The following is a 68,995-nucleotide window of genomic DNA, read 5'->3' on the forward strand; positions in this document are numbered from 1 at the left end:
AAAAAAAAAAAAAAAAAAAAAAAAAAAAAAAAAAAAAAAAGAGTATGGGCTAGGCAGGGCATACTCATGCCTATAATCTCAGAACTTTGGGAGGCCAGGGCAGGAGGATTACTTAAAGCCAGGAGTTTGAGACCAGCTTGGAAAACAGTGAAACCCCCATCTCTATAAATAATTAGCCAGATGTGGAGTCCCAGCTACTTGGGAGGCTGAGGTGGGAGGATCACTTGAACCCAGGAGGCTAAGGCTGAAGTGAGTCATGTTTTGCCACTGTACGCCACCACGAGTGACAGAGAAAGATCCTGTTTCAAAAAATAAATGGGTGTGGGCTCACCGGGTGTGGTGGCTAACGCTGTAATACCAGCACTTTGGGAGGCTGAGGTGGGCGGATCACCTGAGTTCAGGAGTTTGAGACCAGCCTGGCCAACATGGTGAAACCCTGCCTCTACTAATATAACAAAAAAATTCGCCAGGCATGGTGGTGCATGCCTGTAATCCCAGCTACTCGGGAGTCTGACGCAGGAGAATCACTGGAACCTGGGAGGCAGAGGTTGCAGTGAGGCAAGATCATACCACTGCAGTCTAGCCTGGGTGACAAAGTGAGAAGGAAGAAAGGAGGAAGGAAGAAAGGGAGGGAGGGAGGGAGGGAGGCATGCGCACATGTATCCATGAGATACAAAACAATTTTAGGGGTTTCACAAAGGCTGCCTGGGAAGAGAAACGCATGAATGGAAGCCCCGAAGGCTGAGTAGGAGTTGATTAGGCGAAAAGAGATGTGAGGCTTGCAGGAGGAGGGGACAGCATGTGCAGGGGCTCCGGGGTGAGAATGTGATATCTTGGGGCGTGGCGGGGACAGAAGCAGCAGCAAGGAGGAGAGTGATAGGAGATGAGCCCACGGAGATGGGCAGTGCTAGGTCCTACAGGGTCTTACTTGCTGCAGTAAGTTTACCGGGGAGTGCTCTTACTTTACACCACTCTTCTCTCTGAAGATCATGTACCCCCGGCCCAAGTGGTACCCGGACCGAGAGGCCCACTCACCAAGGATGTAGATTTCACCATCTGGGGACACTGTGGGGAGGGAAATGAGAATGCCTTTAGCAATTGAGCACCCCAGCATCATTCTTACTCCCTCTTGCTCCCCCATCAAGGACAAAGGTGATCTGGAGGGCCCACAGGAGAAGATTCATACCACCCAACCCCCTGTGGCACCTTCTTTCAGCGTAAAATCCCGCGAGACTGGCACTATCTGGTCCAGAGAGACATCGTCCCCGGTAATGGCCATCCTCCGGTGCGTATAGAGGAAGAGACTAAGGGCAGGAAGCAGAGGTGAGGATGGGGGCCCACTGGCTGTCTCTCAGCCCTGTCTTGGAGGCCTTGGGGGGCTCACACTCCCTCCTTGGTCCCTAACATTGTGCTAGTGGCGCCCTGGCTAGGCATATGCCTCATGCCATCTCTGTCCTTGGTGCCCATCAGAGACTGCAGTTTTGTGGATGAGGTCATCAAAGCAGAACTTTTCTCATCTACAGGAGCCCCTGCTTTGTTAGTAAAACACAAACACATGTTTGATCTAATCACGGCGCACTGTAGCACTGTGTGTGACAGGAACAGTGCAACTTTAGCTACCCACTTCTCTCTGAAAATTGGGGTGATGGATCAGAAAATGTCTAAGGCCCCCTTCCTCCCAGCTCCGAGACCCTGAGGGTCACTTACCAGCTCTGAGTCCTTTGACAACTATTGAGTCTCTCTCTGCTTCTATGTGGTACGTGGGCATTACGAGGCATTATTGAGCACTTTCTTTTTCTTTTTATTATTATTTTTTAATTATTTGAAATACAGATGGGGTCTTACTATATTGCCCAGCTGGTCTTAAACTCCTGAGGTCAAGCGATCCTCCCAGCTCAGGCTCCCAAAGTGCTGGGATTCCAGGTGTGAGCCACTGCACCCAGCCTTACTGAACACTTTCTACGTGCCCCATGGTGTTTGGTTTTTTCCCTTTTTTTATAGAGACAGGGTCTCGCTGTGTCACCCAGGCTATACTGCAATCATAGTTCACTGTAATCTCAAACTCCTCAGCTCATATAATCCTCCCACCCCAGCCTCCTAAGTAGCTGAGACCACAAGCATGCACCATCACAGCCAGCTGATTTTCTTATTTTTTGTAGAGATGGGGGGTGGGGTCTTGCTATGTTGCCCAAGCTGGTCTCGAACTCCTAGGCTCAAGCAGTCTTCCTGCCTCAGCATCCCAAAGTGTTGGGATTACAAGCATGAGCCACTCACCTATCCTAACTCACTTTACTCTTTAATCTGGACAAATCGAGGAGTACAACAACTTCCTCAAGATCACGTGGCTCCACCAGGCGCAGGGACTCATGCCTAAAATTCCAACACTTTGGAAGGCTGAGGCGGGAGAATGGCTTGAGGTCAGGAGTTCCAGGGTGCAGCTACGAGTGCACCACTGCACTCCAGCCTGGGTGATAGAAAGAGATCCTGCCCCTGCAAAAAAGATCAAGTGAGGCCAGGTGCGCTGGCTCACACCTGTAATCCTAGCACTTCGGGAGGCTGAGGCAGGTCGATCACTTGAGGTCAGGGGTTCAAGACCAGCCTGGCCAATGTGGTAAAACCTAGCTCTACTAAAAAACAGAAATGAGCCAGGCACGGTAACGGGCATCTCTGTAATTCCAGCTACTTGAGAGGCTAAGGCACGAGAATTGCTTGAACCTGGGAGGCAGAGGTTGCAGTAAGCTAAGATCACACCACCACACTCAGCCTGGGCGAAGAGCAAGACTCCGTCTCAAAACAAACCAAAAAAAAAAAAAAAAAAAAAAAAGATCATGTGGCTTCTTAATAACAAAGTCTGGGTTTTAACCCAGGCAGTTGTTGGACCATGAGGCTCAAGATCTGGGCCAGTATGTTAAACTATCTCTTCTCAAGAAACTTCTTCCTCAGATCTTGAGGATTATGAGTTAGTACATGTGTGAAGGGTTTAGAATATAGTGTTCAAAAAAATATTAATTGTCATTATGATAATTATTCTAGGAGACTCAGACCCGGCCCTGGAGGGATGGTTGAAGTTCAGCTGGAGGGGGCAGTCTTGAACCCCATGGCCCAGACAGGCGGGGACCAAGCCCCTCACTCACGCATGTTCCTGGCCACCATGCTCCAGGCGGTAGCGCACGAGTCCCAGGAGGCGGCTCTGCCGGCTGTCCCCCTCACACAGCACACCTTGCACTGCCTGCAGCTCAGAGTCAAGGGAAAACAATCCGGAGGCCAGGCCTTTTCCCACCCAGCCTGTCCTGCCTTCCGTCCCTTCCCCTGCTCCCAGATTTACATGTGGCCTTGGGCAAGTCACTCTCTAAGCCTTCCTCCTCTATGAAATGAGATAGTAACCCCCAACTTCATAGGGGGTTGGGAGGATCACTGCATATTAAAAGCATCTGGCAGAGTCCAGGAATCAGTAAGTACTTAGTAAATACTGATTTCCTTCTTCCCTGATGGCTCAGAGAGGGAGGAGAGGGGACAGACCTCGACACCTTCCATTCCGCTTCCCAAGGCCAGGGCAGGCTCAGGGCTGCAGTTAGCACAGGAAGGATATGATGACGCAGTATTCCCCCTCAGCCAGCGTCTCCTGGATCGCCACAGACTGGTCCATGCTGGACCCTGCTGAGTGCACAGACCCTGCGGGCGGGGAGATGGGAGCCCCCTTTGGTCAGCAAGTTAGGCATGAGTTGATGGAGCTGCCTTAGAAGGGTAGGGGGCAGGAGAGAGGGGCTTTTGTGGTGTGGGCAGGTATTGAGGGGGCCTGATCCTCCTCCTTCTCCTCTTTCTCCTTCCTAGAATTGGCCTTTTACAGTTTCTAGAAATAGGGGTCAGGTCCCTTTGCCCCCACTGGGATCTAGAGTTTGCTGTACTGCCCTGGTCTGGGAGGGCATCCAGTTGTTCTTCAGTGTGGTCTATCCTACTTGTTGGAAGTGGTCTATGTGGTATTGGAGAAGGGGACCTGGCCCCTTTGCTCTTAGGACAGGGCTCTGCCTCTCTTTTGGGGGCAGTTTTTGTTCTTCTTTTGTCTCTCTGGGAGGTGTCAGTGGTGTGTCCGTGTGGGTTTGGGGGAACTTTCCCTTACTCTCATTCAGGGAGGGTCCCACTCCTCTTTCCTTGGAGACCGGAAGCGTCCTGTAGCTGCTTGCCCCTCACCCCCGCCCAGCAGGCCCATTGCATCAGCTGCAGGCCGAGAGTGGGGGTGTAGGGGGGTGTCCCAGCCCTCAGCTTGCCCACTCCCTCCTGCCCAGCCCTGCCCTGGATTTCCTGCTCTGCCCCCACCGACAGCCCCCTGCCATTGCCACCTACCTCCTGAGTTGTCACCACAGGGTGCACGGGACACTACTGCCCGAGGGTCCGGGACAATGACTACATTTCCCAACAGCCCCTGCGCCACACGGGGGTCAGTCAGCCTGCAAGTCCCAGCATGCCCGAGTCAATCGTGGGGAGGGGAACCTCTCCATCCCCGTTAACCCCTTGGGTCCTGGGGTACACTGGGCTCCTATTCCAGAAAGCTTTTCTAATGATTGTCCTCACACTCATCCCCAGCCCTCTAAGTCATGGGGCCAGAGCTTCCTGCCCAGAAGGAAAATGGCCACATTTTATGTTAGGCGAAGAAAATAATGCATTTTTATTTTCTACTTAGTTCAATTTCAGCTCTTCTCACTCCAGGGTAGACAGCTCGGACCTCTACTGAAACTCTTCCCCTAAAATAACTATCCTCTCCTAGCTTAATGGAGAGAGAACCTGACTATGAAGAACCATTACGTCCATTTTCCAGGTGGAGAAACTGAGCCTTGGAGAGGGTAAGCAGTTTGACATTAAGTCTTGCAGCTAGCAGGTGGCAACACTGGTACTCCACTGAAAGTCTGACTGCAACTCCTGGGCCATTTATAGCACCCCACCCAGCCCTCCTTCCACACAGGGCTGTTTGAGGCTACTGGGTGTGAACACACTTTGTAAAGGGTATGATATTGTTTCTGTCTGGCAATGTCCTTCCCTTGATCCACCTGGCTGTATGACCTTTGCCAAGACCTTTCTCCCCTTGGGCCTCAGTTTCCCCATCTAAGATAAGGAGGTTACCCCAGATGGACAAAAAGGGCCAGCGCAGGAACTGGGCATGGTGGCTCATGCCTGTAATCCCAGCACTTTGGGAGGCTAAGGAGGGAGGATCACTTGAGGCCAGGAGTTTGAGACCCCATCTCTACAAAAAATTTTTTAAAAATTTTAGCTGAGTGTAGTGGTGCATGCCTGCAGTCCCAGCTACTTGGGAGACTGAGGTGGGAGGATCACTTGAGCCCAGAAGTTCAAGACTGCAGTGACCTGTAATTGCTCACCCAGCTCAGATAAGGAATACTAAGATCATTCTCTGTTGGCCTATTGGCCATTTAATCAAGCTGTAAGCTCCCTTTGGACAGGACTATACCTTTTCCTCAACATACCAGAAGTTTCTGGCACACAGTTATCTATTGAGTTAGTGAATTACTTAATGAACTATTTTAATAAATACACCTTCTCTCAAGCTTTGACCCAAACTGAAGGAATGGGCCTTCAGTGCTGGGTGACTGTTGTGATCTGTGACCAGTGTCCCCTCCTCTTTCCTCAAGTGAAGTGGCCATCCTAATGACCAGTTCAACTTTGCATATGTAAGCTCCTTCCAGAAACAGGCATTGCCTTCTTTTCAATCCATTCCTTTTCCTGGAAACATCCACAGTACAAATGGAGCTCAAGTTTATTTGAATTCAGTTTCAAAGTCATGTGCAGGATGAGAGGAAAGAGGATTGACTCAGACCCTTAGGATCAAGGGGTGGGACACTGCAGAGAAGCGGAGGAACCCCAATTCCAACCCTGCTCTTAGTGTCAAAGCCTGGGGGTGGGGGTGGGGGTCTGGGGAAAGTAGATGGGGCTGCATGTTTTTTATGATGAAGAAACTGTCCCTGTAGGATTTTGGGGTCCTCCCACTGAGTGGGGGGTCAGGCAGGAGGTTTTCTATATTTCCAGACAAACCCTATCCTCTCCTTGAGATTAGGGCTAAGGCCCTGCACCCTTAGAGGGTTCTTTGGTCAGGTCTAGGCCCTAGAAGGGGAGAAGTGAGGAGCCTTAAGCCCAGAGCTATGGACTTGATAAAGCCCTTTTCTAAAGATGCAACTACAGGAATCAGAGCTGGAGATGGGCCTGAAGGCTTGTAGGACCTACAGGGTCTTTTTGGTGGCTGCTCCTGGATTCTGCTGGACCCAGCTAGGGGAGCAGGAACAGAAGCAGGGCAGAGTGGAGGAGCAGCAGTGTAGCCACAGCCAGGGCCCAGTGCAGGAGGCTTCTGGTGGCCCCAGGGGATGCCTGGTTGAAGTGAAGGTTCCCATCCAGCTGGAGGCAGCTGCCTGAGGTTGAGGCTTGACAGCACTCCTGATAGCAGGGCGGAGCCACAGCTTCATGACATTGGGAGGTCCCTGCTTCACAGGCCTGGCTGCAGCCTGCAGTGTAACCTGAGCTGGAGCATTTCAGCTGCAAGAATAGGTGGGACCATTCATCTTCCCTTTGCCCCTCTTTTCCCCACCCAAAGGCAGAAAGTGTTAAGTGGGTCATGGGTTGAGCTCAACCTCCTTGGACCCCTAACTTCCTGCCCACAAGATCAGTGAGTCCCTAGTGAACATACAGGGTGGCCAGAAACAAACGGGCACATCATGGAGGTATGGGAAGTTCCAGCTGCTGCCCTTGGTGTTGGCATCACGCAGAGCCGAGGGCATCAAGCTTGCTAGATCCCAGGCAGCCTGGCTCCCAGCAGGTCTAGCTCCAGCCAGATCCTACTTACTGCTGAGCTACCCATTCCAGGTAGACGGAGAAAGCCATGCAGCTCTGAGGGAGGACAGCTCCCTAATCCTTGGAGCTCACCTCACAGAAGTCCAAGCCCTCAGGGCACATGGCCACAGCTTTCTGCCCTTTGAAACAGTCACCACCATGGCAGGAGAAAGTGGCACAGATTTTCTCCTGGAAAAGAAAGCAGGAGGAGGTTTGGGAGCTTTGTGCAGACTAAACAGGTGGTGAATGCGGGACAGAGGCAAGGCCGGAGCCCTATCGTGCTGGTGTCACTGGCCCCATTCACCACACGCTGTCTGTTCCTGCCTCCACTTCCCAGAGCAGGCAGGTGAGAATGAGACACTCACATTTCCGTGGAGGGCTGGCAAGGTGGTGGTCACCAGGGGTGGAGTGGAATGCAGATTGACCTCTGGGATGGTCAGGTGAGCTAGGCCTAGGATCAGAGCAGGACTGCCTGGGGAAGTGCTGTGACACCTCTGCAAAGCCCTGGCCCCCTGCCTTGTCCCCAGGGAGAGCATCATGTGTGTGGGCAGCTCACAACCTGATGGCCTCCCCATGCTGCCACCTTGGATGAATGCAGGTGCTTGCTCCAGACCTCTTTGGAGCTTGTTGGGTAGGGGAGTGCTGGATGGGCTGGACTGGGGAGAGGTGGGGATGTTAGGAGTGGGGAATCTGGGAGGGGGTGGGGCACCAGAGGTAGAAAGCTCAGACTTGGGGAGCTGATGAGGAGGGAAGGCATTAAAGGTAGGGGTCAGTCAGGCAAGGCCTAGAGGTTAGCATATTCATAGAGGTTGGGGGGCTGGTGAAAATTGAGCTGAGATTTGAGGGCCTCTCGAAGGGCTGGGTTCAGAGTTAGGGATTAGTGGGCAGAAGGGCTCTGAGCTTGTGGATGAGTAGGAATGAGAGTTAGAGGTGGGGGTAATGGGGCTCAGAGCTGCAGATTGGTGGGGCAGGGCTGAGCAATAAGGGTGGGGCTGTCTCACCCGAGGCCGACTCATTGAGCATGAGGCAGAGTGGCCCTCCACTGCAGCACTGCAGCCTGCAGGGGCCTGGGCTGGGGGCTGAGCTGTTGGACAGCCGGCAAGGGCTAGGACCAGATTCATTTCCCTCTTCACAGCTGAAGCTGCACCGGGCCACGTAGTGGGAAGTGTTGAGTTGAATCAGCTGGGTAGAGAGAATGAAGGCATGTCCAGGAGGATGGGGGGACAGCCAGGCCTGGTCAATATCTCCACGTTCCCAGCATCCCAAATACTGACTCCCCTCCCTCCCGCTTCAGGATCCGTTCCCGCACTTTACCGTACCTGAATGTCAGTTCCCCTTCCACTCCCTCCACTCCGTTTCACCTCTGAGAAGTGCCCTGTCTGGGGTCCATCATAGCCCCAGCCCCACACCTCGCAGTGGTGCTGCCCGGGCTCGCACTGTGTTGCCTGGTTGGAGAACTTTGCCTCCTGGTAGCACATCTGTCCGAGGCAGTGGAAGTTGTGGCATATCTGCAGACAGGTTGGAGCACTGTGGTCCCATGCCCAGGGCTGAAGGCATTAAGAAGGCTGTCCCCAGCCGGGAGCAGTGGCAATCCCAGCACTTTGGGAGGCCGAGCTGGGCGGATCATGAGGTCAAAGGATCAAGACCATCCTGGTCAATAGAGTGAAACCCCATCTCTACTAAAAATACAAAAATTAGCTGGGTGTGGTGGCGCACACCTGTAGTCCCAGCTACTCAGGAGGCTGAGGCAGGAGAATTGCTTGAACCTGGGAGGCAGAGGTTGCAGTGAGCCAAGATCATGCCACCGCACTCCAGCCTGGTGCCTCGTGATGGAGCGAGACTCTGTCTCAAAAAAAAAAAAAAAAAAGGCCGGGCACGGTGGCTCAAGCCTGTAATCCCAGCACTGTGGGAGGCCGAGGCGGGTGGATCACGAGGTCAAGAGATCGAGACCATCCTGGTCAACATGGTGAAACCCCGTCTCTACTAAAAATACAAAAAATTAGCTGGGCATGGTGGCGCGTGCCTGTAATCCCAGCGACTCAGGAGGCTGGGGCAGGAGAATTGCCTGAACCCGGGAGGCGGAGGTTGTGGTGAGCCGAGATCGCGCCATTGCACTCCAGCCTGGGTAACAAGAGCGAAACTCCGTCTCAAAAAAAAAAAAAAAAAAAAAAAAAAAAAGGAAGGCTGTCCTTTCCTTCACATGCTACTTACCTGGACAGGAGGGGACAGGAGGGGTCAGCTGACTGCTTGCCAGGTTTTGGGCTACCAGTAAGATCAGCAGGAGGACTGACAGGAGGAAAAGGAAAGAGGGAGCCACTGCAGGGGGTAACCAGCTCAAAGGTCATAGGTCAAAGAAAGGTAATGCAGCAGTTAAGTGGAAGAGGTCATGAACTTAGGGAAAAGTAGGGGCAGTCCCAGGGCCCAGCAATAGTCATGGTCCAGGAAAGGCCAGAGTCCCTGGGCTGGGAACAGCTACCTCTGAGCAAAGCAGTTCTGTGGCTACCATTGGCGACATACATCTTCAACTGAGGTGCTGCAGGAGCCAGAGAGAGGGAAGGACCAGTTCTGGGCAGCCCAGGAAATCTATAAACAAAATTTCCATTATTGTGCTATGCAAATGAAAAAACTGAAGCTGAGGAACTGGGGTGGGGGTGGGCCAACCTTTAGGGAATATGAGGTTTCGGGGCTCAGCTTTCACTTCCTGCAAGTCATACTGTCAGAGTGACATTGAGGCAGTCACAAAGGGGCCTGCATGCTAGTAACAGCCTCTCTGAGAGTACATGTTGTCATTGGCATGGCAACAGCAGCATCCCAGCCTGAGGGGAGGCAGAACTGGAGCAGGTGCTGTGACAGGAAATAGATATCCGGTGCCTCTGATCTGGCCTCATTTGCTGCCAACGTCAGAAGGTGCCCGGGGTGGGAAGGTGAGGTGATGGGCTTCCTCAGAACCCAGGGCAGGGAAACCCTGGGCCACAGAGAGTCAAAAGTCCAGGCTCACTTTGTCCAAGTGTTCTTCGGGATTCAAACCCCACCCTGTCTCTAAATGAGTGCTGAGCCAAAGACAGGAGGTAGCTCTCAGACACTGGGTTCTTGGATCCCAGGCTCTGCCTCCTGCAGCACTAAGGGATCAGACCTGGAACAGTCTGTTAAGCCTGAGTTTAGGGTTTTCCGTGAAAGGTAGAAAACTGCTGGAGATGAGAGTGGGGCTTATTCCCATCTTCTTGCCCAGCCCTGGAAGCTGAGCACAACCCTACCCTTCCCAAAGCTAATGGAGCATCTGTTTCCCTGCCCTCATGGATATAATCCTCCATCAGCACTCAGACTTGTCTCTCAAGTGACAGTAGCCAGGGTGATGTGATACACAGGGGAATGTGCAGCAAGGACTCCTGGGCTGGGCCCTTCTGATGGTGTCAGCCTGTCTGTTGCCCATCCGTCCCCACCACCAACAAACACTATGCTCAAGAAACAATTTTCTTGCTGGGCATGGTGGCTCACACCTATAATCCCAGTGACTCAGGAGGCTGAGGCAGGAGAACTGCTTTAGGCCAGAAGTTCAAGACAAGCCTGGGCAAGATAGTGAGACCCCCATCTTTACAAAAAATCAGCTGGGCATGGAGGTGTGCACCTGTAGTACTTGCTACTTGGGAAGCTGAGGTGGGGAGGTCACTTGAGCCCGAGAGTTGGGAGGCTGCAGTAAGCTATGATCATGCCACTGCACTCTAGGGAACAGTGAGACCTTGTCTTAAAAAAAAAAAAAAAGTTTTTGGGGCCGGGCACTATGGCTCACGCCTATAATCCCAGCACTTTGGGGTCCAAGGCAGGCAGATCACAAGGTAGGAGTTTGAGACCAGCCTAAGATGGTGAAACCCCGTCTCTACTAAAAATACAAAAAAAATTAGCCAGCTGTGGTGGCACATGCCTGTAACCCCAGCTACTCAGGAGGCTGAGGCAGGAGAATTGCTTGAACTGGGAGGCAGAGGTTGTAGTGAGCTGAGGTCACACCACTGCACTCCAGCCTAGGCCTCAGAGTGAGACTTGGTCTCAAAAACAAACAACAAAAAAAAGTTTTTAGCCAGTCAGCACATCTCCAAGGGGACCTCAGTTTCCAAACACCAAAGGTTCAAAGGGCTCAAAGGTTCTACCCAGGTTCCTGAAACTTTGTGAAAAGAAGAGCCCAGGCCTCCCACAAAAGCCCCTTTCCTTCTCCTTACTTTGCACAGATGAGGCTGGAGGGACAGCTCAGGAATATGACAGATCAGGCAGGTTGACAGACACTGAGCTGAATCAGAAGGCTGGGCAAAGCTAGATGGGTACCTCCTAGGCTATATCAATCCAGGCTTCTTGCCCATCTGCTTTAGTCTGTGTGCCCCTCCATGGCTAAAGCATATTCTCAATATTCTCTGTGCCCCACCCTATCCCAGCTAGAGACCTACCTGCACACTTGAAGGTGCAGAGGGCTATGAGTGTGCATGTACAAGGCAGGGAGGCCACAGCTGCAGCCCCTGGAAACTGGAAGCTGCCCTTCCTCCTCCCCTCCAATCATATGTCAGCTCTGGGAGTTGCCTCTCACGTTGCTGCCAACGTTAGAGGGACACACAGGGACCACAGGCAAAAGAAGAAAGCACAGCTGCTGCCCAGACTGTAGTTGGAGGGACAAAATAAAGCCAGTTGACAGCTTGGGCAGATCAAAAGACCTCCATCCCAACATCCCACTGGGAGATGCCTTATTTGTCTGGATGAAAAACCTGGCAGGTGGAGAGTATTCTCAGAAGAGATCAGAGGGAGAGGAGACCAGTGTCCTCCCACAGCAGACCTGCAATGGGAGGACTCTTCTGGATGAGGGTGGAGAGGTTCACAGGCTCATTCCCACCCTGAGAACTCTGAGCTGAGGCTAACAGTAGGACCTGAAGGATGAGGGGAAAGGTTGCTATCATCCCAAGGATATATATATTTTTTTAATGCAGAGAGAGAGAAATATCTCAGAACTTCACTTCCCCAACACATTGGTTACATTTAGGGTGCTCCCTTCACAGAGCCTTCCAGCACAAGTTTACCCCAGGGAGGGGAATGGAAAGAAAATGGAGAAGAAAGGGATACCTGGTTGAGGTCAGAGACAGATGTATTCACTTTCCTCTGAAAAGTAGGTGTAGACTCCTCCTGGGAGGGTTCATCCCAGATGCAGCCTTTGGGTTTAACAGCTCCAATCTGGGGATCAATCGTAGGAGTAACTCCCTAAACACTTCCTGCAGCTTTCCTCCTTGAAGAGCTAATTGAATTAACTGTTCTCAGCAATAAGCTCATTGGCAGAAGTTCCGATTCCAGGTTGAGTGTAGTGGCTCAGGCCTGTAATCCCAGCACTTTGGGAGGCTGAGGCGGATGGATCACGAGGTCAGGAGTTTGAGACCAGCCTGACCAATATGGTGAAACCCTCGTCTCTACCAAAAGTACAAAAAAATTAGCTGGGCTTAGTGGCACACACCTGTAATCCCAGCTACTTGGGAGGCTGAGGCAGGAGAATCACTGAACCTGGGAGGCAGAGGTTGCAGTGACCCAAGATCAGGCCACTGCACTCCAGCCTGGGCAGGAAAGCAAGACTCCATCTCCAGGTCGGGGGGTGGGGGTGGTGTTTCCGACTCCATGTCTAAGAGAGAGATTCTTGGCTGGGCACAGTGGCTCATGCCAGAAATCTTGGCCCTTTGGGAGGCCAAGGCAGGTGTCTGATTGAAATTCTCTTCTTCCTTTGGCTGACCCTATGGAGTCCAGACCTGAAGGAATCGCCTCTGAGAACCAATTCTGATGTGGTTTGCCTGTACCTCAGAAAACAGCAGTGTCCCTTGCAGCTGGATGGAGCTGGCCAAATGGCTTTTCCTGCAGTCCCAGAGGCTTCTGCCTCCAAAGTCTCACCTCCACTTTTTCAAGGTTGGATCTAGCTGTGCCTGGCATATGGAAGGCACTAAAAAAAAAATCCCTGAATTGGCCGGGCACGGTGGCTCACGCCTGTAATCCCAGCACTTTGGGAGGCCGAGGCGGGTGGATCACGAGGTCAAGAGATTGAGACCATCCTGGCCAACATGGTGAAACCCCGTCTCTACTAAAAACACAAAAATTAGCTGGGCGTGGTGGCACGCGCCTGTAGTCTCAGCTACTCGGGAGGCTGAGGCAGGAAAATTGCTTGAACTCGGGAGGTGGAGGTTGCAGTGAGCCGAGGTCTCACCATTGCATTCCAGCCTGGCTCCCAGCGACGGAGCGAGACTCTGTCTCAAAACAACAACAACAAAAACCCTGAATTAATGAAGGTAACAAATGAACAAACTTCTGCAGTGACAGTTAAGCCCCAGGTTCCCTCCAAGGCTGTTCTGGCAGAGTTCACATGATGACTTCAGTTACTGGGCAAGGGGATGGCAGGACTCCTCAGAACCTGGTCCTACCTCCTTTCCACACTGTAGAGGGAGAGCCCATTAACCCTGGAATCCCAGGTACCCACTCAAGACAGGGCTTTGAGGACTCCCAAAAGCTGGAAAGCTGCAGGTGCGACGCTTGGTAGCCCAGTGCAGCCACTGTTCCGCCGAGCAGTCTGACGGGCCTTCTCTGCACATTTCCCATTCCAAGGTTTTAACTCTTCTCAAATGGCAATGCCTCCTTGCACCTTGGGCCAGGGTCCACTAATCAGTGTTTCTAGTTGGCTCAATTAGGTTTAATTATCCACTCACTCTGCTTCAGCTCATGCCCTGGAGAGGCTGTCCGACTGGAGTCTTGAAGGAGTGAAGGCACAAGGGAACATGAGTTGCACAGGGATGCGTCGAACCAGGAGGGAAAATACCAACCTAAAGTGCCACTGGGGTGGGAGTGGTGAAACTTTACTGCCATGGAAATGACTAGGGCAAAAGATTAGTGTGAGGCAGAGGGCTAGTTCAAGTTGGGATTTTGAGATGGGGTCTGCTGTTACCCAGGTTGGAGTGCAGTGGCATGATCTTGGCTCACTGCAGCCTCCGCCTCCCAGGTTCAAGTGATCCTCCTGCCTTAGCCTCCTGAGTAGGTGGGACTACATGTGCATGCCACCATCCCCGGCTAATTTTTTTTTTAGTAGAGACAGGGTTTTGCCATGTTGGCCAGGATGGTCTTGAACTCCTGACCTCAAGTAATCTGCCAGCCTCGGCCTCCTAAAGTGGCGCCTGGCCTGAGTTGGGATTTATTTTATTTTTCTTCTGAGAGTTTCGCTCATGTCACTTAGGTTGGAGTGCAATGGCGTGATCTCCAGTCACTGCAACCTCTGCCTCCTGTGTTCAAGTGATTCTCCAGCCTCAGCCTCCCAAGTAGCTGGGGTTGCAGGCACCCGCCACCACGCCCAGCTAATTTTTGTATTTTTAGTAGAGATGGGATCTCACATTGTTGGCCAGGCTGGTCTCAAACTCCTGATCTCAGGTGATCCATCCGCCTTGGCCTCCCAAAGTGCTGGGATTACAGGTGTGAGCCATCGCGCCCGGCCATGAGTTGGGATTTTTAAAAGTAGATACATTATTAGGCAGCCTGACTCTGCCTGGGGCAAGTGCAGCACTGGTCCCTGGCGGGTTTTTAGAAAAATAAGATGTAAATCTATAATATAAAGAAAAAGATTAAATTTTTTTAAAAAAGTAATTTATTAAAAAACAATTGAAAGCCTGAGTGTTGAGAGGCAAATGGGGCCTCTGGGGGATCCTGTCCTGCAGCAGGCCTACTTTCAGAGGACTATGCTTAGAAGGCAGATCAGTGCCTTCCTGGCTGCCCTAGTACTTTCCATTTCAGACACCAGATTTGGATCCCGGGGGAGCTGCTCAACTCTACCATGGCTACCTGGGCTCGGAGAGCATGTGAATATTTGCTATAGTCAAGTAGGGATCTTGTAGAAGAAACAGGTAGACAGACCCACCAAAGTCTCTCATTCTGACCTAGCAAGCAGGTGGTGAAGTCACTGCTGGTCCTAGTTGCATTGCATATTGGGGTACAGGCCCATTCCAGCCAGCCAGCTACTTTTTTTGAGATGGGGCCTCACAGTATCACCCAAGCTGGTCTCAAACTCCTAGGCTCAAAGGATACTCTAACCTCAGCCTCCTGAGTAGCTGGGACTACAGTGTGTGCCACCATGCCTACCTTTTTTTTTTTTTTTTTTTTAAATAAGACAGGGTCTCACTATGTTACATAGGCTGATCTCAAGCAACCCTCCTGCCTCAGCCTCCCAAGTAATTGGGACTACAGGCACAAGCCACTGGACCCAGCTCCAACTCCTTTCTTTATGCAAATACAAAAGGCAAACCTTGGTGCCACACTTAGCTCGTAAGTAGCAGCCCCGGCTCCCCCTCCTAGTCCTTCCCTAGTATTTGCATCAGTGGCTAACTAAACTGATAGCAGACCTCATCCTGGGGTAATACTCATTCAGGAAGTAGCAACAAAGGAGGATGGGGAAAGAGCTCAGGTAAGATTTACCTAACATGATGTGTAGTGTAACAGGTGCCCATTAAATCTCAGCTACTATTAAAGTTGGTAAGAAAGAGGTATGGAGGCATTCAGACCTGAAGCACTGAGTTGGTCCATAACCCTGGGCTTCAGAACAAGGCCTGGTTTTATTTTCTGGCAGAATCTTTTTTTAATATAAAACAGATAAAACACATCCCAACCCTGCAATCTGCCAGCATGCCTTGTTTCTACAAGATGCATGCTAGACCATGAGACTACATAGCAAAGGGTCTTTAAGAGGATTTGGTTGGGAGAAATAGAAAAAGCAGATCTTAGGGAAGCCTGGACTAGCCCAAAAGCTGAGCTACATCCCTGAACACTAGAGCAGTCCTTGTCTTTTCAGATCCTCGTATGTCTTCTTATTCACAACATTCCCACTTGAGTCTTCATATTCTTCCTGAAAAGGAAGGGGTACATTTTGTTAGATACATCTCCTAAAAGAAATGTTTGGAACCAATCTCTAGATAACCTGAGCTCATCCTGACCTGCTTCCATGGCATACTCTGGTACACTAAGATTGGAATTCATCTAAGACAGCCTTTCTCAACTGGGGTTCCACAAGAGAATTAAGCCCCACTGCCCAAAAGCAGCCACTGTGTGCAATGAATTAACTTCTCTCCTAGACATCTAGAATGGTATCAGTCATGACCCATCTTTAGGGTATCTAAGAAAATAGTTCACTTAGCTTTCTTTTTGTGTTTAAGATGAGGAACCCTGGTTAAGAAAGGCTGACCTGCCCCAGCCAGTCCCCACAGCGTAACAGGGTCTCCTTGGCAGCTGCATTCTGGAGTCTGGATGTTGCTCTGTAACGACCTTTAATAAAATCTTGTACACACACACACACGCACGCAAAAAAAAAAAAAGGCTGACCTACAACAGCAGTTTGCAAATGGTTCCCAAGAATCCCAGGTTTCTGCCCAGAGACCACCGCAGCGAGTGAAAGAGAGACCAAGAAGTCTGAGCTTCTCCATGTCCAGAGCAATTTTGCTTGATTCTATTCTGTCTTATCCTATTCTATTCTACTTATTTTTTTTGTTTGTTTGTTTTTGTTTTTGAGACAGAGTTTCACTCTTGTTACCCAGGCTGGAGTGCAATGGCGTGATCTTGGCTCACCGCAACCTCCGCCTCCTGGGTTCAAGCAATTCTCCTGACTCAGCCTCCTGAGTAGCTGGGATTACAGGCACGCGCCACCATGCCCAGCTAATGTCTTGTATTTTTAGTAGAGACGGGGTTTCACCGTGTTGACCAGGATGGTCTCGATCTCTTGACCTCGTGATCCACCCGCCTCGGCCTCCCAAAGTGCTGGGATTACAGGCTTGAGCCACTGAGCCCGGCTATTCTACTTATTTTTGAGACAAAGTCTTGCTCTGCTCTGTCAGCCAGGCTGGAGTACAGTAGGACAATCTCGGCATTTATTATTTATTTTTGAGACGAAGTCTTGTTCTGCTCTGTCACCCAGACTGGAGTGCAGGAGCATGATCTCGACTTACTGCAACCTCCACCTCTCAGGTTGTAGAGAGATGGTTTCACCATGTTACTCAGGCTGTTCTCCAACTATTGGGCTCAAACGATCTGCCTTGCATAGGCCTCCCAACGTGGTGTGATTACAGGCATGAGCTGCTGCACCTGGCCCATTTCAAAATTTGAATGGGAGAATAACGTTCCTCCTGCCTCAGTCTCCCAATTAGCTGGGACTACAAGCATGCATCACCACATGTGGCTAATTGTTTCTTTTTTCTGAGACAGAGTCTTCTTGCTCTGTCACCCAGGCTGGAGTGCAGCAGCACAATCTTGGCTCATGCAACCTTCGCCTCCTGGGTTTAAGTGATTCTCATGCCTGGGCCTCCCAAGTAGCTGGAACTACAGGCATGTGCCACCACACCCGCTTATTTTTGTATTTTTAGTAGAGATGGTGTTTCTTCATGTTGGCCAAGCTGGTCTTGCACTCCTGGCCTCAAATGATCTGCCTGCCTCAGCCTCCCAAAGTGCTGGGATTACAAGTGTAAGCCTCGGCGCTTGGCCTAATCTTTTAACTATTTTTTGTAGATACAAAGTTTCACTATGTTCCCCAGGCTAGTTTTAAACTCCTGGCCTCAAGTGATCCTCCTGCTCTGGCCTCCCGAAGTGCTAGGATTACTACTGTGAACAACCACGCCAGCCTACAACCTGTCTTCAGACATGGATTTAACGTTGGACAGTACTGGCCTGGTGTGGTAGCTCATGCCTGTAATACGTGGGAGGCTGAGTTGAGCAGATCACTTGAGGTCAGGAGTTTGAGACCAGCCTAGGCAACATGGCGAAACCCAGGTCTCTGTAAAAAATATAAAAACTAGCGGGGTGTGGTGGCATACACCTGTAGTCCCAGCTACTTGGGAGGCTGAGGTGGGAGGATGGCTTGAGCCCAGGAGGCAGAGGTTATAGTGAGCCAAGGTCGTGCCACTACACTCCAGCCTAGGTGACAGAGCCAGGTCCTGTCTCAAAAAATAAATAAATAAATAAATAAATAAATAAAAAGTTTGACAGTGCTTCCTTTGGTAGCACATATATTAAAATTAGAATGATAGAGAGATGAGTAGCATGGCACTTGTGCAAGGATGACATGGAAATCTATGAAGCATTCCATATTTTAAAATAATAATAAAGTCTGACAAATATAACAAATAAATTAGGCTTACATGTCAAGAGTCAATTTAAGGCTGGGTGTGTGGCTCATGCCTGTAATTCCAGCACTCTGGAAGGCCGAGGTGGGTGGATCACCTGAGGTGAGGAGTTCAAGACCAGTCTGGCCAACATGTCGAAACCCTGTCTCTACTAAAAACACAAAAATTAGCTGAGTGTGGTGGCAGGCACCTGTAATCCCAGCTACTCGGAGGCAGAGGCAGAATTGCTGGAACCTGGGAGGTGGAAGTTATAGTGAGCCAACACTGCACCACTACACTCCAGCCTAGGTGACTGAGAGAGACTCAAAAAAAAAAAAAAAAAAAAAAAAAAAAAAAAAAGGAAAAGTCAATTTATAGATATTGTCACATTATACTCACTGCTGCAGTATACCATTCTATTCTATTCTAGTATTTGCAGATAATTTGCCTGGATCATCTTGCACCTTCCTTCTACGTGGTGGGGGAGCTCTCTATCACTTGACACTATCCCCAACACCATCCATATTAGTACCCACCTCAGTGTCAGGCTGCCATCGTTCTGAAGCCTTCTGCAATTTCAGTTTGGCCCACACTGCAGGATGAGAAATAAACAGCAATCAGGATGGACTGAACATCTGTCGAGTATCCACTGTTATAATCCTCCCTCCCTGACGTTAGGATGCTCCCTGGAAGACTCTGTTTTTGAGATTCTTGCCTACCCCAAACCAGAACTTGGGTTCTGGACCACCTATAGACAAAACCCCTTCCACTGCAAAATTTGTCATGATCTTGCTTTGCTGTAACGGTTGAATCAAATACAACCAAAGACCTCCAAGAACAGAAAACTGATACTCTTGAAGAGTGTTAATGTGGAACAACCTATGAGAATGGGAGAAAGTGACCTTACTTTCTTAATATTTCATATTATTTGTATTCATATATTTCATAATATAAAAATTCTAACAGTTCAATAGCAATCTCTATGAGGGAGAAAAGGTAAAGACATCTGAAAAAACCATCATAGATTCAGAGGGAGTGATCAGACATGTATACATAAGAAAAAAACAAATACAAAACCAGGTAAAGAACAACTTGAATCTTAAATTATGGTGTCAGCAAGGTGAACTCTTAGAACAAATGGCTACATGGAATACAAGAGACAGGTCCACTACCAGAGAGGGAAGATAATAAAATATCAATAGATGATGAGAAAACAGAACTTGATTCTTGTGCTTTCACCTTTTCCATCAAGTAGAATAATTTAAACTTGACCAGACTAGAAGAGAGATAGTTGATGTCTCAGATGGCTGAATAAATAGTAAATGAAACAATATATGATAAAATGCTTAGCTCTGCACCTGGCACATAGGTGCTCAACTAATCATCTTTTCCTTCCTTGCTAATTGCTTTAAATTAACGAAGTCCTCAAGCCCAGATAATATTCACATCAAGAAGGAATGGAGACGTTATCATGTGCTTACTATGTGACAGGGCAGGACCCTGTCATCTCCTTTGTCAAAGCCCTTCAAGAATCTAACCAAGAATTCAAAAAAAATTCATAAAGTGCAACCTATCACCTAAATGGGGATTTCTGGTAGCAATTTCAGAGGGCTCTTTCTTAGCTTTTGGAGAAAAAAAAAAAAAAAAACCAGGCCAGGCGAGGTGGCTCACGCCAGTAATCCCAGCACTTTGGGAGGTCGAGGCGGGAGGATCATGAAGTCATGAGATGGAGCCCATCCTGGCCAACATGGTGAAACCCCATCTCTACTAAAAAATACAAAAATTAGCTGAGCGTGGTAGCACATGCCTGTAGTCCCACCTACTTGGGAGGCTGAGACAGGAGAATCGTTTGAACCTGGGAGGCGGAGACTGGAGTGTGCAGAGATCACGCCACTGCACTCCAGCCTAGGCGACAGAGTGAGGCCCAGTCTCAGGAAAAAAAAAAAAAAGAGAGAGAAGACAGGGGCTGCGTGTGGGTGCAGTAGAAATTGAGGTAGAAATAAAATTACAAATGCTATGTGATGAACCTAAAAAGATCAAGGGAAGCCATGATGGGTAGAAATAATACAATTAAAGCAGTAGCAATAATAACATACATAGGGAGAAACTGATTGACCTAGATAGCTGAATAAGGAGATAAATTCTGAAAGTAATACAACTGAAGAATCATGAACCTGCTAATAATATTCTAAAAATGAATAAATAAAACAACTGTATATGGTTAAGAGAATACAATTTCTTTCAGAAAGTCTCTTAATGACTAACCCTTTAAAAATCTACTTGATGAGAGTGATTTCAAAGAAGTCAGTATGGCGTTGTACAAAGAAAAAAGACTGTTTTAAGACACATATGAGTTTGATCCCTGGCCTTTCCCTCTTCCAAGTTATATGACCTTGGAAAAAGTTACCTAACTTCTCATTTACCTGAGAAGCACGGCTGGCACTTGATAAATGAGATTAGTAATATTAAAATGAAAAGATAAAGGTGACTTTGGATCTTATTCCTGAGACTCTGCAGAAGAGCTCAGAAGCAAAAATGATGCTGACAGCTAACACTTAGTCACTGACTGCATACTATGTTATGTCAGCCAAAGTTATAAATGCTCTGCCTGTATCATCTCATTTAAACTTCAAGACAATTCTGTGAGGTAGGCATATTATTACCATCCACATCTTAGATATGGAAACGGAGGCACTAGGGGAAGTAACTTGTGCAGGGTCCCACTTAGTAAGTGGCAGAGTCACTGACTTGAACCCCAACAGGTTGCTTCTCCAGAGTCTGCATTCTTAATCACATGAAACTGTATTAGAAATGAGGTTTTGAGCCAACTTTACCCTAGAAGCAGAACATATCAAACCATAAAGAACCTGATAGAATCTATTAACCAAGTCCTGTCATAAGGGTAAAGCTCATGACAAGAGATGATGGGAATTTAAAAGCATCTTGTTTTTATAAACAAGATGGTAAGAATAGTGATAGAGACGTTAAACTCGAGTGAATCATGATAATAAGAAAGCATATAATATGTACAGTACTTCACACAATCAGGATATAATCGCTTTTTGTACATAATTCAAACAAATAATATATGCTGATAATAGACAATACGTAATAAGAATCAGTAGAAATAAACCACTTGCTACAACATTAAAATGTTACACTAACATGTTAGAAACATAGCTGTCTATCCTGAATCAAGGACTAGACACAAATACATACATACGTACATAAAACCTATCTAAATGAAGTTTCAAGTCTACTATATAATCTCTACAGAGGAGAAGTATCAACAAATCTAACAAAACCAGCAAAGGAGATGAATACAAATAGATCAATTAACACACTGAGTATAAATGGCTTAACACCTATTTAACAATGAATACTGATGACTGGGTTAAAAAATAGCCAATCTTATTCAGCCTTATATTTGGGAAAAAAAGCAAAAAGAATCTAACATTTGCTGCCAAAACTTTGAGGATTAAGGAAATGATCTATCACAAGGTAACAAGCTAACAGATAAAGAAAATTTTAGCCGGGCACGGTGGCTCACGCCTGTAATCCCAGCACTTTGGAAGGCCGAGGCGGGTGGATCACGAGGTCAAAAGATCGAGACCATCCTGGTCAAAATGGTGAAACCCTATCTCTACAAAAAAAAAAAAAATACAAAAAATTAGCTGGGCATAGTGGCACGTGCCTGTAATCCCAGCTACTCAGGAGGCTGAGGCAGGAGAATTGCCTGAGCCCAGGAGGCGGAGGTTGCGGTGAGCCGAGATCGCGCCATTGCACTCCAGCCTGGGTAACAAGAGCGAAACTCCGACTCAAAAAAAAAAAAGAAAATTTTAAAAAGAAAATGGGAGCGATTAATAAGGTTACAATAGAGCTTGTATAGCTTAACGCAAAAAATACATATAAAACTGACGGAAACACAAGAGATAAAATTTAATTATAACATGTCCCTATCAGAATTAAAAATGAACAGTATCAATATGAAATAGACTGAGCATGGTGGCTCATGCCTGTAATCCCAGCACTTTGGGAGGCCGAGGCAGGTGGATCACAAGGTCAGGAGTTTGAGACCAGCCTGAGCAACATGACGAAATACGAACTCTACTAAAAATACAAAAATTAGGCCGGGCACAGTAACTCACGCTTATAATCCCAGCACTTTGGGACGCTGAGGTGGGTGGATCATGAGGTCAGAAGTTCAAGACCAGCCTAGTCAAGATAGTTAAACCCCATTTCTGCTAAAAATACAAAAATTAGCCAGGCACGGTGGCAGGTGCCTGTAATTCCAGCTACTCGGAGGCTGAGGCAGGAGAACTGCTTAAACCTGGGCAGCAGAGGTTGCAGTGAGCTGAGACTGCGCCACTGCACTCCAGCCTGGGCAATAGAGTGAGAATCTATTTTAAAAAAAAATTCATAGCCAGGCGCGGTGGCTCACGCCTGTAATCCCAGCACTTTGGGAGGCCGAGGCGGGTCAAGAGATCGAGACCATCGTGGCCAACATGGTGAAACCCCATCTCTACTAAAAATACAAAAAATAGCCGGGCATGGTGGCATGTGCCTGTGGTCCCAGCTACTCTGGAGGCTGAGGTGGAAGAATTGCTTGAACCCAGGAGGCGAAGGTTGCAGTGAGCCGAGATTGCACCACTGCACTCCAGCCTAGTGATAAAGCAAGACTCCATCTCAAAAAAAAAAAAAAAAAAAAAAAAAAAAATTCGTTGGAACAGAAAAATAAAACAATTGAAAAAATAAATAAAATTTAAAAAGAAATGAGCTGGGCATGGTGGTGGGCACCTGTAATCCCAGCTACTCGGGAGGCTGAGGCAGAAGAATCACTTGAACCCAGAAGGCAGAGGTTGCAGTGATCTGAGATTGTGCCATTGCACTCCATCCTGGGTGGCAAGACAAGCAAGACTCCATCTCAAATATAAAATAAAATTAAAATTAAAAAATATGGTTGGGTGCAGTGGCTCATGCCTATAATCCCAGCATTTTGTGGGGCTAAGGTGGGAGGACCACTTCAGCCCAGGAGTTTGAGACCAGCCTGGGCAACATAAGGAAACTCCATCTAAACAAACAAAAAAAAGTAGCTGGGCACAGTGGCATATGCTTATAGTCCAAGCTACTTGGGAAGCTGAGGTGGGGGGATTGCTTGAATGCAAAAGGTCAAGGCTGCAATGAGTTGTGATCACACCACTGCACTCCAACCTGGGGAGATCCAGTCACAAAAGAAAAAAAAAAAAAAAAAAAGAAAAGGAAAATAAACTCAGAATTAAAGCACTTGGTTTCCTACCTTGTTATAAGAAGTCAAGAAATTATACAAGTTATTAACTAAAGAATCTCAGTGGTTGGGCACAGTGGCTCATGCCTGTAATCCCAGCACTTTGGGAGGCCAAGGCAGGCGGATCACAAGGTCAGGAGTTCCAGACCAGCCTGACCAACATGGTGAAACCCCTGTCTCTAGTAAAAATTAAAAAATTAGCTGGGCACGGTGGCAGGCACCCGTAATGCCAGCTACTCAGGAAGCTGAGGCAGGAGAATCACTTGAACCCAGAGGCAGAGGTTGCAGTGAGCCGAGATCACACTACTCCACTCCACTCCACCCTACCATAGGTGACAGAGCGAGATTCTGACTCAAAACAAAAAAGAATCTTAGCACAATCCCGCTGAAAAAGTAATCTCTGTCAATATAAACAGTTTCAAGGCCGGGCGCGGTGGCTCACGCCTGTTATCCCAGCACTTTGGGAGGCCGAGGCAAGTGGATCACGAGGTCAAGAGATCGAGACCATCCTGGTCAACACGGTGAAACCCCGTCTCTACTAAAAAACTACAAAAAATCAGCTGGGCATGGTGGCGCGTGCCTGTAATCCCAGCTACTCAGGAGGCTGAGGCAGGAGAATTGCCTGAACCCGGGAGGCGGAGGTTGCGGTGAGCCAAGATTGCGCCATTGCACTCCAGCCTGGGTAACAAGAGCGAAACTCCGTCTCAAAAAAAAAAAAAAAAAAACAAAAAACAAAAAACAAAAAACAGTTTCAAATGACAGAGAAATTGTAGTATGTTGCAGGCTGGGTGAGGCTCATGTCGCAATCCCAGCACTTTGGGAGGCCAAGGCAGGGAGACTGCTTGCGTACAGGACTTTGAGACCAGCCTGGACAACATAGTGAAACACCATCTCTACAAAAAAATATAAAAACTAGCCAGGCATGGTGGCACATGCCTGTAGTCCCACTGACTTGGGAATCTGAGGTGGGAGGATCACTTGAGCCTCGGAGGCAGAGACTGCAGTAAGCTGTGATTGCACCACTGCACTCTACCATGGGCAACCGAATTGGAAGCCCAAGGTTCCAGCTGCCCAAGCTGCTGAACAGCCTGCTAAGAACAACAGAGAGTAAAGTTCCTGTAAATTAACAAAATAAAATACCTTATTTCTGTCAAACCAGACAACAGTGAAATATGATATAGATCTACTGAAAAGAAAAAAAAAAGCCAGGCCAGGTGTGGTGGCTAATGCCTGTAATTCCAGCACTTTGGGAAGCCGAGGCAGGCAGGTCACCTGAGGTCAGGAGTTTGAGACCAGCCAGGCCAACATGGTGAATCCCTGTCTCTACTAAAAATACAAAAATTAGCTGGGTGTGGTGACGGGCACCTGTAATCCCAGCTACTCAAGAGACTGAGGCAGGAGAATCACTTCAGCCTGGGAGGCAGAGCTTGCAGTGAGTCTCGATCATGCCACTGCACTCCAGCCTGGGTGATAGATAGCGAGACTCTGTCTCAAAAAAATAAAAAAAGGCTGGGCGCGGTGGCTCAAGCCTGTAATCCCAGCACTTTGGGAGGCCAAGGCGGGTGGATCACGAGGTCAAGAGATCGAGACCATCCTGGTCAACACGGTGAAACCCCGTCTCTACTAAAAATACAAAAAATTAGCTGGGCATGGTGGCGCGTGCCTGTAATCCCAGCGACTCAGGAGGCTGAGGCAGGAGAATTGCCTGAACCCGGGAGGTGGAGGTTGCGGTGAGCCGAGATCGCGCCATTGCACTCCAGCCTGGGTAACAAGAGCGAAACTCCGTCTCAAAATAAATAAATAAATAAATAAAAATAAAAATAAAAAAAAATAAAAAATGCAATAATTATACAACTGTCCTAGATTTTACATATCTACAACCTACTGCCTTTAATCCCAGATACACAGGTTATTAGCATGCTGACTTGAAGGAGGAGAGGCCATTTGTACTGGCCTAGGAGACAGTAAATAAACCTTACTTACAGGAGACAGCATCTTCAATCTGTGTCACATTAGCAAAGTGAGCAGTGTTTGGGATGCCCAAACACCTCATGCCATGAGCATGACGCCATTCCTGGGAGAAGAGAGAAGCAAAAGGACCATGTGAAATCGGAATAGCTGAACACAGAGCACTAGCCCCATTCTACTCATAAATCCTAACATGGCCCTTTGCAAGACTCCACCTAAAGGCAGCATTCCTTGTGTTTCATGTTTGTAAACAGCTGGCTGTGACTAACAAAAGGCTGGTATTTCAAAGCAGCATTGCACTGTTTGCCTCACTGGGCTGGCTTGTAAGCCTAGAGACAGTAGTCTTACACATAAAATTTCTGGGTGAAGATCACAGGAAAATATCACAACTCTAACTACATCTCCCATGCTGCGGGAGAACCTACCAAAGCCCCAGCAACTCTGAACACCTGAATGAATACGGGTTACTAATGGCAGGTCAGCATCATCTTTGTTAGGCATAATGATGTGGTAAAACATGACGGCAGTTCTGGCTGAGGGATGGTAAATGGCATGTGGGTTTTATCCTGGATGTCAACTCCAACCATTGGAGGTGGTGCTGAGAAATATTCAGAACTCACTCATGGGTTCAGCAAAAGAGACCCAGGATCAATTAGTAATATGTATGACTCAGAGATGGGGAGAGGAGTTCATATAAATTCATCATCCTTGGTCTAGCATAAATCTTTTCCATTCTGTAATATTTCTTTCCAAAGTGTAAGAACTGAAAGTAGAGCCTAGTTAGAGGTGAGCCCACTTACAGCAGCACCATCTGAACAATGCCCTGTCTCAAGAATAGCTTGATAAGTAACAGCCCCTTTGTTTTCTCAGAGAGGCAAAGGCCCATTTAAGATCCAAAAGAGATCAGTCAGTTCCATTTTCAGTCCTGAGTATTAGCAATGGGGTAGAGAAATAACCAAGTCAAAATTGATCTAAAATGCTAGCAAAAAACAAAAAGAGAAGTCTAAGAGCAGGCAAGAGAAAACCAAATGAGGTTCAAAGAGCAGAGTGGTAGAATTCCTCCAAAAACTGTCTCAGGTATTTAAGACTAACACTGGTGCCAAAAGTCAAATGCCATGGGCTGGATTTTAAAACCATCCTTTTCTGATTCCCTTCAGCTCTGGACACCAGTGGTCCACATGGGCTGCTCCTACTCTCTTCTCTAAAAGTCTAATGTTTTCACTTCAATTCCCAGGAAAAATGGCTCTGAATTTCTTACAGCAAAGTGTCGCTGGAAGGCTTTGGGCCCTCGGTAGGTGTAGTTTCCACAAATCTCACAGTTGTAGTTGATATTTAGGCCATGAAGTTTATATAGCCAGTAGGGAATGGGCTAAAAAAGAAAAACAAAAAACAAAACCAACATGAAGTATTAGCTTACTAAACTCTGCTTCCAAAATGGGGAATGGTGAGAAAGTGGTAGTGCTGAGACTTACTTTGCCATCCCAGCCAAGTGGCAGGTTCTTGGGGTTGTAAATGATCTCATTCTCTTCATCTTCACTCTCACTCTCACTAATCTGCTCTTCTTCCTCCTCTTCTCGCTCTTCTCCTGTCCTTGCTTGCTTGCGTTGTACATTTTCATGAGTGAGATGTCGCTGTTCCTGAGGCAGGTCCATAAATGAAAAGTTAGAAAAAAGTAGTGCAGAAGAGGCCAGGCGTGGTGGCTCACACCTGTAATCCCAGGCACTTTGGGAGGTCAAGGCAGGTGGATCACCTAAGGTCATGAGTTCGGAACCAGCCTGACCAACATAGAGAAAACCTGTCTTTACTAAAAATAAAAAATTAGCCAGGCATGGTGGTGCATGTCTATAATTCCAGCTACTCAGGAGGCTGAAGCAGAACTGCTTGGGTCTGTGAGGTGCAGGTTGTGGTAAGCTGAGATCGCACCACTGCACTCCAGCCTTGGCAACAAGAGTGAAACTCTGTCTCAAAAGAAAAACAAAAAACAAACAAACGAAAAAAAACAGTGCAAGATAAGAAGGGGAAATTTCCTGTTGCTGATCCCTTACTTCCAAGGATAAGGTTCTTTCTTCTAGAATAAAGGAAAATCTTGCCTTTCTATCAGAACTCCTTAACAGCAGGCCCTACTTGATCCCAAAGAAAAAAGTCTAAGGTTTTAGCTCACTTGCCTAATTTCTCATCTGAGGCTATTACAGAACAGAAAACAGTCTCATCTATTCTGACTCTAAAATATTTCCTGGCTGGGTGTGGTGGCACACACCTGTAATCTCATCACTTTGAGAGCCTAAGGTGGGAGAATCATTTGAAGCCAAGAGTTTGACATCAGCCTTGGCAACACAGTGGGACCATCTCTACAAAATAATTAAAAATTAGCTAGGCATGGTGGTGTGCACCTGTGGTCCCAGCTACTTAGGGGGCTGAGGCAGGAGGACTGCTTGAGGCCAGGAGTTTGAGGAAGCAGTGAGCTATGATCCTGCCATTGCATTCCAGCCTGGGTGACAGAGCAAGAACCTTTCTCTTTTTTTTTCCTTTCCCCCCAAAAAACCATCATCCTCATAATGAATCATCCTAGCCACACAGGTGGTTTTGCTGCTAAAAGATGGGACGACAAATAACATGGACCAGGCAGAACCCCCGATACCCCCGGCCCGCCCACAGCCTCTCTGGCTGCCGAGGGGCGAGGGACAGGGGACAGGCAGAGTTCTCTGAGGTTCCCAGGCCTTCTCCCCATCTGTCAGTCTGTGTCTTCTAGGATAGAAGGTAGTTGCTTTTTTTTCCCTTTTAAAACGTCTGTTTGAAATAAAAAACAAAAGCACACGCGCAAGAGAGCGGGAGGAACGAAGACGCAGCCGGTGAGGCAGCCGAGTCCTTGGTTTTGCAGAGGGCTGTAGCCTTTTCCATTTCGCGTTGCCGTTTTCTGGACAAGCAGAGGTTGCTGGCAATTGGAGCCGGTGGCTTCAGGCAGCGGGTGGGTGCGGGGCAGGGGAGAGGAGAGCCGGTGCCTCCCGGGTCAAGGGCAGCCGGCTGTGTGAATGCGGAAGAAGGCTGGGTGGGCACACGGGGGTGGTGTCATGGCTGAGGCGGCCTCATGGCACAGGAGGAGGTGAGTGGTTCCCAGGCATCCCGCTCCGGCTTGGCCCGGGACTATACCAGCCCATCGTAGAGGGACAGCGCCTGCACGATGGACAGGTCCCCCTTGGACCCTTCCTGCAACTCCTGCAGGGTCAGCTTCCCGTCGGCATTCTTGTCCATCATGGCAAAGATCCGGTCCACTCTCTTTTCTGGAGTGTTCTCCTCCTCTGGGAGCTCCACAGTGTTCCCCACCATCTGGTAAATGGCGTCCACAATGTCCAGCATCTCATTCCTGGTGATGTAGCCGTCGTTGTCCAAGTAGTTTGAAGGCCCACCGCAGCTTCTCATCCAGAGTCCCCCTCGAGGTCACCGACAGCACCTAGATGAACTCGGAGAACTCGATCCGCCCATCCTTGTTTTCATCAAAGACGTTAAAAACAAACGTGGCAAACTTGGTGGGGTCTCCAAACGGGAAGAATTGCTTGTAGATCTTCTGGAAGCCTGCTGCATCAAGCTGTCCACTGGGGCAATCCTTGATGAAGTCTTTGTACCACTGCTGGACCTCCTTCTCAGTAAAGTAGGTCTTCCTGGTCAGCTCCTCCACAACTTCGGGCTTCAACTTGCTGTTGGATTTCCCCATCCTCAGTGGCCGCAGCCCCCGCCCCCCGGGCTGGACCCAGTCGGAGCTCCCAGCAGGAGCTGCTGGGCCGAGCCAGGCTTTTTTTTTTTTTTTTTTTTTAAGATGGGGTTTCACCATGTTGGTCAGGCTGGTCTTGAACTCCTGACCTCAGGTGATCCACCCGCCTTGGCCTCCAAAGGGCTTGCATTAGAGGTGTGAGCTACCACGCCCGGTCCCCAAGATACTTTCTCTAAAAAATATTAATAATAAAATTAAAAAAATATAAAATATTTCCTTAACCAGGACTTTCTTCTCCTTTCCTCACCAACATGACCACTTGCCTTGAGTCTCTCCTCATTCCAGTCCAATTTCCATTTTGCTACCAGGTTTATCTGTTTAAAAATCCAAATCTATGGCCGGGCGCAGTGGCTCACACCTGTAATCCCAGCACTTTGGGAGGCTGAGGCGGGTGGATCACCCAAGGTCAGGAGTTTAAGACCAGCCTGACCAATATGGTGACCAAAATCCGTCTCTAAAATATAAAATATAAAATTGGCCGGGCGTGGTGGCTCACTCCTGTAGTCCCAGCACTTTGGGAGGCTGAGGTGGGCAGATTGTGAGGTCAAGAGATTGAGAACATCCTGGCCAACATGGTGAAGCCCCATCTTTACTAAAAAATACAAAAATTATCTTCTCACACAACTAATGTGAAAGTTTGAAAAACAAAACAAAACAGAACAAAAAGAATAAACAAAACAAAACAAAAAACAAAAAAAATTAGCTGGGAGTAGTGGCAGGTGTGGGTGATTCCAGCTACTTGGGAGGCTGAGGCAGGAGAATTGCTTAAACCCAGAGGCGGAGGTTGCAGTGAGCCAACATTGCACCACTGCATCCCAGCCTGGGCGATAGAGACTCTGTCTCAAAAAAAAAAAAAAAAAAAAAAAAAAAAAAAAAAATCCAAACCTGTGGCACACTATCCTACTTAGAGAACTTCTATTGGCTTCCTACTGCTTATAAGGTAAAGTCCAAATTTCCAACATAAGTCTCTCAAGTTTTCTCTCACCATTCCCCCCTCACAAGTCATATTCCAGGCACACTACATTTCTCATTTCATGAACACATAATTTTATCTAATACTGTTGTATCTTTGTGTTTGCTGTTTCCTCTACCAGGAACTTTTTCTTCTCCCTCTTTCTACTTAGAAAGCTCAACCTCACTGTATTAAGATATGTATCATATTATATTACAATTATTTGTCTCCCTTCACCACAAAATGAGTTTCTCAAGGGCAAGAGGCTGTGTCATAGTCACTATTGTACCAAAAAAATTCACATAATGTCCAAAATCCGACATCAACAAATAGTGTAATAATGGCAAAAATTTTACCAGTTCATAGTGAGAGTAACTTTCTGTAAAGTGTTTGGCTGGAACTAGTTGGAATTCTGAAGAAAATAGTGCCATCTCCTGGCAGGGAAAACAAAATGCTCTTAAAGGAGGGAGAGGCCAGCCCTGATAGATCCCACCTATAACCCCAGCACTTTGGGAGGCCAAGGCGAGAGGATCACTTGAGTCCAGGAATTCAAGACCAGCCTGGCCAACATGGCAAAACCCTATCTCTACCAAAAATACAAAAATTGACCAGGTATGGTGGCGCCTACCTGTAGTCCAAGCTACTGGGGAGGCTGAGACATAAGAATCACTTGAACCTGGGAGGCAGTGAGCCGAGATCACGCCACTGCACCCCAGCCTGGGTGACAGAGTGAGACACTATTTCAAAAAAAAAAAAAAAAAAAAGGGCCAGGTGTGGTGGCTCACATCTGTAATCCCAGCACTTTGGGAGGCCAAGGTGGGCAGATCACTTGAGGCCAAGAATTCAAGAGCAGCCTGTTCAACATGATGAAACCCCATCTCTACTAAAAAAGACAAAAATTAGCCAGGTGTGGTGGCACATGCCTGTAGTCCCAGCTACTCGGGAGGCTGAGGCAGGAGAAGGGCTTGAACCCAGGAGGTGGAGGTTGTAGTAAGCTGAGATTGCGCCACGGCACTCCAGCCTGGGTGACAGAGTGAGACTCTGTCTCAAAAAAAAAAAAAAAGAAGGGAGAGAGTTGACAAACCTCATGTCAAGGGCATGATTTTGTCAGTGGCCTCCTAGCCACCTTTACAGGACTGGCAGCACAGCCAAGCATAGCCAAAGTTCATAGCGAAGAGTATGTCTCTACAATATCCAATGTCTAGCTAGCCTTTTACTGAAAGCAGTCGTAACAGAATCACAGCTGACTAGTTCTACAGCTATTATATAGATGGTCCTCAAACAAGGGCAGAATGAAAATGTCCACAGCAATTAACAAAAATACGTAAACAAGCTATCTGACCCAGAGCCATCCACTCAAAGGACCATGTGAGTGTGTGTAAAGGGAAAGGCTCTGAAAGTTAAAAATTGGGCCAGGCGCAGTGGCTCATGCCCGTAATCCCAGCACTTTGGGAGGCCGAGACGGGTAGATCATGAGGTCGGCCTGGACAATATAGTGAAACCCCGCCTCTACTAGAAACACAAAAAATTAGCTGGGCGTAGTGGCGCATGCCTTTAGTTCCAGCTACTCAGGAGTCTGAGGCAGAAGAATCACTTGAACCCGGGAGGCGGAGGTTGCAGTGAGCCGAGATTGCCTGGGTGACAAAGCGAGACTCTGTCTCAAAAAAGAAAGAAAAGAAAAAAGAAAAAGAAAGAAACTCTACACAGTGGCTCTGGAGGAAAGACACTGAACATCTTCTCTGGATGATTAGTGCTGCCTTTTCTTCCTGGAAAGAGATTTATTTTCCTCCTACTCCTCTCCCTACTTTCTCTCTGAGATAAGCATCTTGGTCAGGCTAAGCCCTTTTTTACCCCAACCCACACTTCAGCTCGTCCTGAAATATTCAAGGAGAACATTCACTGCCAGCTTTGTACTACTAATACTCTAGCCCTACTAAGTTTCTCACAATCTTATGAACATATAAGTCAATGCCTTTTCGTAAGTCATAATTGAAAGGCTGCTGCGAGTAGCATGTTACCTGCTACAAAGTGTCTGCTTTGTGGGCCACCCCTGAGTATTTTCTGAAGCCCAGGCAAAGAACTTGCACTATTCTGGACATTATATTAAGAAGGGACTCTCTTCTCCATGCCTGGCCTTATGGGAATTGGGCAACTTTGGGTGTATCATCTAACAACAGAATACGAACTTACTCAAGAGCCTGGTACCCTGACCTCTATTTTGTGCCGTACTAGTTTATCACCTATCCATTCCTCTTTTGAACCTAGAGAAAAAAATATCTTCAGTAAGTTCCTCTCTCTTTAACTCCCGTACTTTATAGCATTTTCCACTTTCAGCAGTCACTTACCCCAAGAATCTCTACATATTCATAGATTTGGGCTTCTAGAAAAGCAATGTCTTTGTTCCTCTCAGTGTCTCTGAGAAAAAGAAACAAGCCGTTATCACTCAAGGATTCTCTCTCCGTTGCTTTGTTCCCTATATCTGGGAACACTTATTGCACAACTGCATTAAAAATTATAAGCACATGAAAAATACCACCCTATGAAAGCAAATGCTCTGTTCATCTCATGACTCTGACAGAAATACTGAAGGTATTTCTTAGAATGCATGGAGGCTTCCTCTATGCCCTCATCTAGAAGGTGAAAGACATATCAAGAGCACTTACATTTCCATCATTATAATCTACAAAAAAATGTGATATAGAAGAGCAAGCTCTGCAGTAAGTAGACCTGGGCCCAAATCCTGACTCTGCTACTTAGAACAATGAGAGAGTAGACCCATGCCATAACTTTTCTGAGTCCTTATCTGCAAAAACTCAGGATAACAACTACTTTTCAGGGTTGTTGTAAGAATTAGAAAAAAACATGCATTAAGAAAATGGGCCAGGCACAGTGGCTCATGCCTGTAATCCCAGCACTTTGGGAGGCTGAGGCAGGAGGATCGCTTGAGGTCAGGCATTCAGAACTAGCCTGGCCAACATGGTGAAACCCCATCTCTACTAAAAATACAAAAATTAGGCAGGTGCAATGGCTCATGCCTGTAATCCCAGCACTTTAGAAGGCCAAGGCAGGTAGATCACCTGAGGTGAGTTCAAAACCAGCCTGGCCAACATGGTGAAACCCTGTCTCTACTAAAAATACAAAAATTAGGTGGGCACAGTGGTTCACACCTGTAATCCCAGCACTTTGGGAGGCCAAGGCAGGTGGATTGCCTGAGGTCAGGAGTTCAAAACCAGCCTGGCCAACATGGTGAAACCCTGTCTCTACGAAAAATTAGCCAGGCATGGTGACAGGTGCCTGTAATCCCAGCTACTCAAGAGGCCGAGGCAGCAGAATTGCTTGAACCTGGGAGGCAGAGGTTGCAATAAGCCAAGATCGTGCTAATACACTCCAGCCTGGGCAACAGAGTGAGACTTCGTTTCAAAAAAGAAAAAAAAAAATTCCCTCAGCTGGGTGCTGTGGCTCACACCTATAATCCCAGCACTTTGGGAGGCCAAGGTGGGTGAATCACTTAAGCTCAGGAGATGCAGACCAGCATGGGCAACATGACGAAATCCATCTCTACTAAAAATACAAAAAATCAGCCAGGTGTAGTGGTGCACACCTGTAGTCCCAGTTACTCAGGAGGTTGAGAAAGTGAATCCCTTGAACCCGGGAGGTGAAGGCTACAGATTGCACCATGGAACTCCGGCTTGGGTGACAGAGTGAAACTCCGTGTCAAAATAAAAAGAAAAGACCCTGTATAAGTATGTAGTTCAAGAATTAGATTCAAATTTCATTACCAAAAATAAGCTTAGAAAAATATTTTTTGGCTGGGCGCAGTGGCTCACGCATGTAATCCCAGCACTTTGGGAGGCCGAGGCCGGCGGATTACGAGGTCAGGAGTTCGAGATCAGCCTGGCCAATATGGTGAAACCCCATCTCTGCTAAAAACACAAAAGAGCAGACTGAATCTGTCAACCAATAATGGGGATAAAGCAGACTCTGCTTTAAAATCTCCACTGTGGTTAAAAATTCTGCATGGGAATAACATTCAACAGCCACAAAGAGAGGTGCTACCCCAGCCACTCACCGCTTGGTGCCCTTTGACTTGGGATTTTTGGCAAACAAAGAGGTATCAAGTGACTCCAGGGACTTTCCTTTGGTGCTGAATAGTCTCTGGGCTCGCTCTTCTAGGGTCCTAAGGAGACAGAATGGGCAAAGGATTTCAGGGTTACTTTACCATACAGGCTTGCTTATTTTTGCAGTGTGGAGCAACAGAAAAAAATATGTAATCAGAGCTACTTAGAAGACTGTGCAAACACATAGTTAATCAAACAGTTTTGATAGAAAAACCATTCCTTACCCGCCACATTTCAAGCCTAAAGCTAAGAGAGCAGATTTCAATCTGTCCAAACCCAGAGAGGCCAACTCCTGTACAAAGAGAAAAATTACAATATTACATTAAGATTTTTGGGAAACAAATGCAGGCCAGTGGGTGGGTGTTCCTGAGGCTGTGGCGGGACCACACATTTCATAGCCGATCTGGCAGTAAGTCTAAACTCTCTAGAGGACTGAGCCTATAGTCATCTTCAGACTTAAACATACTGGTAGTAACTATAACCGTGACTACAGCTTAATGTAGTTAGAAAGATTATTTCAGTTTCCCAAGTAGTTAATTATTTTCTTCTTTTTACCTTGCTACCTTCTTTGTAGATTCTTGATCCCAGGAAATAGTGCCTTATCACAACACAACCACAGTATTAAAGACAGGAGAGCAAGTGGTCCCTCTGAAAGATAGACAGGGAGAACACTACTACTGCTGAAGGAAACATACCTCCCAGGAGGAGAATGCGGAGAGGTCAAGATGGGCTCCAGCATGGGTCAGAGCACTGCTTGTCTCTTTCTGGAAAGAACAACAATATGTTAGTTATTAAGATCCAGGTTTATGCATTGGAACCAAATCAAAAAAAAAAAAAAAAGATCCAGGTTTAGGCCAGGCATAGTGGCTCACAACTATAATCTCAACACTTTGGGAGGCTAAGGTGGATGGATTGCTTGAGCTCAGAAGTTAAGAGATCAGCCACAGGAACATGGTGGAACCCCATCCCTACAAAAAAATACATGAATTAGGTGGGTATGGTGGCATGTGCCAGCTACTCAGGAGTCTAAAGTGGGAGGATCTCCTGAGCCCTGGCAGTTGAGGCTGCAGCAGTGAGGTATGATTGTGCCACTGCACTCCAGCCTAGGAGCCAGATGGAGAATTTGCTTCCAAAAAACAAACAAAACAATAAAACAGGTTTAGGATGAAGGTAAGGTTGGTTCACATTCTCTGCCTGGAGAGTTCAGGAAAAACTCATGTTTATCCCCACAAGCAAGAATATAGATTCCCAACATATGATCGAATGAGCTTTTGGTCAGCAGAAACCACACAGCAGTAATGATGTGATTGGTGAAAATCTGGGCATAGTCCAAGGCAAGTGGGCCCTGATAATCTTGCTCCAAAGTACACACAAAAAAACCTAGCATACTCGGCAGGGAATACCTCATGGTCACAAGTGATACAAAGGAATTGATACCTAATGCCCTAAAGTGGAAGCCCAAGACAAATGAAAATAATCAGTTCAATTCCCCGGCATGTCCATCATTCACACCCCACTGAAGCTCACCGGCCATCCAGGAAAGGTCCCATTCTCCCATTTTTTCTCAAACTCAGCCTGAATCTTCCCAAAAAGTTCATTCTGATCTTGGAGAGGCTTCACTCTATCTGTGTAATCCTGAAGGTACTCAAGCAGCATCTCTAGGTATCTACAGAGGAACACGCAACAAAGAGAAAGAAAAAGGATTTATATTTTTGGTATCTTGTTATATTCCCTGTAGAATAAATAGTACTTATAATTCTAGTAATAGCATTTTAAAATAATCATTTTTAAATGAACTTATAATGAACTTTTTTCCCGACATGTCATTTTGATTCTGACCTTTCCTACCTCCCTTTATTCTCACGAAATAATGCTAAATACTAAGGTCTTAATTATCTCGCACAGAAAATATTTCAGTAAAAAGAAAATAAGAAAAAGAGAGAAAGGGTACAAAATCACTAATCAGGGGAGCAATTAACAAAAACATACATTTTTCACTTACACATCGCACCCAAGCATCTCACTCCAGTCACAATCTGAGAAAGTCTAAATTTTTCCCATTAAGCTCCAAAAACACAGAAGTACCAGAGTGGGAGAGTTCCTTCTACAGTGAGACAAAATTAAGAACGGTATGGGCATAAGATAGAAGATGTGCCCACAGATACACCCTTGCCCACAACCAGAGTATCGCGAAGGTTTTAAAACCACATCATTCATAATCCTTATCCTCCAATAAACCTTCATGTATGAAGGAAGTACACCTTCATGTATGCCTTCCAGGCAACAAATTCGTAACTTCACCCTCAAAACCTTCACATTGTCTTCTAATAAAATCCAGGAGAGGCCTAGAAGCTCTTAACGCCTACCTCTTATATTCTGCATTCTTCCTTTCTTTAGGAATGTCAAATAATTGGTCAAAGATGGACAGGTATGTGATATAATCCAGCTTCTGAAAAGAGGAAAGAAATGATATGAACTTTAGTTAGGTATTTATACTGGAACAAGTTAAAATATAATCTCCAATAAGTGAGATCAAAATTGAGTGTTTTCTAACAAAGTTAACAACTGCTGGCCATTTTGGTTTTTTTTTGCTTTCCCGTAATTCAATCCTACTACAACTGGAGTGTTAATTTCACTGGACCGGAAAATATCAGACATAATTAACTTTACAAAATAAAGTAGGAATATATCAGACATAATTAACTTTACAAAATAAATATATCAGGAAAATATCAGACATAATTAACTTTACAAAATAAAGATCAAGTTAACAAACAGTAAACTAAAAGAAACATTTGTGGATCATTCCCTCATGCTGGGCTCTTGGTTAAAGACTCTGACATCCTAAAGTAAGGTCCTGAATGTTGCCATTTACTCACACATGTAACCACTTATTGAGCATCTTTATACCAAGTACAGGGTACAGAAGACAACAAAACAGACAAGGGACCTGACCTGCTCCCATGGAACTTCAAGTTTGGTCACTGTACCTCTGGGACATTTCCTCACAACTCCATGAGGAATCTAATCATGTATTTCCTGGTGACTCTTTTGAGGTTGTCATATTAAACCTCATCTCTTGTGATAAGCTATGTTTAAACATCTTTAAGAAAAGACATTAAATAGCTTTTTGCTGACAGATCATGCTGTTTTATCTTCCATGTACCTAATATTGCATGTGTCTTATTTTAAAAATAAGAATTTTAGGCCGGGCGCGGTGGCTCAAGCCTGTAATCCCAGCACTCTGGGAGGCCGAGGCGGGTGGATCACGAGGTCAAGAGATCGAGACCATCCTGGTCAACACGGTGAAACCCCATCTCTACTAAAACTACAAAAAATTAGCTGGGTATGGTGGCGCGTGCCTGTAATCCCAGCAACTCAGGAGGCTGAGGCAGGAGAATTGCCTGAACCCAGGAGGCGGAGGTTGCGGTGAGCCGAGATCGCACCATTGCACTCCAGCCTGGGTAACGAGCGAAACTCCGTCTCAGAATCCAGAGTTAAAAAAAAAAAAAAAAAGAATTTTAAGAAATCTTACATAAGGCTGAGTGTGGTGGCTCACACCTAGAATCCCAACACTTTGGGAGGCCAAGGCAGGCAGATTGCTCAAGCTCAGGAGTTTGAGACCAGCACTGGCAACATGGCAAAACCCTGTCTCTATATAAAATACAAAAAATTAGCTCGGCACGGTGGCATGCACCTGAAGTCTCATGTTTTTGGGGCTAAGGCGGGATCCATAGCTTGAGTCCAGGAGGTTGAAGCTGCAGTGAGCCAAGATTGTGCCACTGTACTCCATCCTGGATGACAAAGTGAGACCCTGTCTCAAAAAAAACAAACAAAAAGGCCAGGCGCGGTGGCTCAAGCCTGTAGTCCCAGCATTTTGGGAGGCCAAGGCAGGCGGATCATGAGGTCAGGAGATCGAGACCATCCTGGCCAACATGGTGAAACCCCGTCTCTGCCAAAAAAAAAAAAAAAAATACAAAAATTAGCTGGGCATGGTGGCGCGCGCCTGTAGTCCCAGCTACTCGGGAGGCTGAGGCAGAAGAATTGCTCAAACCCGGTAGGCGGAGGTTGCAGTGAGCTGAGATTGCACCACTGCACTCCAGCCTGGCACCTGGCGACAGTGAGACTCTGTCTCAAAAAAACAAAAACAAAACAAAAAAACAAAACAAAAAAAAAAACAACAAAAAAAAAGAAAAACAAACCCTATCTCCAAAAAAAAAAAAAAAAATGCTTGTTGTATTGATAATGGGCAGGGCACAATGGCTCATGCCTGTAATTCCAACACTGTGGGAGGCCGAAAAAGGAGAATCACTTGAGGTCAGGAGTTTGAGACCAGCTTGGGCAACACTGCAAGACCCCATCTTTACCAAAAAAAATACAAAAACTAGCCAAGTGTGGTGGTGGTGTGCACCTGTAGTCTCAATTACTCAGAAAGCTGAGCCCAGAAGTGGAGGTTGCAGTGAGCAAAGATCACACCACTGTACTCCAGACTGGACAACATGGTAAGACCCCATCTCAAAATAAAAAAATAAAATTTATTAATAAATATGTTTTCACTGTAGAAAACTTTCATTTTGAATAGTATTTCATTATCACCTATTTAATATTATTTACATAACAGTTTGAAAACACAAGACACTCTACAATGGCTTCATGTCTAGCAGTCCCAGCCTAGTGTCCTGACTTACCTGTAGAATCAGAATCTCTTCTCCCCTCTCCCAGGCCTTACCTCAGATGCCTTCAGGTTAATGTACTTAAGGTAACAATCATGGAGATCAAGGTAACGGCCATATCCCTCTTCATCTGTGAACTCCACCAAGTCTGAGGGAATCAAATACACCAATGATTCAGATTCTACAGACCATTCTCTTGAACTTACATTTTCAAAAGGACTGCTTGTTCCTAGTTTCTTGAGGCAGCATGTCACCCAAATATCCTCCCTGTGCTCACAATATAACTTAACCTCCAATAAGTGAGATCAAAAGTGAGTGTTCTCTTACAAGGTAACAAGGGCTGACTCATTTTAGTATTGTGAACTAAAGTGAATAATGCTTGGCTTTCCAAGCCAGTAAATTTTAGGTAGGAGAGAACAAAATGAACATTTTGCCCAAGACCAATAGAATGTCACTCTAGCCCAGAAAGCGGCAAAGACAAAACCAACAAGAAAACCTGGTTATAAATATCTCTGAGGCCATTGCTGCATGACCTGTACTTCTGCTGGTGTTGAATGAAATGTTCACCCCTACTCACTTTGTGCCTCTTCACTTGGATTCTCTCGAGCCTTCAGGAGCTCCTCAAATTCCACTGACATTGGCACACAGATCTGAGGGGAAAAGTGAAAGCTCAGGTGGATTTTTCTTTCTTTTTTTTTTGAGATGGACTCTCGCTCTGTTGCCCAGGCTGGAGTGCAGTGGCACAATCTTGATTCACTGCAGCCTCCACCTCCTGGGTTCAAGCGATTCTCCTGTCTCAGCCACCTGAGTAGCTGAGATTACAGGCACTACCATCACACCTGACTAATTCTTATATTTTTAGTAGAGACAGGTTTTTGCCATGTTGCCCAGGCCGGTCTCAAACTCCTAAGTCAAGTGATCTGCCCGTCTCAGCCTCCCAAAGTGCTGAGATTACAGGCATGAACCACCATGCCCAGCCTCAGGTGGAATTTTCAATGTAAAAGTTACAAGGTCACAGAAATGGAGTACACAGAAAGTTGGACTTCTGATGCTATATTTGGCCTTGATTTTTCACTAAGAGTCTACTACTGCTCTTGAATTTCCTGTTCTCCCCTCACTTTTTTTATATTGCTTGAGTAAAACTCACTAAAGTAACACATGCTCACAAAACCTCAAACAATACAAAAAGATAAAACCAAAGTCCACCTTTATTAATTCTCCTGAGAACAGGTAACCACTGTTAACAGAGTTTTTTCTATGCCAGTGATTGCCAAACTCTGCTGCATATTAGGATCAGCTGGGAGAGTTTAAAAAAAAAAAACCTGATGCACCCGATACCATTTAAATCAGAGGATGTTAAGTATCAGTACTTTTTAAAGATCCCCAGGTGACTCAAATATGCACAAAGTTTGGAAACCACTGCTCTATGTATTTAAATACAGTATATGTATTTGTACAAGCACATTCATGCCTGCACAGATTTTTATTTTTCACATAAAGACCTGTTTCTGGCACTTAGTATACCTTGGACATCCTTCTAATCAGTTATTTAACCGTTTATTCTTCATCACCTTTTGACCATGGCTAGAATAAGGTTAACACAACAGAATGGTATTCATCTATTCTCTCTTGGTTAGCAGAAGACCTCATATTCTATCCTTCAACAGGTACCTCCACACTACAACAAATTGCTTCTTTTCTTTTTTTTTTTTTTTTTTTTTTTTTGCTATACTTAATATCTTTCTTTTTCCCTGTGCTCCTTCAAATACGACTGCTTTTTTTTTTTTGAGACAAAGTCTCACTCTGTCTCCTCCAGGCTGGAGTACAGTGGCATGATTAATGCAATCTCCACCTCCCGGGTTCAAGCAATTCTCCTGCCTCAGCCTCCCAAGTAGCTGGGACTACAGACGTGTCACACCACGCCCAGCTAATTTTTTCTATTTTTAGTAGAGATGGGGTTTCACCATGTTAGCCAGGATGGTCTTGATCTCGTGATCCGCCTGCTCAGCCTCCCAAAGTGCTGAGATTACAGGCATGAGCTACTATATCCGGCCATATGTATGCTTCATCTTCCCCAATATTCTCCTGTTTCTCCCCTTCTTTTTCCTACCAGTCTTTTTATTTTTTCTTTTTTTGACGGATTCTTGCTCTGTTGCCCAGGCTGGAGTGCAGTGGCCTGATCTGAGCTTACTGCAACCTCTACCTCCCTTGTTCAAGCAATTCTCATGCCTCAACCTCCCAAGTAGCTGGGCTAATTTGTGTTTTTAGTAGAGATGGGGTTTCACCAAGTTAGCCAGGCTGGTCTTGAACTCCTGACCCCAGGTGATCCACCTGCCTCAGCTTCCCAAAGTGCTGGGATTACAGGTATGAGCCACCATGGCTAGCCTTTTATTTCTATCAAGAGAACAAACAACTTTCTAGTTATAGTCACAAAAACTCAGAATAATCTTTCTTTTTCTTTTTTCATTCAAGAATTTTCTTCCTAAACCACAGAATAATCTTTTGACTCATCCTTCTCTACCCTCCCTGCAGCCATATCTTGCCCCATCAACCCCTTTGGTCAGCTGTGTAAAGTGCTTTGTGGGTTCTAGATAATTGAGACATAAATTCTGCTCTTTATATTACAGCATGGCAAGGCAGACATTTATTGTCATAAAATACAATAGGAGTAGGGTATAGGGATGCAGATCTGTAATCCCAACACTTTGGGAGGCCAAGTCAGGCAGATCATTTGAGGTCAGGAGTTCAAGACCAGCCTGGCCAATGTGGTAAAACCCTGCCTCTACTAAAAACACAAAGAAATTAGCCAGGTGTGGCGGCAGGCGCCTGTAATACCAGCTACTCAGGAGGCTGAGGCAGGAGAAATCACTTGAACCTGGGAGGTGGAGGTTGCAGTGAGGTGACATCGAGCCATTGCACTCCAGCCTGGGCGACAAGAACAAGACTTTGTCTCTAAAAAAAAAAAAAAAAGCTGGGTGTGGCGGCATCTGCCTGACTTGTAATCCCAGCTACTTGGGGGGCTGAGGTAGAAGAATCACTTAAACCCGAAGACAGAGTGGAACACCACTACACTCCAGCTTGGGTGATAGAGTGAGACTCCGTCTCAAAACAAAACAAAAAACCAATAGGATCATAAAGAAAGACTGATTGTCGGCAGAAGGCAGACTAGGAAAAATATTTCATGAAAGAGTTGGCCTCTGAGCTGAATCTTTAATGTGAAATGAACTTTGGAAATGAGTAAAATTATCTTTGTGTTAACTGGATCCTCTAGGCAGAAGACTTCAAGACAGAGTTAAGAGCACAATTTATTGGGGAGAGTAATTTCTGTGAAGGTAAAAAGGAAGAGAAAGCAGGATTAGGCCAAGATAGCCTAAACCACATGCAGATTGGACAAAATCTTGACCAACTCAACAGGGAGCTGAGGAGCAAAGACTAAAAAATCAGAGTAGTCTCACAGTGGACCAAATTGCTGGGCCCTAGTACCCAAACTGTGCTCAGTCACTGGTTGGGGGCCGCCCACGAAATGTGGCCTTGGCTTAAAAGATGAGGGGGGATGCTGAAAACACTGTAGTTGTAGAATGTTAGCTAACTATGGTCCTTGCAGCTAAATGGCAAGTTCTTTCTTGAAGTTCATTTGAATAGCACATGTCCAGTTTCCTTTACTCCTTTCCTTTAGTATGCTTTAAGGATAGGCCTGGAGAAAAGACTTTTCTGCGGACATACCTCATTTGGGTGCTTCCGGTGGAATTCCTTTATTTGCTTGAGTCTATTATAGAATTCAGCAAACTCATTGGGTCCTGAAATGGCATTGAGCTCCTCCTTTCGTAATCTGCAATTTCAGGAAAAATTCAAAGATAGAACACAAAGTCAGTTCTCTAACTAGGGCTCCTCAGAAACACTAACTCTTGGATTAGCTGTGACTGTCACTTACCCATCCTTATCATCATACAAATCCCTCAGGTTCCCACTGACCTCCATATACCTCTGAAAGGCAAATACAAAACTATCAGAACGACACAATTTGCACAACTGTAGAGCTAAGCAACCAACAAGGCCTCTCCAGTTAAAGCCCAGGGCAACCTCAAGAGACATGGATATGGTCTTAACAGTTCCTGTGCTTCCTAGTACCTTTTAACACACAACCCTGATTCCAGGTTAGTTTTTTAAACAGGCTGACTGGAAGATTACCTACACGATATCATTTAATGGGTGGCTCCTATCTTTACATACCACCAATGCCTAACTTTGCCTGTAACAGACTCATCCTCATTGGCTAAACACAAGTTCCCACCTAAAATCCTCAAAAATAAAGATGATATTCACCATTTCAAAAAGCTTGACTAAGGAGTAGGCAGGCTAAATAAACATTGTATAGTCTTCCTTTGGAGTCAAAGTATATTAATTCAGGATGGTACAGGTATGTAGTCATGCCTCCAAAGCTTTTGGGACCAGGTTTGTTTCAGAATTTGGAATTTTTTAAGTTCAGAAAAGGTATCATATATTACGTAACACCCCTAGTGGAATCTGGAGCACACAGTTCTGCAGTAAACCTTATACCTTATTTACTAAGTGGGATAAATTACAGACTATAAAAAGCCCATCACAGGTTCAGGCCAGGTTTTACTACCAAGTGAGATCAAGTCAGATTTTGACATCAAATAATCACCCAAGGGAAAAAAAATCCTTAGTTTGCAGAGTATTTTGGGGCTGAGGGCTTGTAATCTGATTCTCTCCTGCAAATCAGAAGATCCAAGTAGGTCTTTTATTCCTTTTTAAACAGGTTTCAAACATACGCAAGAGTAAGGAAGGTAGCATAACCTTCATTTACTCATCACCCAGTTTTTAAAATTTATATAACATCTTTTTTTGAAGTAATAAATTGAGCTATTACAAGGCAAATGCAGTTTAGTAGTCCAAAAAACTTTAAAACAGTATCCTGAGAGAAAAACACTAATATACGGTATTTTTTTAAGAGAAGGACTGTAGCTGTGCACTTGAGTCACAGATTCCTCATAACTGTTGTTTGCACATCCAAGGGATACGGAATGCTGTAAGAATGTGCACTTGGAGGCCAGGCGCGGTGGCTCATGCCTGTAATCCCAGCACTTTGGGAGGCTGGGGCGGGTGAATCACGAGGTCAGGAGTTCGACACCAGCCTGGTCAACATGGTGAAACCCCATCCTACTAAAATACAAAAAATTAGCCAGGTGTGGCGGCAGGCACCTGTAATCCCCCTATTCGGGAGGCTGAGGCAGGAGAATCGCTTGAACCCGGGAAGCGAAGGTTGCAGTGAGCCCACAACGCGCCACCGCACTCCAGTCTGGGCAACAAGAGCAAAACTCCGTCTCAAAAAAAAAAGAGAAAAGAAAAGAAAAGAATGGGCACCTTCCCGAGTAATGAAGAATGCGTAAGAGTTCCCCATTCAGAGAAGTGAGGAAGCACCCTCACTTTAGGCAGCCGGTGGACTTCTGTCCAGGCAGAGAGCACGCGACTGGCCAATCCGGTTACCTTTGGCCAGGGCTCATTCTGAGACGCGAACTTCACTTCCCCTCTTTTCCCGCCCTCGCCGACCCAAAGACAGGCAGACAGCAGGGCACTCACATCTTGCATGGCCCGAGTGCGGTGATCAGAATTGATCTGGTCCCGGAGCTGAAAAAACAAACGGTGACACAAACGCCGTTAGTTTACGTTCCGGAGTAGAAAAGGCCGCCGAGGGCGGAGCTTACCGGCTCAGGTTTTAGCAGCTGAGGCGGAAAGGCCTCTCGGGCGCTGGACCCCGGGGAGGAGGTTACCAAGACCGGAGCTCGGAGACGGAGCCCGGAGGAGACAGGGGGCGGAGCGCGGGGAGACTGAGGCCCAAAGCAAGCTCTCAGAAGTCCAACACGGGATAGAGGCCCAGCCTCACACGCAGTCCCTGACCAGACCCCACTTACCGTGGACTTCTTAGTGAGCATCTCTTTGGCCATGACGTCCATGAGCCGTTCCTTCTCCTCATGATAGCGCCGCTGTTGCTCCAGTATCGTCTCCATCTTCCCTTCGCCTCGGCCTCTCAATATAGACCACCTACACGGCGGAAATAACCCCTGCCGCCTTGCGCGCCTGAGTCCCCACGTTGCGCATCCGGCTGCACCAAAGTTCCGCCGGTGCCGGAAGTGCGCGGGGACTTAGGAAAACATGGGCACCACAAGGAGGACCAGTCTATGCTATCGAGATGGCAACAGTGCCATCTGCTGGTCGGAGGTGTGGTAGACGGACGCCAAGAGGTTTACAGATGCCTCCAGGGGGCATGGGAAACTCCGAGCACCTGAGGTTCAGCGGCGGGCTTCCCGGGGCTTGCGGGTGCCGGCTGGGCGGACAGCTACCCTGTGTGGACTGCGCGAGCAGTTGGAGTGCGGATGGGAGCTGGGAAACCGGAATTTGAGGGCGCAGTTTTCAGCGTGAATTATCAGAACGTTTGCTCCTTCTCTGGACCTCAGTGTCTTTTTCAGTAAAATGGGAATAGTGGGGTTTTGCTGGTGGGTTGTTTTTTTTTTTTTTTAGACAGAGTCTTGCTCTGTCGCCAGAGCTGGAGTGCAGTGGCGCGATCTCGGCTCACTGCAACCTCTGCCTCCCGAGTTCAAGCAATTCTCCTGCCTCAGTCTCCCGAGTAGCTGGGACTACAGGCGTGTGCCACCACACCCAGCTAATTTTTTTTGTATTTCAGTAGAGACAGGGTTTCACCCTGTTGGGCAGGATGGTCTCGATCTTCTGACCTTGTGATCCAACCGCCTTGGCCCCCCAAAGTGCTGGGGTTACAGGCGTGAGCCACCGCTCTTGGTGTTTTAAAAGAAATTCACAAGTGAGGCCGGGCGCAGTGGTTCACGCCTGTAATCTCAGCACTTTGGGAGGCCAAGGCCGGCGGCTCACTTGAGGTCTGGACAACATGGTGAAACACCGTCTCTACTAAAGAAAAAAAAAAAAAATTAACCGGGCATGGTGGCAGGTGCCTGTAGTCCCACCTACTTGGTAGGCTGAAGCAGGAAAATAGCTTGAACCCAGGAAGCAGAGGCTTCAGTGAGCTGAGATTGCGCCACTGCACTCCAGCCTGTGTGACACAGCCAGACTCAATTTCAAAAAAAAAAAAAAAAAAGAAAGAAAAGAAAAATAAATTCATGTGTAGAAACGACCTATCAGTAGGGGATATGTTAAATAAAATACTGTGCATCTAGTGAGGTCAGGAAACCAAGACCAGCCTGGCTAACACAGTGAAACCGCATCTCTACTAAAAATACAAAAAATTAGCCAGGCGTGATGCGTGATTGTAGTCCCAGCTACTCAGGAGGCTGAAGCAGGAGAATCACTTGAACCTGGGAGGTGGAGGTTGCAGTGAGCCGAGATCGCGCCATTGTACTCCCAGCTGGACGACAGAGCGAGGCTGTCAAAATATGAAATAAAATAAAATAAAATAAAATAAAGTCTGTGCATCCAAGCAGTGGAAGACCTTATGTGAAATGCTATATGGTCTTAAAAAAAAGACTATGTCTATTTATCTCCACTTGTAGGTAGAGAAATGCGAACATGTATTTATATGTTAGAGAACACGTCCATGTATTTATATGTTCACGGCAGCTTTATTCGTGACAGACAAAAACTGGATGCAACCCCAGAGTCCATTAACTGTTGAATGGATACAGTGTTGTGTATCTATACAATACAATGGAGCATTATTCAGCAATAAAGGAATACTACAATGATGAACCATGAAAGCATCATGGTAAGTGAAAGAAGCCAGGCAGAAAAACAACAATGTGTGTCCAGATAAAATGTCCAGAAAGGTGTTAAAAGAAAAACACTGGTGCTCACTATGGCAGCACATACACTAAAACTGGAACCATACAAAGAAGATTAGCATGCCCCTGGGCAAAAAAGAAAAGAAAAAGAAAAGGAAAAGAAAAACACTGGTTACGGCTTGGCCTTTGCCTTATTTGAACATGGTTTGCATAGTTTACCATGTTTGATTGGCCAAAACTCAGCAATTGGCAAAGAAGAGGCTGCAGTCTGTTGACAACTCCATTTAGGTTATAGTTCACGATGTACAGAGAAACCTTTAGGCTAAATTTAAAGCATGTAAGGAGGCAGCTTTGGGCTAAACCTAATTGAACAAAGGCAAATCTATGGAGGCAGAAAGTCTATGGGTGGTTGCCTGTGACTGGAGGTGATATTGGAAGTGACTACAAATGCACACAAAGAATCCTTTTTGGGCTGACAGAAATGTTCCAAAATTGGACTGCGGTGATAGTTGCATGACTCTATTCACTTTGCTAAAATTAATTGCATTGTACTCTTAAAATGGGTGAATTTTGTGGTATATAAATTATGCCTCAATAAAACTGTTAAACACTCTGCATGAACTCATATGGAGAGACGGCCACACGAACCGAGAAAAGCTGGACGCACAAGCGTGTATAAAAATAGATGTGCAAAGAGATTATTTCTGTAAGGATATCCAAGTAACAGTAAACAGTGGTTGCTCCTGAGCAGATAGCCTTGGAGATCTGATATGGGAGGGAGACTTTTCTTTGTGTACACCCCAAGCACAACACGAAAAGTTATTATTTATTTATTTATTTAGAGACAAGTTCTTGCTGTGTTGTCCAGGCTGGTCTCAAATTCCTGGGCTCAAGTGATCCTCCCACCTCAGGCTCCCAGTGTTGAGACTACAGGGTTATAGGTGTGAGGCATCACGCCCAGGCTTTTTTTTTTTTTTTTTGAGATAGAATCTTGCTTAGTCACCCAGGCTGGAGTGCAGTGGCGCGATCTCGGCTCACTGCAACCTCCGCCTCCTGGGCTCAAGTGATTCTTCTGTCTCAGCTTCCTGAGTAACTGAGACTCCAGGTGTGTGCCACCATGCCTGGCTAATTTTTGTATTTTTAGTACAGATGGGGTTTCACCATATTGGTCAGGCTGGCCTCAAACTCCTGACCTCAGATCTACCTGCCTCAGCCTCCCAAAGTGTTGAGATTACAGGCGTGAGCCACCGGACCCAGCTGAAAACGTATTATTTCTTTAAGAGATAGGTTCTCGCTATGTTGCTCAGGCTGGAGTGCAGTGGCTATTCACAAGCGCGATCCCACTAATGATTAGCATGGGAGTTTTGACCTGCTCCGTTTCCAACCTGGGCTGGTTCGCCCCTCCTTAGGCAACCTGGTGGTTCCCTGCTCCCAGAAGGTCGCCATATTGATGCTGAACTTAGTGCGGACACTAGATGGGCATCGTGCACTACAGCCCAGAACTCCTGGCCTCAAGTGATCCTCCAGCCGCAGCCTCCTGAATAGCTGGGACTACAGGTACGCGCCACTGGCCCAGCGAAAAGTTATTTTTCAACAATTTATTTGTCTTACTTTTTCAATTTAAAAATAAATTTAAAACTGAAAATATGTATGTGCACATTTATGTTTAACAAAAAAGAATGAGGAGGACATAATATATCAAATTATTAGTAATTTACCTATTGTTCACTTTTTTCTTTTTCTTTCTTTCTTTTTTAAGATAGGGTCTTTCTCTGTTGCCCCAGGCTGGAGTGGAGTGGCGTAATCATGGTTCACTGCAGCCTCCACCAGCATGGCCCCACAGGTAGGTACAACCACCCTGGTTAATTTTTTTCCCCCTCACAACAAAAGCCACATGCAAAGTTTTGGTTTTGTTTTTTCTTTTTTTTTTTTTTTTGAGATGGAGTCTTGCTGTGTGGCACAGGCCGGAGTGCAGTGGTATGATCTCAGCTCACAGCAACCTCCACCTCCCGTGTTCAAGTGATTCCTCTGCCTCAGCCTCCCAAGTAGCTGGGATTACAGGTGTGTGCCACCATGCCTGGCTAATTTTTGTATGTTTACTAGAGCTGGGCTTTCACTATGTTGGCAAGGCTGGTCTTGAACCCCTAACCTCAGCGTGATCTGCCCGCCTTGGCCTCCCAAAATGCTGGGATTACAGTCGTGAGCCACTGCACCCGGCCAAGGCTTTTTTTTTGAGACAGTGTCTTCCTGTGTCATCCAAGCTGGAGTGCAGTGGCATGATCTTAGCCTCGACCTCCCAGGCTAAAACTATCCTCCCACCTCAGCCTCCTGAGTAGCTGGGACTATAGGTGCATGCTCCTACACCCTGCTAATTTTTGGATTTTTTGTAGAGACAGGGTTTTGCCATGTTTCGAAGGCTGGTCTCAAACTCCTGGACTCAAGCGATCTTCCTGCCTCAGCCTCCCAAAATTCTGGGATTACAGGCATGAGCCACCAGACCCGGCATAATTTTTTTTTTTGAGGCAGAGTCTCACTCTGTTGCCTAGGCTGGAGTGCAGTGGTGTGATCTCAGGTTAGTGCAACCTCTGCCTCCCAGGTTCAAGTGATTCTCCTGCCTCAGCCTCCCGAGTAGCTGGGATTACAGGTATGCACCACCACACCTGTCTAATTTTTGTATTTTTAGAAGAGACGGGGTTTGACTATATTGGTCAGGCTGGTCTCAAGTTCCTGATCTCATGATCCGCCCACCTCGGCCTTCCAAAGTGCTGGGATTACAGGCATGAGCCACCATTCCTGGTCTTCCACATACTTTTTTAAAATTTTTATTAGAGATGAGATCTCACTGTGGTGGCCAGGCTAGTCTGCAATTCCTGAGCTCAAGAAATCCTCCTGCCTTGGCCTCCCAAAGTGCTGGATTGTAGGCGTGAGCCACTGTACCCAGCCCAATTTTTCTTCCTGTAATCCCATCACTTTGGGAGGCCAAGCTGGGAGGATCCCTTAAAGCCAGGAGTTCTAGAACAGTCTGGACAACATAGCGAGACCTCATCTCTACAAAAAATAAGTAAATTAGTCGAGCATGCTAGCACTTGTCTGTACTCCCAGCTACCTGGGAGGCTGAGGTGGGAGGATCACTTGAGCCCAGGAATTCGAGGTTACAATGAGCTATGATCATGCCACTGTACTCCAAGCCTGGGTGACACCCTCTCTCAAAAAAGAAAAAAAAATTTTTGAAAATAAAAGGGAGGCCAGGCGCAGTAGCTCACATCTGTAATACCAGCATTTTGGGAGGCTGTGGCGGGTGGATCAAGAGATCGAGACCATCCTGGCCAAATGGTGAAAACCCATCTCTACTAAAAACACAAAAAATTAGCTGGGTGTGGTGGTGTGGGTCTGTAGTCCCAGCTGAGACTGTGCCACTGCATGAGATTCTGTCTCAAAAATATTACTAATAATAATAATAGTAATACAAAAATTGGCCAGGTGTGGTGTTGGTGTTGCTTGCTTGTAATCCCAGCTACTCCGGAGGCTGAGGCAGGAGAATCGCTTGAAACCGGGAGGCGGAGGTTGCAGTGAGCCAAGATCGTCTCAAAAAAAAAAGAAAGGCTGGGCATTAGCTGGGTATGGTGGCGTGTGCCTGTAATCCCAGCTACTCAGGAGGCTGAGGCAGGAGAATTGCCTGAACCCAGGAGGCAGAGGTTGCGGTGAGCCGAGATCGCGCCATTGCACTCCAGCCTGGGTAACATGAGTGAAACTCTGTCTCAAAAAAAAAAAAAAGAAAGAAGGAAAAAGAAAATGGAAACAATGGCCTGTGTTTTGCCCACTCATGGGGCTACCGTGAGGATCTCATTTGTATACAGAAATTTAAGCAGGGCTGCCTAGCGTAGGGAAAGGACCCAGTCACAACTCATCTGGGGCTTTTCCCGAACCACTCAGAAAGAAGTAGTAGAAATCTCCATTCAGGGAATGAGACTCAGCAAATGTTTTTTGTTCTGTTTTGTTTTGTGGGGGGTATAAAGTTGGAGAGCTACTGTATTTATTGAATATGAGATGCCATTAAATGTAAAACTTAGCATTATTTTATTCTTTACTAAGGAAGAGAGAACAAATTGTCAATTAAACAATGACACACCTTTGATTATTTTTTTGGTTTCCTTTTTGTTTCTTTTCTTTTTTTTTTTTTTTTTGAGATGGAGTTTTGCTCTTATCGCCCAGGCTGAAGTGCAGTGGTGTGATCCCGGCTCACTGCAACCTACACCTCTCTGGTTCGAGTAATTCTCCTGCCTCAGTCTCCCCAATAGTTGGGATTACAGGCACCCCCCCACCAGGCCCAGCTAATTTTTGTATTTTAGTAGAGGCGGGGTTTCACCATGTTGTCCAGGCTGGTCTCAAACTCCTGACCTCGGTTGATCCACCCTCCTCAGCCTCCCAAAGTGCTGGGATTATAGGCGGCAGCTACTGCACCCGGCCTTGATTATATGCCTGGGTTTTTTTTGTTTTGTTTTGTTTTGTTTTTCTTTTTTTTTTTTTTTTAATTATATGCCTGGGTTTCTAAGATGTTAAGTCTGAAAAATGTATGTATTGAAATAAATCAAATAGTTTTGTAGCTGCACGTCTCTCACTTCCTGTTACCACCGCCATCCCCCAGTCACTCTGCCTCAAATGTTTCTCCATGCCTTCCTGCCCCTAAATGTTTCTCCATCCCCACTCCATCCAACCAGGCGGCAAGTCTTGCCTTTTCCACTCAAGCTGCTGCCTGCCACCAGACCTCTCACCAGAACCACTACGCTAGCCTCTGAGCGGCCTGCTCATCTTACCCCTCCACTCCGTTATTGATGCCGCAGCCAGCATCATCTTCCTAAAACTCTGCTCATCCCAGGCCCCTGCTTAAACGTTTCCATAGGCTGCATTTCCTGCGGGGTGAGGTCTGTGTAACTTAGCAGTTGGCTTTTAAGGACCTGGGCTCTTGCCTGCTGTTTTACTCTCCTGGCACTTCCTCCAAGAGGAATTACTTGCTACTTCCCCAAAGCACCTTAAGCTTGCAGGCCGCCAGGCCTTCGCACCAGCTGTTTTCTATGATTGGACTGCTCTTCCTCAACAAATATTTATTGAATACATAGTAAGTGCCCGGAACTGAGAAGGAGCGGGGAGCAAGGCAGGCAGGATCCATCTCAATCCTTAGGCTGGTGGGAGAGAGAAACAAACAAAACCGTAAGCATATACGGTAATTACCAATTATAAACACACGTATAGGCATTTGTAAAAGTTTATTGAAAATGTCAGGAAGGGAACTTAAGAGAACGGGTCAATAGGTGCAGCAAACCACCACAGCACACGTAAACCTATGTAACAAACCTGAGCGTTCTGCACATGTATCCTGGAACTTAAAATAACATTTAAAAAAAAAAAAAAAAAAAAAAGGCCATGCACAGTGGCTCACGGCAGTAATCCCAGCACTTCAGGAGGTCGAGGCGGGCGGATCATGAGGTGAGGAATTCGAGACCAGCCTGACCAACATAGTGAAAGCCTTTCTCCTCTAAAAATACAAAAATTAGACGGGCGTGGTGGGGGGCTGAGGCTGCAGTGAACCGAGATCGCGCCACTGCACTCCAGCCTGGGCGACAGAGCAAGACTGTCTCAAAAAAAAAAAAAAAAAGAAAAGAGAAAAAAATCAACGACGGCTTCAGAAAGCGGATTAGAACTCTGGATCCACCAGTGACTGCCTATGTGACTTGGGGCAACTGACTGTGGGCATCTCTTACTTTTGTGTAATGGCAGTTATAATACCCGCCCGCAGGACTTCGTGGAGGATTTAATATGAGATACATACAATCTCGCGGTTTCCGCCAGGCCGGAGGGGCCCCTCCCCGCCCAAGGCCGGGCCCCACCGCAGGCGGCTGCGGGCACCACTGTGTGTGTGCGTACCTGCCCCAACAGTCGACAGTCGGACCCGGAGCCCAGAGCCTGGCTGCCAGGGTCAGGGACCCGGGCGTCGAACGCCAGGAGTAAGGAGCGTCGCCCCGCCCATCTCCCCACTTTGGGGGACAGCCCCCCTCGCTCATTCCCGCCTCCACCCTGGACTTGAATTAATGGGGGGGCGGGGGTGAGACGGGGGACGGGGCGTGACCCATTCATGCCGGGAATCGGATCCAGATGTTCCCGCGGCATGTGCAGCTGCATCCTTTCCTTTTTTGGCAAAAAACGTGCGGCGCGAGCGGATCCCGGGCCGCCCCCGCTAATCCTTGGGAAGAGGGGGAAGGGGTCTGAGAGGGTCTGGGCTCAGACTGGGGATCGGAACCGGTCCCGGCTCTGTGGGCTTTGGGCAGGACTGCTGGCGGAGGGGACGATTTGCACCAGCCAATTAAGGAACCCCACCGCCACCCTGGCTTTCGTCTGGAACCTCCCCCAAACCCCTCCCTTCCCTACATGGAGGAAAAAGCCCTCTGCCAGCAGGGAGGCAGGCCCAGCTCCAGAGGGACAGTAGCTGTGGCGGGGATCCCCTTCCTGGGGAGAGACTTCCCACCAGTGGCCCGGCCCCCCTCCCTCCGCCCTGCAAGGACGAGGTCTAGAAGAGATTCTGAGCCTCCCAGTCTGCAAAAACCCTTCCTTCCCCTCTATACCCTAAACACACACAGAGAGGCCCTGCTTCCTCACTCAGCTTTATTGCAGAATCTATAAGGGGGGTGAGTCAATCTCACCCCTCTGCCCATCTCTGGGCAAAATGGAGCTGAAATAAAATGAGGAGACGCTCGGTGGACACAGGCCGGGCAGCACCCTGTCCCCTAGGGCCCCCTAACTAGTGGGCCCCTGATCTGCTGCCCCCCACAGCCAGCCTCAGCCCCGGGGATGGGGTGGGGTGGGTCGAGCCTGGGAACAGTCACTTTTGAGGACTTCTCAGGCACCCATAGGAGACATAAAATCTATAAAGAGAAGTCTAGGTTTAAGGGGGCCTAGGTCCCAGAGTCCAGGTTTGGAGGGCTGGAGTTTAGAGCCCTGATTTGGGGAGAGGACTCAGTCTGGGAACCCACACTGCATGGCAGAGGGCTGAGCTCTGGAGTCCAGGTGTGGGGAGGGGCTTGACTCATAGAGGCTCCATAAGAGCCCAGGTTTGGGGGCCTGGCTCAGGGAGCACCAGTTTGGGGATGCTGGAGTGGGGAGACAATCCCGGAGCCCAGAGAGAGACCCATGTTGGGGAGGGGCTGGGTCCCAGAGGTGGTTTAGAAGAGGAGCCACAGTCCTGGGGCAGTGGTACTGGAAAGCCTGGGCGCAGGAGCCCTGGCTCAGGGCTCTGCCTGGCTGCAGCCCTGGCAGAGCACTTGGTCTCCATCCGGCACGAAGCCTTGGCCCACCAGGGAGGTGGAGCAGCGGGCGCAGGAGAAGCAGTTGTGGTGCCAGTGTCGGTCTTCAAAGGACACATACTTGCCTCCACCGAGTCCTGGAGGGAGGCCGGAAGTTAGCTCTGCAGATCTGGGGATGTCTGGCCCTCAACCTCGCCCAATACCACATCCCACTCCCTTGCCTGCACCCTGCCCGCTCCGTTCTTTGACCCTTGTCCCACCTACGATGGGGTGCTTGCAGCTGCTGCACTTAGGTGCAAAGAGTTCTCCAAAACAGGCCACACAGTAGGGATCTTCATCCCGGGAGGTGAACTGCTGCCCTGCCAGGGGCGTCTGGCACCCAGTACAGACCAGACATTCCCGATGCCAGGGCTGATCACGGTATGTCACTCCACCCTGTGTCAGCGTCTGCGGGGGCAGCATCCATTAGTAGGTATGAGTGGCGATTCCCACACCACAACGGGCCTTACTCACCCCCACCTGGCTGGCCCAGCCCCCACCTTGCTGCAGCGGGCGCAGCGAGGAGCAAACTTGTTCTCATAGCAGGGCACGCAGTAGTGAGCGCCCTTGTCCGGCACAAAAGAACGGGAGCCCAGCGGCTGCTCGCAGCCACTGCACAGGAAGCAGTGCTCATGCCACGTCTGGCCTCCATACTCCAGCTTCCGGGAACCTGTGGGGAACAGGGGTTCCACTCAGAGGCTGTGTCCCACGCTCTGTTACTTCCCCGGAGTCTCCACTGCTCTCACAGCCTGAGCAGGGTGATGACCATGTACATGCAGCAAGACTCCCCCATGTACATTACGCATGCTAACCTCTCTCCAGACACCAGACATGATGACTCAGCACGTGCTAGACATGAGGATTTTGGCATATGTTAGCCCCTATATGTCCCAGATATGACTATTTCAGTACACAGCAAGCCTCCATGTAACAGTCATGAAGTCTCACTATGTGCTAAGCCCTCATATAGATGTGATGAAACCATCACAACAGATGTGATGGTTTCAGCACTCACACGGGACCCCACATGTGCCAGGCAAATAAGTATCTGCCCGCACAAAGTCCTAATGCCATGGGCATGACAGGTTCAGTACGTGCTAAGCCCTCGCATCTCCTCGGCACACCATTCTCTGTATGTGCTGAATCCCAACATTTCTGTTAGGCATGCAGGTCCCCACACGTTAAGCCCTCTCTGCATACGCTAAGACCCAATGCACTGAGCATGACAGTCTCAGCACGCCTCTAGCAGCTACATGTACCAAACATGCAGATATTCACACATGCTAAGCCTCCAAGTATGTATCAAATTCATCAATCTGCTGGCATATAGGGAGCCCCCAAGAGACCAGGCAAACAGATCCTGCATACATTAAATTTCCAGAAACGCGGTGTGTATGCAGGTCTTTACACAGACCAAGTCTCCATGTATGAGACAGACATGCCAAGACCCTATGCAGATGCCAGGCATGCCAGTTCTCACACAAGATGAGCCCCTTGGGGACATACCAGGCATGACAGTTTCCCCACAGGCGGAGCACTGCGAGGAAAACGCGCTGCAGTAGCAGTCATTGCAGAGCAGCTCACTGTCCTGGCAGGTGAAGGGTTCATCGGCTAGTGAGCGCTGGCATCGGCAGCAGCGGAAGCAGCCCTCGTGGAAGTGGCGGTCTTCATAGAACAGCTCCTGTGGGGAACACAGCAGGGACACTGGCACCCAGGCCTGGTGGATCCATCCTTTGCCCCCTTCCTCCGGTCACCACCCACCTCCTGCCCAGCCAGGTCCTCTCCTTACCCTCGAGTCATGCCCGATAAGCTGCTGGCACTCAGCACAGGTGTTGGCAAAGGTGTTGTCATAGCAGGGCACACAGTAGGGGCCGCTGTCTGTCTGGATGTACTTGCGTCCATAGAGGGACTCGCTGCATTTTGCACAGTCAAATGACTCGCTCATGGTGGCAAGGGGAGAGAACCCTGTGGGGGGCACAAGGTAGAACTGGGGTCACGCAGAGGGGCTGTGACTTGGCTCCTGGCAAAGAGGCCTCTGCATTCAAAACACAGCAAGAGACCTGGCATAGGAAATGCCGGTTCAGAGTAGGTGGGGATGGGGAAAGGGTGCTTCCAGGAAACCAGGAGTCCTGCATACTTCTTTCTGTATTTAACTGGGGGTAGGAAGAGGTCAGGAAAAAACCAGGAAGCAGAAGTTGTTTTCTTATCTAGGCCTTGGCAGATCTAGGGGGAGGGGGCTTTTCCTGGGTCAGTGACTCATTTCCTGCCCCAGCCAGCGTTTAGCCTCCACTGTCCCGGCTGTCCCCAGTGTGGGAGAAGCAGGAGCAGGGGGCCACCCCACTCTACTCCGTATGAGCAGTACTCCCACCCTCTCCTGACTCCCAGGAAGGGACCTTAGGAATATGGATAAAGGAACCCTTATCCAGAGCTCTGGAGTGCAGAACTGAGAGATGGGAATGGGCTGTTCTCGGCCCCTCCTGGTCCAGAAAACAGCGGAATGCTAGAGAGATGATGGACTGATGAATGGTGGAGGAGGCCAGTGTGAGAGCTTGGGCCTTCCCTCCCAGAGAAGCAGCCAAGCAAGGGGAACCTCAGAGGCTCAGCTTAGGCTCAAGCAGGAAGGAAATCCTGCAAGCTGGACACAGCCAGGCTTCCCCAGCTAGACCCTCTGCCCTCATTCTCCCACCCCCGCTGTGGCTCTGGTCACACCAGCTTGGACAGCATTGGCCTCAAACATCTGCAGCAGCTGTGGCGGCACAGATGGCCAGATGTCAGGTTCTGCCAGCGATGGGGAGAAAAAGGGAAGATGAGGTGTCGCGGGAGGCAGAGGGGAACTGGAGACAGACTGAGAGTGCGGTGTGTCCCTGCCACCTCTTGCTAGCAGCTGGCAAAACCCCAGGATCTTTCTATCCCCTGGGGTCATGATTTCCCTCCCACTGCCTCTGGGAGAGACAGTCTCTCCCACCTTTTCTGATTTCTCAGGATTTGGGACTAGGGAGCTGAAAGGAGAGAGAACAAGAGCCAGTGAAGACATTTTCTCCCCAGTCAGGCCCCATCTTGGGTGGGGGGGGTAGGACAAGGGGGAGCCCTGAGAGCTGCTGCTGGAGACACCCAGCCCCCCACCAAACCTCAGACACTTTCCATTTTCTCAGGAACAAAGCATGTTTGTGGGATGAGGTCATCCACACAGCTGCCTCTGGAACAGGAGCCCAGGGAGTGGAGCGGTAGGGAAGTGGGGTTCCCAGACCTTTCTATTACCCCCGATTCCACTCTCTAGCCCCAAAGTCAGAGCTTCCACCCCTGCTCTCCTCCATCATGAAGCCTGCTCGCTAAGGGCTGGGATCCTGGGGTATGGAGAGGACCCACCAGGACCCATAGGATGGGGATGTTCTCACAGCTGTGGATAAGCCCCAGGAAGTTACAGGGACATACAAAGGAATTCACCAACCCACTCTCCCACAAGGCCCCGGTGACTGGCAGTCATCAGGGCCTGCCCTGGCTCAAGCTGAAGGAAAAGTCCTCCTTTTCTCATCCACCCCCAGCTCAACATTCTTGACAAGTGCTGCTCTGGCTTGAAGTTCAGACTCCAGGCACCAGCAGATGCCCCTAGCTTGGAGGCCTGACTCTCCATACATCAAGCCTCTGTGCAATGGGAAAACAGTAAGCTCACACCCCAGGCCAGGGCATGAGGCCACCAGGAGCCAGGGTCTTTAGAGCTGGGACTCCTGGGGTGGGGGCTATGGTGCAGGGTAGAGAAGATACTCCTCCTTCTCAGTCCCCTTCCTGCCCTCAGATCCAGGTTTCCTCTGGCCCAACATCTGAGGATTGCCTGGGCTGTCAGCCACAGGGCAGCAGGGGGCCACACAGGTGGAATGCGTCCACAGGGGGTGCCTGGGCCTCTTCCTTCCTTCTTGGCTTGGCCCACTGCCGCTGCCACCATCTCAGGCCTAGGCTAGCCCTGGGTCCACCCCCTGAGAGACAGTCAGCATTCCGAGACCAGGGCAACCCAAATAGGGTATGGGCATGGCTTCTATTTCCTTCCCAGAATCCCCAATGCTCTAGTCTATCCAGCCGGGCTCTGATGAGGACAGAGTGAAGGGCACCATTAAGGCCCACCTGTCTCTGCCCATACCCCTCTCCCTGCCCTCTTCCCTGGCAAGGCTGGGGACTGAGGGGACTGAAGGGAGCCAGCCTTGTATTCCTTCCTGGCCGGCAGTGGGGCAGGGCTTGGGGGAGACTGCTCCTCTACAGATGGCTCTCAATCCCTGCACCCCCAACAATCTCCCCCGACAACGTACCTCCCAGGGAACCTTCTGGAGCTCAGAATGACTGCGTAACTGGCTGTGGTGTGTGGGGCGGCTCAAGCTGCAAGGTTTGAATCCCAGCTCCTACGCTTACTAACTGGGTGACCTTGGGCTTGCTTTCCCATCTAATTACATGAGATACTACTACTTCCTACCTCCTAAGGTTGTTGTCAGGCTTAAATGTGATGATAATTGTAAAGCACCTGGCAGATAATAAATACTCAGAAAATGGCAGCTGAACTGGAATTTTTTTTTTTTCTTTTTTTGAGACAGAGCCTTGCTCTGTTGCCCAGGCTGGAGTGCAGTGGCTTGATCTCAGCTCACTGCAACCTCCGCCTTCCGGGTTCAAGCGATTCTCCTGCCTCAGCCTCCCAAGTAGCTGGGACTATAGGCGTGCACCAACAGATGCAGCTAATTTTTGCATTTTTAGTTGAGACGGGGTTTTTACCATATTAGCCAGGATGGTCTCAATCTCTTGACCTTGTGGTCTGCTCACCTCGGCCTTCCAAAGTGGTGGGATTACAGGTGTGAGCCACCGCGCCTGGCCAGGACTGGAATTTTTAAATAGAGATGGGGTCTCAATATGTTGCCCAGACTGGTCTCAAACTTCTGGGCTATCCTCTTGCCCTAGCTTCCCTTGGCTAAAGTGCTGGAATTACAGGCATGAGTCACCATGCCCAGCCCAGAATTTTTTTTGAGACAGGGTTCTCACTCTGTCACCCAGGCTGGAGTGCAGTAACGCAATCTTGGCTCACTTCAATCTCCGCCTCCAGGGTTCAAGCGATTCTCCTGCCTCAGCCTCTGGAGTAACTAGGATTACAGGAGCACACCACCATGCCCAGCTAATTTTTGTATTTTTAGTAGAGACAGAGTTTTGCCATATTGGCCAGCCTGGCTCGGCCTTTTTTTTTTTTTTTTTTTTTTTTTGAGTTGGAGTCTCACTCTGTTGCCAGAGCTGGAGTGCAGTGGCACAATCATGGCTCATGGAAGCCTCAAACTTCTGAGCTCGGCCAGGTGAGGTGGCTCACACCTATAATCCCAGCACTTTGGGAGGCCAAAGTGGGTGGATCACCTGAGGTCAGGAGTTCAAGACCAGCTGGTCAACATGGTGAAACCCCATCTCTACTAAAAAGACAAAAATTAACAGGGCATGGTGGTGAGTGCCTGTAATCACAGCTACTCGGGAGGCTGAGGCAGGAGAATTGCTTGAACCCTGGAGGCGTAAGTTGCAGTGAGGCGAGATTGTGTCATCGCACTCCAGCCTGGTTGACAAGAGCAAAATTCTGTCTCAAAAAAAAAAAAAAATGATACTTCTGGGTTCAAGCAAGCCACCTGCCTCAGCCTCCTGAGTAGTTGGGACTACAGCCATGTGCCACCATGCTCAGCTAGGTTTTTCTGTTTTTTGTAGAGATGGGTGTCTCACTATGTTGCCCAGGCTGGTCTTTTAACTCCTGGCCTCAAGTGATCCTCCAGCTTCAGCCTCCCGAAGTGCTGGGGTTACAGGCATGAGCCACTGTGCCCAGCCTGTTCTGAAATTTGACCAGGACATTCTCAGTGTAGGCCCAGGGAGAGAACAGGAGGTCCCAGGCCCAGGGGGCTTACGGAAGACACCAGTGGGGCCAGTGTCCTGGTCACTCCATCCTGGTCAGCCTGACTCTAGTAAGCATGACTCTGAGATCTCTCATACAGGTCCACGGGTGTTAGACACCTGCATGCTGCTTTGCCACTCGCAAAGTCCATGCCTATCCCATCTCATCAGATCTCACAAAAGGCAGGAAGGACGGAGTATCATCCCCATTTTACAATTGAGCACAAGGAGGGCAGGAACAGAGCAGGGTCATGCCCAAGATCACTCACGTATCGGGACCCAGATCCCCTGCCTCCTAGCCCAGAGCTCTGCTCTCTCCCTAAAAATGCTGCCCTGGTGATGAAGGAGATGGTCAGCTTTTAAGGGCAGGGTGACAGGAGATGCAGCAGAGCCTAGCTCTTCTCCCCAGCTGCTAGTCCTGTGATTGGAAGGCACCCAGAAGCCTTTCCAATGACCCATGCCAACCATTCAACCCTTCTGTCCCCCACCCCCAACACACCCACTGTCCAAGGAGGACCCTGGCCAGGTCCCACAGCTGTGAGTCAGGATCAGAACAGACCCCTCCCCCACCTTCTAGAAGCCGACAGGAGACTTGAACGGAGAAATTCAACTCCCCCAACCCTCACCCTTTGCAACCAGGCACCAACCCCAAGCTCTGCTCTCCCCCATGGGGCCTGAAAGTCAGAGAAGTTTAGGGAAGGGGGTTGGGGAGCAGGATCCCGCAGCTGCTCTGGGGACAGGAGAGGAATAGAACAGTTCATTCACCACGGTCCCCCAGGGCTGAGGCAGCCCGTCCAAGATTTGAGTTTAAAAATAAGTTGGGGCTATCTTTGTGGCTGTGTGTGTGCACGGGGCTCTTCTTGATCTCGAACTTACTGTCTCAGGGCCTCTGCCTCCTGGGGGATCAGTGGGCTCAGAGTTTCTCTTTCCCCAATGGTTCAGGCCTGGGTATGTCAGGGGCTGTCTTGGAAGCTGTCAGCCCACCTAGGTCTCTCTGCCTCCACTAAGTCTCTGTCTCTGCTCCACTCAGCATCTCAGTCTGGGCACACTTCAGCGGCTGTCTTTAGGTTTTGGACGGCCCTATATCTTGACTGGCTGTTTCCCCCGGGGGCCCATGCCTCTGTGGATCTCAAGTCTTGGTCTCCTCTTGTCTACACGGCTGAATGTCTCAATGCCTACCACCTCCCTTTTTCTGTCTCTGCATCCAGGTCTCTTTTGCCATCTCTGCATACCTGAATGTCTCTGTCTCTAGTCTCTCGGTGTCTCTGCAGGCCTCAGAGAGCAGACTCAGCACGATGCCACTGACACCCACGCCGCAGGGCACCTCCAAGGCCCAGAGAAGGGCCCTAGCAATGTGTTCGCTGGGGTTCTACGTAAGCTTTTTCTGAAAATGCTCCACAAAGCCTGGGACGGCCCCCATGCCTCGGGTCTGTCCACCGGTAACTCCGTACGCCCAGTATGTCCTTGTTTCAATGATCTCGGTAGCCTCCTGTGCCTCGAGTCCCTGCCTGTCTCGGTCTCTCGCTCCACCAGGCTTTCCGAGAACCTCAGTTTCTCCAGCGCTCCTGCTCGGTCTGTCTGTCTGTCTCTCTCTGGCTTTTCTATTTCAAACTTAGCCCCCCTCCCCCGCCCAACTCTCGCTGCCGCCCCCGCCCCCGCCCCGCCGGGCAGCCCGGAGGGGTCCAGTCCGGGCGGGCGCTCTCCCGGGCTCGGCGTGTCCCGGGCGCCAGCGGCCAGAGCCCGGCGGGGACAGGGGCTGGGGCCGCGGCTGGCCTCAGCCCTCCGCGGGTCCGCTCGCTCCCCGGCCCGAGCAAAGGGGGAGGACGGCCGGGGCTGGGAGCCGGGGTCGGCGGGGCGCTTACCTCGAAGCGGGCGGGCGGGCGGGCGGGGCCGGGAACCGGGCGCCGCGTCCCTCGGCGGCTCCTACCTGCGGGCCGGGCCGAGCGGGGGCCGAGCGAGCTGCCGGCTAGGCTGCCGACTGCAGACGGACAGTGTGGGCGAGTGGGAGCGCGGCCCCAACCCCTCCCCGAGGAAGTGAGCGCCGGCCAGCCCCGCCCGGACCCCGCCCCCGGCCCCCCTGCCCGCCGCGGGGGCCAGACCCCGCCCCCACCTCCCGCCCGGCCGCCCGCCGGCCCGGCCCCCTCCTCCCGCCCGGCCTAACCTGGCTCTCCCAACCTTCGGGCAGCCGGGACCCCGCCCCTGTCCCCTCCCCGCAGCCGCTGCGTCCTCCCCTCCCACCCCCATCCCCAGCTGCCAGAGGGAGACTGCTGTATTCCATCTCAGGCCGGCAGCACCGGACCCCACAGACCACAGTCCACTGGGGAAGAGGCTTCTGGCCTCCTCGGATCTCCCCCCGTCCCCCCCCTACCTTACCCCTAGGGGTGACACTCAGCCCGGCTTTAATCCAGGCTGGAGGAGGAGGTTTTGCCTCTGCTGTCTTGAGCCTGTCAGCGGGCACCAAGGTGTTCTCTGAAAACATGGGGCAAAGAGAGGACCCCTTCCTACCATAGGGCCTTGACCTTCAAAGGGTTTTATTCCACAACTTTGAGTGGCAAAAATAGGGGTAACCACCTCCCCACCTCCAGCGGCCTCCTGACACTGAGAAGTCTTGCCTTGCTTGGGTTTCCGCAGTGCCCAGGAATAGTTTTGACCTTTGAGGCTCGGGGGAGACCCTAATCCGTGGCCCCATGATCTTTGGGCTTCTAGGGAGGGGTGTGAAGAGTGTGAGAAGATGGAGCGCCGCAGGGGTGGTGGAGGAGAGGGGGGCGGATATCTGCTGTGTCTGAGCTTCTGGCTTCCTCCTTGTGTCTGTGAGGGAGGACTGGCGCCTGCTAGGGACACGAGGCCCCTCCAGGTCCTCGAGGCCACCCCCCCTGGGATCCTCAGGCTTGTCACTAGGAATAAATAGCCTCGGTCTGGAAGGGTGGGGAAGGAGGGTGGCAGGAGGCTGTTTGGGGAAACGAGAGACAGCAAACCAACCCTGGAATAACCTTAGCATCTAGAGTGAAGATTCAGGCGCCTGCAGAGACCTCCCCACACCCCAGGCTGGGTGCAGCTGAGCTCTCAAGGAGACACTAACACACTCCCAGGCTGGGGCTCCTGAGAACCATTCCCTCCCATTTCTGTGTCATGCCTGGATTCCTGGTTCCCAAGTCACCTTCCAGGCCTGGTTTCCTTTCAAAATTAAATAATTGCTTGTTTATTATTGCTGTTGCTGCCTAAATGGTAAGAGCCATGAAGGCAGGGCTCCTTTTTGTTCACCACTGCCTTCTCAGTACTTAACCCAGGGTTCGGCACATCATAAATATCTGATGAATGAATGGATGACAGACACTGCTTCAGTATGCATGTCCCTCTACCGTCCTCAGTTTGGATCACAGGCACCTGCTCTGTAGAGTTCAGGCAGTGAGCATCCAGCCCATGGATGGGGCCTTTCTCTGGGATTTTTTTTTTTTTTTTTTTTTTTTTTTCCCCTAGACAGAGTCTCTCTCTGCTGCCCAGGCTGGAGTGCAGTGGCACGATCTCAGCTCACTACAACCTCCACCTTCCAGGTTCAAGCAATTTTTCTGCCTCAGCCTCCCAAGTAGCTGGGACTACAGGTGCATGCCACCACGCCTGGCTAATTTTTTTGTATTTTTAGCAGAGACGGGGTTTCACCATATTGGCTAGGCTGGTCTTGAACTCCTGACCTCATGATCTGCCTGCCTCAACCTCCCAAAGTGCTGGGACCACAGGTGTGAGCCACCGCGCCTGGCCTCTCTGGGAATTATCTGGCAGGTGTAAGAAACTCCCAGCCCAGGGCAGAGCAGTGAAGACTACTCAGTCTTGGTGGAGTGGGTATCAAGAGGAGGTCAGCTCTGGGTTGATGGGAGGGCAAAGGTGGGGAGCCTTCAGAAGCGGGAGTTTGTGAGTGGGTGCAGAAGGGCCCGATGAAAGGCAGAATATTGGAATCTCTGTTCTTGATGCATGGCTCTAATTCCTCCTAGTCATAATAAGAGCCAGTACTTCCTGAGTTCTTTTTTTGCACCAGTCCTAAACACTTTGCATATATTAACATACCTTATTATTCAAGAACTTTATTAAATATACGTATTTTGTTTGTTTGTTTGTTTTGATACAATGTGTTGCTCTATCACCCAGGCTGGAGTGCAGTGGTGCAATTATAGCTCACTGTAATTGAGCTTAACCTCCTGCGCTCAACTGATCCTCCGACCTCAGTTTCCCAAGTAGCTCGGATTACAGACAGGCATGGGCCACCACACCCACCTAATTAATTTTAATTTTAATTTTTTGTAGAAGCAGGGGTCTTATTATGTTGCCCAGGCTGGTCTTGAACTCCCGGGCTTAAGTGATCCTCTTGCCTCAGCCCCACAAAGTGCTGGGATTACAGGTATGAGGCACCACGCCTGGTCTAAATATATATTTTTATCCCCATTTTAAAGATGAGAAAATGGAGGTATAGAGAGATTAAGTAACCTGGCAAAGGCGACACAGGTAATAATGGCAAAGTTAGGATTCAAATCCAGATGGTTGGCTGGGCATGGTAGCTCTTGCCTATAATCCCAGCACTTTGGGAGGCTGAGGCAGGAGGACTGCTTGAGCCCAACAGTTTAGGACCAGCTCTGGCAACAAAGTGAGACCCCCCCCATCTCTAGTTAAAGAAAAATCAAATCGGCAGGGCACAGTGGCTGTAATACAGGCTGGGATCATACCTGTAATCCCAGCACTTTGGGAGGCCGAGGTGGGCAGATCATGAGGTCAAGAGTTTGAGACCAGCCTGGCCAACATGGCGAAACCTCATCTCTACTAAGAATACAAAAATTGACCAGGTGTGATGGCACTTGCCTGTAGTCCCAGTTACTCGGGAGGCTGAGGCAGGAGAATCGCTTGAACCTGGGAAGCGGAGGTTGCAGTGAGCCGAGATTGCACCATTGCACTGCAGGCTGGGCGACGGAACACGACTCCATCTTGGGGGGGAGGGAAATAAAAATCAAACCTAGACAGTCAGATGTCATAGCGCTTATGCCAAAAATGAGCTTCACCGTTAGGCTCTAGTATCTGTAGTCATTTTATCTCTATAAACCTCAGTCTTCTTGCTGTGAAAAGTGAATGACTGCCTCACAGCATTGTTGTAAAGATTGGGTGAGAGCACATAATAGGCTGTCAATATGTGGGGACAGTCCCCCTTTCATGTTAAGGTTCAGCTGCTTGGACTTGGAGTCTGGGGGGTCAGAGAAAGTTAGCTCTCTGGCTTGGGCCCACCTGGGCTAAGGAAACCGGCCTAGGGGCAAGCTGCCTACAGGGAAGCTGTGTCTCCTCGTCTCCATTTCCACTCCCCAGCGGGCTCACATTTCCCTGCTCACTCTATTTTCGCTGGCCTAGGAGGACGTGCCCCAGGAAAGTCCAGGGATCAGCCACATGGACTCCCTGTTCCTGTTCCCTATCTATCCTCCCCCCTCCTTGGAAAACAGGTGTGTCTGAACCGGGGCTGGAAGCAGAGCCCGGGAGCTGGACGACTGGCCTTGGGTGAGTAGAAGTCTGTTGTCCCTCAGTAACCCCAGAGGTCCCCACATACTCTTCTTTATCTTCTTCTTAGGATACCCCTGCTATTTTTTTTACCCTGCAAGGATTTTTAAAAGAAGGCTCTGGGTGGCTACTGACAGGCCTCTCATGGTTTCCTCTGGGTGGTGAATCACTCTGTGATGCCTGTAACCACGGGCCTCCTTCCCCCTAGTGAGATCACAAGCTTTCTTCTCTGGGTGTATGCTGACTCTTATACTGGCTGCCTACAGCCCTTGCAGGCCTCAAGGCTTGGCAGATAACCTCTTCCAAATTGCCCAGGTGGCTTCTTTTATTTTTATTTTTATTTTCCTGAGAGTGAGTCTTGCTCTGTCATCCAGGCTGGAGCGCAGTGGTGCAATCTCAGCTCACTGCAACCTTTGCCTCCTGGGTTTAAGCGATTCTTCTGCCTCAGCCTCCAGAGTAGCTGGGATTACAGGCATGCACCACCACACCCAGCTAATTTTTGTATTTTTAGTAGAGATGGGGTTTCACCATGTTGGCCAGGCTGGTCTCGAACTCCTAACCTTGTGGTCCGCCTGCCTCAGCCTCCCAAACTGCTGGGATTATAGGTGTGAGCCACCGTGTCCAGCTTTTTCTTTTTCTTTCTTTTTTTTTTTTTGACAGAGCCTTACTCTGTCGCCCAGGCTGGAGTGCAGTGGAGCAATCTCAGCTCACTGCAATGCCCACCTCCCAGGTTCAAGCTATTTTTCTGCCTCAGCCTCTTGAGTAGTTGGGAGTATGGGCACGCGCCACCATGCCCCGCCAATTTTTGTATTTTCAGTGGAGATGGGGTTTGACCATGTTGGCCAGGCTGGTTGCGAACTCCTGACCTCAAGTGATCTGCCCGCCTCGGCCTGCCGATATGCTGTGATTATAGGCATGAGCCACTCTGCCTGGCCGTCCAGAAGCTTTCCTTGTGACCCCAAGCTGCACATTGAATCTGTGGGTGGAGAGGGTAAAATAGGTAAGAGACTTTTACAGAGCACAGGAGGTGAGGAGGGCAGAGTGAGAACTAATGTGGTTAATGGTTGACTGTGTGAAGGGCACCATGCCACGTGCTAGTTATTACCTCCTTCAGTCCTCACAAAAATCAGATGAGGTGTTTATTATAATAATTATCATCATCACCATTTGACAGAGTGAGACAAACTCAGAGTATATAACATCATGGCCTCAAATCACAAGCCAGTAGGTGACAGATATAAAACTAGGACTGACACCAAGGTCCCCATGTCTAACGTACAGAGCTAGCTTTTCTTGGGTATGCTGATCACCCAGTGCCTTCTTCAGGGGAAGAGACAGGAGTGGCTGGGGCTGCCACCTAGTCACCGTGCCTGATAGCTGGTCTTCTTGATGGAAACAAGGCTGGAAAGGTGGGCATGGGATGGGTCAGGTTATAAAGGGTCTTGTCTTCCAATGATAAGTGACAAATGAGATGAAATTTTGTTAATGTAAGAGGCCCTAAATGGGCAAGGCTCAAACTCATCCTTTCAGCTGTTTCATGCCCACTGGTCAACTGGACTGGCATTTCTGGGGACTAAGGAGAGGATTTCCTCAGAGCTCCTGAGCTGCCATGAGAAATGGGTGCAATTATACACCCTGTTTCCTGTGGTGGAAAAGAAACCAAATGCCTCTAGAATGCTTTACTATGCCCAGTCCTCTCTGTAAACTGAGAGCAGCTTTAGTAATAATAAAAATAACAATAGTAACTCCATTTTATTTTACTTTATTTTATTTTTTGAGACAGAGTTTTGCTCTTGTTGTCCAGGTTGGAATGCAATGGCACAATCTTGGCTCACCACAACCTCTCCCTCCTGGGTTCAAGTGATTCTCCTGCCTCGGCCTCCCGAGTAGCTGAGATTACAGGCATGTGCCACCATGCCTGGCTAATTTTGTATTTTTAGTAGAGATGGAGTTTTTCCATGTTGGTCAGACTGGTCTCGAACTCATGACCTCAGGTGATCCGTCTGCCTCAGCCTCACAAAGTGCTGGGATTATAGGAGTGAGCCACTGTGCCTGGCCTACTAACTCCATTTTATTTTGAACTTGCTAAGGAGTAAAAAACAGCATTAAGCACTTTACACATGACTTCATTTTATACTCAGTCCTGTGGGTATAGTATTATTAGTACCTCAATTTACACTCAGATGGAGGCTCAGTGAATCTAACTTTACTTTGACTGGGGTAGCCTCAGAACACACCTCATAGGTCACGGTTCTAATCATTACCTTGTACTGCCTCTGATCCTCATATCGTCAACCAGCCATTCCCTTGGGGATGTGAGGGACTCAGAACTTTATAGCTACTGTCATTGAATGATTCCCTTCTATGCTCTTTACAGATATGATTCATCAGTTCAACTGTGAGCTCTTGACAGCAATGTGAAGCAAGAAGTGCATGTTATTATTATTCTCATTTTATAGTTGAGAAAAATGATGCTCATTAAAGTCAAGAAACCAGCCAAAAGTCACACAGCCTGTAAGTGAGTGGCAGAGCCAGGTATGGTTTTAAGATCTCTTGTCTCTCCATAGAATGTTCTTTTCTGTACACTGTTGTAGAAGAGCAAAAAATGGGTGGGTCATATAAACCAAGTTTATATAGTGTTCTGAGTTACAAAAAAGAATAGTGGCATGGGGCTTCTGGGGGCTGGTGGCAACACAAATTATGGGAAGGTGAGGGGAAGAAATGTCCTGTTATGGAGATAAAATCTCTCAGGAAGTAACAGTTGTCAGCCCTCTTCTTGACACAGATACCTCACTAAAAATGTAGATTTCCGTTGTAGATGTAAATTTATTTTACAAAAGAAAGGACAGCTTTTCAGAGCAACTCCTCTGTCTGCAGTTTCTCAGCATAACCAGCTGAAAGAAATAAGATAAATATATATTTTGGAGTGGCATGTTCTGGTCTCCTACAGTCATATTTGGGGTGGTGTGTCTTTTTTGAGACAGAATCTCACTCTATTTCCCGCTGGGGTGCAATGGCACGATGTTGGCTCACTGCAACCTCTGCCTCCCAGGTTCAAGTGATTCTCCTGTTTTAACCTCCCGAGTAGCTTGGGATTACAGGTGTGCATCACCACCACGTCCGGCTAATTTTTCTATTTTTTTTGGTAGAGACGGGGTTTCCCCATATTGGCCAGGATGGTCTCGAACTCCTGACCTCGTGATCCGCCCCTCTCAGCCTCCCAAAGTGCTGGGATTACAGGCGTCAGCCACGGCGCCCAGCCAGCGCCAACACTGTTAAGTGCATACTCCTCTGGCTTTAAACATACCGCCTAAATACTGCAACCCGTGCCGAGCTGTAAGTGACTGCACATGCGCACACGCCAAGCCCGACTCGGACGCAGGGCAGTGCCAGCCACGTGTTCCCAGGTGCCAACGCGGGCCGAGCGCGAAGGCGAGATCTGGGCAGCGTGGACAGGCTCTAGCTAATAAGAACGGGCTCTTGTCGAGTCACAAGACTAGATCTATGAAACTACACTTCCCAGAAGGAGCCTGAGGTGTCTGCCTTTGCTGGATGACGTACTTCCGGAAGATCGGCTCCGGATAGGTTGCTTAGAGGAAGTAGGCGGTTCTAAACCACCAGAGGCTGGGCCTATTTCCGGTAGGATCAGTGGACTCGGCGGCGGAGGGAGTGCGGAGCCGTCCCCTGAGTTTTTCCAAGGCTGTACAGACATGGCGGCGGCTTTTCGGAAGGCCGCTAAGTCCCGGCAGCGGGAAC

General features: G+C 48.5%; 4 protein-coding genes, 2 non-coding genes and 1 pseudogene across 17 annotated transcripts in view; 3 read left to right on the forward strand and 4 right to left on the reverse strand.

The window, feature by feature from the left end:
* Positions 1–4,510, reverse strand: part of INPP5B (inositol polyphosphate-5-phosphatase B) — a 73,642-nt gene extending 69,132 nt beyond the window's left edge. For 3 of the 7 annotated variants that reach the window (XM_032247013.1, XM_032247012.1, XM_032247011.1), the window contains exons 1-5: positions 4,342–4,446; positions 3,590–3,672; positions 3,135–3,229; positions 1,207–1,304; positions 1,036–1,065 (exon numbers count right to left, since the gene is read on the reverse strand). In XM_032247013.1, coding sequence (XP_032102904.1) covers positions 1,036–1,065; positions 1,207–1,304; positions 3,135–3,229; positions 3,590–3,646 — 280 coding nt within the window. In that variant the 5' untranslated portion in view covers positions 3,647–3,672; positions 4,342–4,446. Of the gene's footprint in view, positions 1–962; positions 978–1,035; positions 1,066–1,206; positions 1,305–3,134; positions 3,230–3,589; positions 3,673–4,341 lie in introns of those variants that run through there. The other 4 variants (XR_004259457.1, XM_032247014.1, XM_032247020.1 and 1 more) reach the window with 4 other exon arrangements.
* A 9,944-nt stretch (positions 4,511–14,454) lies between these two features.
* Positions 14,455–45,147, reverse strand: SF3A3 (splicing factor 3a subunit 3). Of its 2 annotated transcripts, XM_032247022.1 has the most exons (17): positions 44,652–45,147; positions 44,320–44,367; positions 42,650–42,702; positions 42,442–42,547; positions 39,296–39,368; positions 38,775–38,866; positions 36,412–36,494; positions 35,573–35,711; positions 34,741–34,809; positions 34,270–34,337; positions 33,997–34,104; positions 32,273–32,342; positions 26,682–26,846; positions 26,468–26,578; positions 25,225–25,315; positions 18,494–18,549; positions 14,455–15,715 (listed from the first exon to the last, which is right to left on the reverse strand). In XM_032247022.1, the coding sequence occupies exons 1-17, from the start codon at positions 44,745–44,747 to the stop codon at positions 15,638–15,640; spliced, it is 1,506 nt and encodes a 501-aa protein (XP_032102913.1). In that variant the 5' UTR covers positions 44,748–45,147; the 3' UTR covers positions 14,455–15,637. The 2 variants fall into 2 exon arrangements, with proteins under 2 accessions (XP_032102913.1, XP_032102914.1); XM_032247023.1 differs by lacking the exons at positions 42,442–42,547; positions 42,650–42,702 and having other exon boundaries at positions 44,652–45,061.
* Positions 17,841–17,947, forward strand: LOC116529684. Its single transcript, XR_004259611.1, has one exon. It is a non-coding gene; the product is annotated as a U6 spliceosomal RNA (small nuclear RNA).
* On the reverse strand, positions 27,984–28,965 carry LOC116529317 (annotated as a pseudogene). Its single transcript, XR_004259458.1, has one exon. The product of XR_004259458.1 is annotated as a neuronal calcium sensor 1 pseudogene (transcript).
* Positions 45,148–46,552: 1,405 nt separating the features above from the next.
* On the forward strand, positions 46,553–46,660 carry LOC116529690. Its single transcript, XR_004259614.1, has one exon. It is a non-coding gene; the product is annotated as a U6 spliceosomal RNA (small nuclear RNA).
* Positions 46,661–53,127: 6,467 nt separating this feature from the next.
* FHL3 (four and a half LIM domains 3) lies at positions 53,128–61,922 on the reverse strand. 4 transcript variants are annotated; one of them, XM_032247028.1, is made up of 6 exons: positions 61,875–61,922; positions 55,611–55,786; positions 55,328–55,502; positions 54,322–54,491; positions 54,043–54,229; positions 53,128–53,919 (listed from the first exon to the last, which is right to left on the reverse strand). In XM_032247028.1, the coding sequence occupies exons 2-6, from the start codon at positions 55,764–55,766 to the stop codon at positions 53,765–53,767; spliced, it is 843 nt and encodes a 280-aa protein (XP_032102919.1). In that variant the 5' UTR covers positions 55,767–55,786; positions 61,875–61,922; the 3' UTR covers positions 53,128–53,764. The 4 variants fall into 4 exon arrangements, with proteins under 4 accessions (XP_032102919.1, XP_032102916.1, XP_032102915.1 ...); XM_032247025.1 differs by lacking the exon at positions 61,875–61,922 and adding an exon at positions 61,576–61,862; XM_032247024.1 differs by lacking the exon at positions 61,875–61,922 and adding an exon at positions 61,641–61,803.
* A 6,932-nt stretch (positions 61,923–68,854) lies between these two features.
* The window catches only part of UTP11 (UTP11 small subunit processome component), an 11,945-nt gene continuing 11,804 nt past the window's right edge, over positions 68,855–68,995 (forward strand). Inside the window, exon 1 of the mRNA XM_032247029.1 lies at positions 68,855–68,995. This exon is cut by the window's right edge and continues 17 nt beyond it. Within this exon, the coding sequence (XP_032102920.1) occupies positions 68,950–68,995 (46 nt within the window). The 5' untranslated portion in view covers positions 68,855–68,949.

The sequence above is a fragment of the Sapajus apella genome, unplaced genomic scaffold (assembly GCF_009761245.1).
Source record: "Sapajus apella isolate SASKATOON/1434 unplaced genomic scaffold, GSC_monkey_1.0 scaffold62, whole genome shotgun sequence".
In the NCBI taxonomy this organism is placed as follows: Eukaryota; Metazoa; Chordata; class Mammalia; order Primates; family Cebidae; genus Sapajus; species Sapajus apella.

Bases quoted from the DNA above. Each gene is read 5' to 3' on its own strand.
- FHL3 (XM_032247028.1), bottom strand. From the start codon at position 55,766: ATGAGCGAGTCATTTGACTGTGCAAAATGCAGCGAGTCCCTCTATGGA. The intron at 54,492-55,327 runs GTATGTCCCCAA...TGTTCCCCACAG, and splicing joins TGGGGAAACTGTCATGCCTG to GTTCCCGGAAGCTGGAGTAT. The intron at 53,920-54,042 runs GTGGGACAAGGG...GCCTCCCTCCAG, and splicing joins CTGCAAGCACCCCATCGTAG to GACTCGGTGGAGGCAAGTAT.
- SF3A3 (XM_032247022.1), bottom strand. From the start codon at position 44,747: ATGGAGACGATACTGGAGCAACAGCGGCGCTATCATGAGGAGAAGGAA. The intron at 38,867-39,295 runs GTGAGTAGGGGT...TGATTCCCTCAG, and splicing joins TCCAAGTGAAGAGGCACAAA to ACTTGGTGGAGTTCACAGAT. The intron at 32,343-33,996 runs GTGAGTGGCTGG...TCTTTTTCTCAG, and splicing joins AAGTCAAAGGGCACCAAGCG to AGACACTGAGAGGAACAAAG.